The sequence below is a fragment of the Rana temporaria genome, chromosome 8 (genome assembly GCF_905171775.1).
Source record: "Rana temporaria chromosome 8, aRanTem1.1, whole genome shotgun sequence".
NCBI classification, from domain to species: domain Eukaryota; kingdom Metazoa; phylum Chordata; class Amphibia; order Anura; family Ranidae; genus Rana; species Rana temporaria.
Window position 1 is genome coordinate 87,653,575 of NC_053496.1, and position 72,089 is coordinate 87,725,663.

The 72,089-nt window shown below is 43.4% G+C and overlaps 1 protein-coding gene and 1 long non-coding RNA gene across 2 annotated transcripts; both read right to left on the reverse strand.

Moving 5' to 3' along the window:
• Nucleotides 1-28,444: 28,444 nt before the first annotated feature.
• Nucleotides 28,445-34,008, reverse strand: LOC120910420. The gene is made up of 2 exons (XM_040322179.1): nucleotides 33,097-34,008; nucleotides 28,445-28,666 (listed from the first exon to the last, which is right to left on the reverse strand). The coding sequence occupies exons 1-2, from the start codon at nucleotides 34,006-34,008 to the stop codon at nucleotides 28,637-28,639; spliced, it is 942 nt and encodes a 313-aa protein (XP_040178113.1). The 3' UTR covers nucleotides 28,445-28,636.
• Nucleotides 34,009-34,456: 448 nt separating this feature from the next.
• On the reverse strand, nucleotides 34,457-35,869 carry LOC120910693. The gene is made up of 4 exons (XR_005741537.1): nucleotides 35,662-35,869; nucleotides 35,251-35,331; nucleotides 34,950-35,159; nucleotides 34,457-34,828 (listed from the first exon to the last, which is right to left on the reverse strand). It is a non-coding gene; the product is annotated as an uncharacterized LOC120910693 (long non-coding RNA).
• Nucleotides 35,870-72,089: the final 36,220 nt, after the last annotated feature.

The window sequence follows — 72,089 nt, forward strand, 5'->3', positions numbered from 1 at the left end:
TTTAAAAAGGTGAACTTAGCCTTTAATGAACATATTTATATTATCAAGAAAGGTTTCAAAAACCATAGTGTCTTGTGGCACTATGGATTAATACATAATAGGGACCCTTCGGGAACAATTTTGTTGGTATAGACAAATGTGTGCCTCATTGGAGGGGAAGTGTGAAAAAAGAGAAATATCCAAGTTAGAAACTAAATGTATTTATCTCTTAAAATGTTTTACTCCTTATGGGCTTAACATTAACATTATGCTCTCCACTTTTTTAAGTGTTATTTTAAAATTGGATTTAATGATTATTTTTTCAGAGTGAGGATCCTTTGATGGACCCCAGTATTTAAGAGGAGTATGTCCATCGTATACATTTTTCTTGTCTGGTAACAGAACAATATAAGATCTTGCAGCCTACCCAGTCACCAGTCGGGACACAGTGTAGGGTAGTGAAAAAGATAAAACTGTTTAGTGAAACACAAGCACAAATAGATATACACTGTGGGGCAATCTCCCCTTCTTTGCATAATGACACAGGGTGGGGTAAGCTGTACATCCAGTAACATGAGAAACAGGTTCATTCAAACTTTTCAACAACTAATTCAACCAGTAACTAAGGAACAATCAACATATACTATATGCTAATTCACACCTAGCAACTAAAAGCTGACAGTGATATAATTAACTTGCGCTAATTTACTTGGCACTTAAAGTGGTTGTAACCCACAAAATAAAACCTGCAAGAAAAAGACAAAATGAGCCTAGCTCATTATGAAATACTCACCTTAGATGGAAGCCCCCACAGTGGTCCCCGTACACTGCTCTGGCTGGCGACATCACTCCCAGAGTTACTTCCGAGTTCTCGCGGGCTTCAGCACTGTGATTGGCCAGAGCCGCGATGACGTTACTCCCTCGCACGTGAGCGGGAGCCGCTGGTAACGGCACACTATTGCTTCAGTGCGCATGTGCCGATGATGTCGGCACATGCAGATACAGGGGATATCTCCTAAACCATGCAGGTTTAGGAGATATCCAGGGTAGCTACAGGTAAGCCTTATTATCTTATTATCCACTTTATTAAAAGTGGATTGTAAGTGTTTACAACCACTTTAAACCATCCTAGGTGATCAGACCATTCGAACATCTACAACCCTAAATTTACTGTACAATACACATGGGCCCAGATTCAAGAAGCACTTGCGCCCGTGCAACCATAGGTTGCGCGGCGCAAGGGCTTACTTGCTCCGGTGTAACGAGTGCTCCTGATTCAGGAACCTCGTTACACCGACTGCAGCCTAGGATATGACAGACATAAGCCTCCTTATGCCTTCATATCCCAGGCTGCATGCTTGCGTTGGCCGCTAGGGGGCGCGGCCATTGTGATCGGCGTATAGTATGCAAATTGCATACTACCACCGATTCACAAAAGTTGCGCGGGCCCTGCGCACGCAAGGTACGGAGTTTCCGTACGGCGACTTTAGCGCAAGGTTGCTCCTGCTATAGCAGGGGCAACCTATGCTAAAGTATAGCTGCGCTTCCCGCTCGTGAAATTTAAATTTCACGTCGTTTACGTAAGTGATTCGTGAATGGCGCTGGACGCCATTCACGTTCACTTAGAAGCAAATGACGTCCTTGCGACGTCATTTGCCGCAATGCACGTCGGGAAAGTTTCCCGACGGAGCATGCGCTGTTCGCTCGGTGCGGGAGCGCGCCTAATTTAAATGATTCCCGCCCCCGGCGGGATCATTTACATTAGGCAGCCTTACGCCCGGCTGTTTAGCATATCGCCCGCGCAATTTACGGAGCTACTGCTCCGTGAATCGCGGGCATTTCAAAATATTTGCGTGGGCACAGAGCAAAACTCGTTGCCCTGTGCCCACGCAAATATTGCATGGATCTACCTGAATCTGGGCCATTATTACAAGTATAAACACATAGATGAGAAGACATACAGAAACAATAGGGGATCCAATTACCAATGGGAGGAAGACACTTAAGAGGCATACTATGAAAGATAGCTACTTACAATTAACACATTATGGCAGGTGACCAAAGTGGTTTGGGCTGATTACATTAACATCTACAGTCATTGCTGGTTTGAGCCATAGAGGCCAAATATGTATATGAAACCTCCAGTGCCCAGAGTCTGTGTGTTTTGGGGAGCTATGAACTTAAATCCAAAATAAGACCACTCCAATGGTCCCCCCCGCCACATAGTCAGTAGGCAAGAGACCACCCTGCAGTCTCCTCCAAAAGCCCCTGTCCTGTCTGGGTGTGTAACTTTTTTCTCCCATACAAAGGTAACTAATAAGGTCCCAGACCTCCACCTGGTCTGGACATGTTAGACGAGGGGAAAACTCATATAGTCGATCAACGTGATTTTCATTCTTGGCTGCAGGGAATAGTTGTCATCAGTAAGTGTGGGAGAGAGGTTGTGGAATCTCTGTCCAGCTGCCAGCACTTCAACTGGGTGGTCCCTACGATTCTGGGGCACCGTCTGTTGCTGGGGAGATGAGCCGGCTGCTCCTCCTCCCTTACCCTCTTCTGGTGGCTGGGATGACATTTCTCTGGTACTGTCTCCCAGGTGCATGGATCCTTGCTGGGGAGGGAAGACAGTTTTCTCCACCCTGGCTGACTGCTGGGGAGGGAGGACAGCTTCCTCCACTCCCAAACGGTTGATCTGCTGCTGGGAACTGACCGTCCCTTTCTCACACTGGCCCTCCAGAACTGCCACAGTGTGGGGCAGAGGTCTTGGACCCTCTGTCTGGCTGTCAGCGCTTCAGCTGGAGAAGTTTGTTGTAACTCCACAGATGCTGCTGGCAGGAAATTTCATGTCCCTGTCAGTGGTGTGGGAGAAAGGCCGCTTGCCTCATGCCTTAGGAAGGCTGAAGATGCTGTTTGTGTTGGGCAGAGCTCATTAATGTTTTGCCCTGATACCAGCTGTTCCGCTGGGAAGTAAACTGAAAAGTCAGTGGCCTTGCAAAAAAATCATTCACGCCCACCGATTGTTGTATGCAGAGGTCAATAGTGCCATGCCTTGATGCCAGCTCTTTTGCTGGAGGCTCGGAGGTTTGTTCCTCCTCAGGAGAAAAGTCGATTAAATCCCCTTTCTCTGGAACTGGTGTCTGGAGATAGAGGTTCACCATCTCCAGTCTCTGGAACCCAGAAGATGTTATCGGTGCTGCTGCTAAGTTGGAATCTCAGTAAATGTTACATCCTTCAATGAAAAGTCAATAAAATCCATTCTTTCTGTGATCTGTGGCTGGGGAGCGATAATAGCTTCCTCTTCTCCTGAGTCCTTGAACTGCAGCTGATCCATCTCCTGTACCTTTATCTGGCTGCTGGACAGACACATTCCTCCATCCAAGCCTGTCCTGTGCAGAAACAGGTTCGTCAAGATGAGTCAGCACTTGCTGCATCTGTCATAGGAGCACCGTTTTCATAGCTGTGGGTGGAGATGGGCAAAGCACACCGTTACTCTGCCCCAATGCTGACACTTTAGCCAGGATTTCAGGACTGTTGGCTGGTACTTCTAGATTTTTCAAGGCAAGGGGAGCAGAGTCTAGAAGCTGTCTGTAGCCGATCTGTAGCTCCTATTCCTGAATGGGCAGAAACTCCATATCTTCCAGTGCCAGCGCACTTCTAAGATTATCGGCATCTGTTCTCTGTAATCCATGATTTCCTCCAACCGCCACTCCAGATTAAGAAGATTTTCACCGCTCCAGGTGAGCCCTATAGACAATCAGGGACGGTCGGATTACCAAGGTGCTGGCAATGCACGTAGCAGTAGCAATAGGAGGAAGGAGATGGGCAGCCGCACTCCAAAATAACTTTTCAAAAAAGTTGTCTTTTATTTTCAAGCAGGAACATGCATAATCACGACAACCATAAACCAGGACAGCCGACTAGTTTCGCACTCTTGCTAGTGCTTAATCATGTTCCTGCTTGAAAATAAAAGACAACTTTTTTGAAAAGTTATTTTGGAGTGCGGCTGTCCATCTCCTTCCTCCTATTGCTACCGCCACTCCAGATTGCTCCCAAAGTCAGGGTCCCCTGACAGCTTTCCGTACAACCCCAGGCCGCTATAATTAAAGCCTTCCGTTGGGCTGTCATCCACTGTCCAAGGGCAATCTTGGGCTACATGCCACCGGAGGGCTCTGTAGCTCTTGTCCAGTCATATCTCTGCCAGGCCAGCCTGCTTAACTCAGCTGTCCACTCCTTGTGTAGTTGTTCTCCTTAAAACAGCACCTGCAATCCATACTGCGACCCGTACCTTTCCTGGGTGTAGAATAATTTTTTTCCCTGGTGCCGCTGCTCACGGGCTAGCGCTACCTTCCAGAGTAAGGAAAGATAGAAAGATACAATCTCTCGCAGCCCAGCCCACCCAGTCACTAGTCGGGACACAGTGTAGGGTGGTGAAAAACATAAAACTGTTTATTGAAACACAGGGTAAAGTGTACATCCAGTAATATGAGACACAGGTACATTCAACTTTTCAACAAATAATTAAATTAGTTACTAAAGAACAACCAACATATACTATATGCTAATCCACACCTAGCAACCAATAGTTGACAGTGATATAATTAACATGAGCTAATTAACTACGCCCTCCAGCGGCCAACAAACCACGTAGATGTGAGCAAGGCCTAGTTGCTTGTATTGGGTATAAATGCAATGATGTGACATGGCGCCCATGCCCCGGAAGAAGTCCCTTGGCGGTGAAGCGCATAGGGTGGAGTGGCATGTCTACATCATCGTGTTTACTGAAAGCGAGGGCAGGTGCCTTCATTACCTGTTAGATGTATTTAGAGATATGAACATTCTTAACATACCTATGTGAGTGTGATTTTAATTCAATAAACCAGCGTTTTTAAAGGTTTTACACTATTTAGTGCTTTCTTATTTGCAACTGTGTCTGCGAGAGTATTGGATGTCTATCAGATGTCTACTCCAAGGCCAGGGCTGGACTGGGACAAAAATTTGGCCTGGGCTTCATCCAGACTGGCCCACTTTGACAGGTCTCTCCCATGGCGGCTAGACAACTCCCGCAGCCCCCCCCCCCCCGGCCACCCAAGACCCCTCTCCCCCTTCATTAGCCACTAGCCGTTCTACTTTATTAGAGTAGAATGGCTGGTACTGGTACTCTTATAGGCAGTACCAGTGGGGAAGCTAGACATTATTTCACCCGGGGCAAAGAATCAGTTTGGTGCCCCCCCTTTTGGGACAAGATTAGGCAGAAGTGAGAAACTCCCAAGCCATAGCTGTTGAGTCACCTGTCTGTCCCCTCCCCCATGCTCCTCTGTCGCCCCCCCTGCTCCTCTGGTCCTCCCCCTGCTTCTTTGTCCCCCCAGGTGAGCGCTGCGGGGAGGGAGAGGAGGTGAGCGCTGCGGGAAAGGAGAGACAGAGGAGCAGAGGGGGGCGGTGGTCTGCTGTCACTGAAGCCAGCCCACTGAGCCATCGGCCCACCAGGAAACTCCCTGTTGTCCCAATGGCAAGTCCATTCCTGTCCAAGGCTGTTCACCTGAATGCTTTAAAGGATAATTTCTATAAAGCCTGCCAGATCTCCCTTTAACTAGGGGGTCCTGGCCACATGGTAAACACACACCTGATTCCTTTTGGTGGTGGATGGCCTTTGTGGTGAAGTGAGTGTGATGCGGCTCATGCTTTGATCTGTGACAAGAGAAAGCCTCATCATTATCTTTCATTAGGGACTCCTTATTCATTTTCACTTGGGACTATTCACTTATATTTTGATGTTATATTCTGATTTTTAGTGCAACATGTCTGTGTAACATACCTCCATTATTTATTTATCTAGAACTTCCATTTTCTGTAATTGTCTCCTTCCATTGGCAACACTTGGTATTTTATTTGTAACATCACTGCTTTTAAAGTTTTACCAGCTACTTTATATTCTGTTATATTTGATTAATATCAAACTTTTCTTTTCTATGTAAATAAATTAGATCTTTGTTTTTAGGACAGACATTGTCATTTGTTATTAACTTTATGGTAAGAATGTCATCAAAGTTGCCTAGATTCTTATATAGACAAAAGGTTGTATTCACTTATTAGATTTATCATCACGAGAATAAGTGAGGTGGCAAAGTCGTCAAAATAGGGCTCGATCCCAAGCCAGACTGTGTGGATCTCTTGACACAGCACGGATCAGCCCCACTCTCCACTCTCTACTCACAGGATTCAATTGACATGAACAGGAGCCAATGGTTCCCGCTGCTGCTTCTGGGAGCATCGATAAAGGAGATAGCTGATGCAAATGGGCACAGCACTGGGTCAAGTGAGGATGCAGGTAAGCATCTAAGGGGGTGATGCAAATACTGGGAATTTTTTACCTTAAAGAAGGGAATTCATTAAGGTAAAACATGTCTAGCCTTTAGAACCATTTTAATATACCGAGCATGCTCTACTGCGGACTGTAGCCTGCTCAGCACAGACAGTTGCATTTGGAACAGAGGCTCAGGGACATGTACAAAGACATGATGAGCACAAGGGTCCCAGCCACGAATATGAGAGTCTTAAGAAACACTCTTCCAAGGATGAGGGTAGCACATGGAGTACTCTTCCAGGGACATATGCAAGAGCACCCAGACAAAGAGATAGTAAGCAAAAGAGTCATTTTGTCAGGTCCTTACTAATCGCATGCTACACCTACCAGGGCCATGCTATACACATGAGGAAATCTGCCAGAAAATGCAGAGCATATGGATGTCTTATCTCTGCACACCCTACCAGGGACTGTCTAAAGGCACAGGATTCTCTATGAGTACCATATTGAACACTACAGTCTCTGCTAGGGAGGGACAAGCTAAATTCACTTTATCAGAAAAAGGAACCTGCAGCAATTCTGTTTGGATGTGATAGGCACATTGGTTATCCTGCCAGGAGTGAAATAATTACAAAAGATCACTCTGCCAGAGGACATGCTATGCACAAGGAACACTTTGTCAAGAAAACAAGTATTTAATCATTTATTTATTTTTTTGATGGACAAGCAATGTATGGCATTTATTACTAAATGTTTATTGGACAATGGACAAATAAAACAAGAAAAAAAATCAGAATTTATTTTTATAATGATGAATTTCATTGTAGACATATTATTGTATTTTTAGCAAGTCATGATAAAACAGCATAGGAAACAATATGCACTGAAAATCTCACGCTTTCACAGTGTCATTTGTACAAAATGGTTCTTTTTCTGCTGCCAATTAATGAGTTGGCAGCAGGTGAGAAAATACGTATTATTAGAAATAATTATGTACGTCTAAAGCCAATGTAACTTGCGTGAATCAGAGGTACTACACATTGGCAATGTTACTTTTGTTTACTGGATTTGGCTTGTTTTACAGTAAATATTTACGTACTCAAAAGTTTCAGCCTATTTATCCACTGTAAAAACTTCCTGCAAATTTGCATTTATTATGAAAGTTTTTTTTCTATCCTATTTTGAGTGCTACCACAATACTGAGCTTTGCTACATTTATATGTACTGTGTATATACTATATGCAGATAGGTATTCATATAGTAAGTATGGAATTAGTCCTAAACTTTTTAGTGTTCAAATATGTTTTAAAAGTGCTGCCTCACTCTCCTAACACTTATTCTGACTAAAGAAAGATCTGCATACTTATCTATTTTCAAGCCGCTGCTGGGGAGAGGAGAGAGCACGTAACAATGGCTGGCAATGCCTAGAAGCAGTGACATCACCCATAGACTTCCATCCTTTGTTGACGTTCCCTCCTCTTTCCTAGAGTCCAGCCAGATCACATGGCTGGACTGGAGTGGCCTGAAAACTATATACATCATTCTTACACAGATTGTTCAGCATAGGTGTTAGGAGGAGGGGTGGGAGCATTTTTAAGATTTGTTGGATTTAGCATGGAATTCTAAGGTCGAGTGAAATTGGGAAATTATTAAGTAGATGGACTTCCAACATTTGTCAAATAAATTCTTGGTGAAAGACTACACATCATAAATGATGTCAAAATGTTTCATTGTTTATTATTACAAGGGATCACATGATTGGAGTAAAGGTTGACACTCCTATTTCACAATCCTTTAGAAAGATTTCAGCAAATACACCAGAAAGCTTGCTTCTACTTACTGAAAATAAACGTATTTATTTCCAGCATCGTTTGCTAAAAATGCTCTCAATGTGTTGTCCTGGATAGTATTTTTCTTTTTTATTCATCATACCTTACAGTGAACATAAACTCAAAAAGTGAAACATTTCTATCTTATAGGGAATTCCTTGAAATGTTTAATCTACGTAAACCATACCCTGAAAAATTTAACTTACATTGGGGAAAAAAATTATTTGATCCCCTGCAGATTTTGTAAGTTTGCCCACTTACAAAGAAATTAAGGATCTATAATTTTTATCATAGGTGTATTTTAAATAATAGAGACAGAATATCAACCAAAAATCCAGAAAAAAACCCCACATAAAACAAATGTTATAAATTGAGTTGCAGTTCACTGAGTAAAATAAGTATTTGATCCCCAAGCTAATCATGAATTAGTACTTGGTGGAGAAAACCTTGTTGACAAGCACAGAGGTAAGACGTTTCTTGTAGTTAGTTACCAGGTTTGAACACATCTCAGGAGGGTCTTTGGTCCACTCTTCTTTACATATCTTCTCTAAATCCTAAAGATTTCTTGGTTTTCGCTTGGCAACTTGAAGTTTCAGCTCCCTCCATACATTTTCTATAGGATTAAGGTCTGGAGACTGGCTAGGCCACTCCATGATTTTAATATGCTTCTTCTTGAGCCACTCCTTTGTTGCCTTGGTGGTATGTTTTGGGTCATGTCATGCTGGAAGACCCATCCATGACCCATCTTCGGTGTTCTGGCTGAGGGAAGAAGGTTCTCATCCAAGATTTTACAATACATGGCCCTGTCCATTGGCCTTTTAATGCGGCAAACTCACCTGTACCTTTAGCAGAGAAACAGCCTCAAAGCATAATGGTTCCACCTCAGTGCTAGGATTGGTGTTCTTAGGGTCATAGCCAGCATTTTTCTTCCTCTGAACACGATGAGACAAGTTAATGAAAAAGAGCAAAATTTTGGTCTCATCTAACCACAGCACTTTCTACCAATCCATCCCTGAATCATTTAGATTGTGGGTTAAAGGGCTGACTCTCCTATGCACTGCTGCTGATTGGAGCTTTGTTCAGGATTCAGAGCGCAGTTGAGTAAACCAGTGTTCAGAGGGGGTGTTAGAATGCTGGAGAGTGGGATCATTGCTATGTGTGAGAAAGCCTCAGTGAGGGGCTCTCACACATGAGAACCTTACAGTATAGTCAAGAATTAATCTGTATTAGTTTTTTGTTTATGGTACTATGTTTATTTGTATTGTATGTGTGATTACACCATGTACAGTATATATCTATCTATATATATATATATATATATATATATATATATATATGTATGTAGCACTACCCCCTCAGGAGCCGCTGGTTAGATTGGGACGGCATGTTATGTTACCTCTGTGATGTGTCTAGGGATAATGATGATGATGATGCAATAACGGAATGTCCAAACAGCAGGGTGTCGTTTTCTGTGCTTTTATTTCTTGCCCAACATGGCAAACAGTTAAATTGAGGTAGACAGAAATAGGTTGGTGAAAGGAGAATTTGCAGATTCAGGCCTATGGATAACGGAAGCAGTCCTGCCTCCAATGGGACTTTAACTCATGTCGCCACTCCAGCCGGAGTGGGTATAGTTAGTGTACCTGGACAGGCCTCTCACACCGACTTGGCAGCCAGGGTATCATTCGGAACCTTTTTGAGAAGGAACAAGTCTCTGCCACGACTTGGCTCTAATAGGATTAGAATTAGGCGTGGAACCTCTGCCACAGGCCCTCTACTCAGGAACGTAGACAATAGGCCGAATCCTCTCAATGACTATACTTTTGCCTGAATCTTTGTCAGGTAGACTTCTTGGTTTTGGGGTCACCGACTGACATATAACTTCTCAGTGTCCGGCCACCCAGATCCCTGATGGATTGTCTAAGCCCTATTGGATCACCTGCCTCCGGGCTCACCTCAGACCGACTCCCCACCGAACAGCTTGGGATCTTCCTCATGGGGCCCTGTTGCAGCTTTAGTTGCTCCGGGCCATGTGGGCCCAGAGTCAGGAACTCCGCGTAGCACGTGCGCCCCAGCCTGGTAGGCCATCTCGCCGGGGCCCATGATTGTGCGCACACCCTAAACCAGGAATGTACGAAGACCCATGACAAAATAGTCTGCCCAAGAAATACCCTCCCCCAGCATGCCCCGCGAGGGAAACACTCCTCTGATTGGCTGCTGGAGAAAGGCGCCTCCGCCTGGACCCCTCTGGCGCCAACTGCTATCCAAAGATGGAAATGTATCTTTGGAACACAGAATGAAACCACAGGACAGCCCAGCCTGGCAGAAGCCCAATTTAACCAAATCAACATGGATGAGAGCAAAGTAACTCTCATCCCCCTCTAAATTTAACATAGCACCTGTACTGAAAGTACACAGGTGCTACATATATATGTATATATATATATATATATATATATATATATATAGATGAGGAAAGGTGTCTCTAAATGGAAACACTAACAGCGCTCTGGTAAAAGATTGTAATAAATCTAAAATTACCCCTCTGCTTATGGTGATAAATAATCACCCTTGGTGAGAGCAAGTGTTAATCTGAATCAATCATAAGCCATGAGTGAAAAAGAAGAAAACAAAACCTCACTGCAATGATAATGGTTAAAAATAAAAAAGAGTCAATGATGCAAAGTCCATTCACAAAAAAAAAACAACTCATTAGCATAAAAAAGTCTCTAAAATCATTGTAATTCCTGTGCGTAGATATTCCTGAAGTGTCCAAACAAAGATCTTCACCTACAGGTCTCCCTTAGGAGTTCTACTCACCAGATGCCTATGGTGTAATCAGCCTTGAGAACTCCTGTAATCCTGCTGGGATCCTTCAAATGGAATGCCTAGGATGTATCCTGGATAACTCTAAGAATCTTTCCTCAATGTAATAGATAAAAACAGGCACATCAGATGTAAGGACTTTTAGCTCACGTAGCTATGTTTCTTGTCAGCTCAGCTCCAGCTGACAAGTTGCTCTTTCTATACAACTGCTGTCTGTGTGAGTGTAAACTCGTCGTGTAGCCACGCCCTGACGCGTTTCTGGATGGGCTCCTGTCTTCAGATTTTTCAATTTTAACCATTATCATTGCAGTGAGGTTTTGTTTTCTTCTTTTTCACTCATGGCTTATGATTGATTCAGATTAACACTTGCTCTCACCAAGGGTGATTATTTATCACCATAAGCAGAGGGGTAATTTTAGATTTATTACAATCTTTTACCAGAGCGCTGTTAGTGTTTCCATTAAGAGACACCTTTCCTCATTTCTAGTATTACTTTTATAATAGCTGCTGTTCTGCCAAAACCACCATCATACATATTACACTATATCCATAGAGCGCTTGGATCAGTATTATCTTCGGATAAATTCTGGTATATTTTTTACAGATATATATATATATATATATATATGTATATATATATATATATATATATATATATATATATATATATATATATATATATATATATATATATATATATATATATATATATATAAAAAGTCTTTAGGCTTAAGATCCATGAAGATCCATTTCCTGAAGAAACAGATAAAAAATCAGTGAAACACATAGGCACTGAGGATATCCCCCAAATATGTATAATGTTTAGATATACAGTATATGAATCCACATTACTCCTAAGCTTTTTTAGGGTGATTTTATGCAAAGGGATTATTAGTGGCTCCTATGACTTTTTTTTTTTTTACTTTACCTAATTGGAATTTGTATGAATAATACATTTTATGTGCTGACCTTTAAAAAAAAAGAAAATCGCAGCTTCAATTTGGGTAGAATAATGTGATGGGCACAGTCAACACAATGTTAGTATTGGGCCATATAGGATCTCCACCAGTTAATGTTTACTGTTAATCTGTTGAATAAAACAGTGTTTGGAGAGGTTTGCTGGGTCACTGAAGACTAAGGCCATTGCTTTGTTTGAGATAGACATGCTTCATAGCAAAATAGTGCTATATTTATTTCTGTTTATGCCCTGACTGTATTACAGTAATAAATAACAAGGGTTCACTTGGGCTTTAAATGTATATTGCTTTTATGATAAAATACACCTTAACCAGTCTCAAGTCCAGCCTGTACCTAAAAGACTTGAGAACGCTGTATTGTTTAAATACTGAATGACTGTGATGGAAAAGTTAATGAAAATGGCCTTGAGAGTTTGAACGAATGCTCACCTACTCTGTCTAGATTAAGAGATATATGTCATGTCTGCCAGCAACTCAAATCATTTTTAACACATGAAACAGAAACAGCAGAAAGATGCACAGGACCAAATTACTATCACGGAGTCAATACAGCCGATGGCTTCTCAGTGAGAAGGTTAAAAGCCCCTTTTTGGTCCTCGTATATTGAAAAGATTAAACTTTTATAAATCCATGAAACAAAGGACACTATGACAATATTTTATGAATACCTGACCAGAGGCAAATTTAGCTTTAAATGCTCATATGTATAGATTTCAGTCTGGACACTTCAGAAAGATTGTGAGATTCTTACATAGAAAATATAAATTTTTAAAATGTTCCGGTTTGGTCTTACACTAAAAGAACCATTTAATATAACATAAAATCGTAGTTTGCATTCTCCTTACAATCATAATAGAAAATATAATGGAACATATAGAGCAAGCGTTTGGCGGAGGAGTCCTTAAACTTTAGAGTGTATTAGGTAGATTCAGGTACAAGGGATTAACTTTAGGGCGGCGTAGCCTAGCCTGTTTAGGCTACACCGCCGTAAATTAGCTAGGCTAGTAATGATTCTCAATCTTCTTACCTGCTAATCTACGGCGGCGTAGCCTCAAACGAGCGGGCGTAAGGGCGCCTAATTCAAATGACTTGGAGGGGGGCGTGTATCATGGTAATGAGGCTTGACCTCACGTTTTCGACGTTTTTTATCACTGCGCATGCGCCGGGCGACTACATTTCCCAGTGCGCATTGCGGCTAAGTACGCCGTACGGGCCTATTGATTTCAACGTGGACGTAAACGACGTAACTCCCGATTCGCGGACGACTTGCGCAAACGACGTAAAAAATTCGAACCTCGTGGCGGGAACGGCGGCCATACTTTAACATTGTTATTCCACTTCATAGGTGGAATAACTTTAGGCCGCCTAAGGCCTTACGGAAACTACGTAATTCGACTGCGGCGGCCGCGCGTACGTTCGTGAATCGGCGTACAAGCTCATTTACATAATCTACGCTGGCCGTAATGGAAGCGCCATCTAGCGGCCATCCAAAAAATTGCAATCTAAGATAGGACGGCGCAAGCCATCCTATCTTAGATATGTTTAAGCATATCTCTGTTTGAGCATACGCTTAAACATACAGCGGCGTAGATTCGGAGTTCGGTCGGCTTATCTACTGATAACCCGGCCTAACTCTTTCTGAATCTACCTATATGTCTGCCAGGTGCCACACCATCCACAAATACAGTGCCTCGAAAAAGTATTCATACACCTTGAATTTATCCACATTTTGTCATGTTACAACAAAAAACGTAAATGTATTTTATTGGGATTTATGTGATAGACCAACACAAAGTGGCACATAATTGTGAAGTGGAAGGAAAATTATGAATGGTTTTCAATTTTTTTTTACAAATAAATAAGTGAAAGGTGTGGCATGCATTTGTATTCTATGTTTAGGGTTGTTGCCCAGCTGGAAGGTGAACCTCCGCCCCAGTCTCAAGTTTTTTGCAGACTCTAATGCCGCGTACACACGATCGGATTTTCCGTCGGAAAAACCTTGGATGGTTTTTCCGACGGAATTCCACTCAAGCTTGGCTTGCATACACACGGTCACACAGAAGTTCTCTGAACTTTGGATCTACTAGAATTTTGTTATTTTTTTGAGACAATATTGGCTGTTGACCAGCCTAGATGCATCAGCAGTAAAGTGCCCCTGGAAGTTATTTAAAATGCTTGACATTATGCCCTATTACATGAGTGTACCTATAATGTAACACTTCATTACATAGGGCTTCCTTTGTGATTTTTGGCCAAAGCCACATTCTTGATAAAACTGGTCCTGGCTGCAGATAAGTCTGTGAGTTCAGTTTATGTCAGCCTTGTGGTTATATAAGTTCTATACCTTATCGAGGACTGTCCAAAAAAAAAAAGAGTGAACTGGTGAATGTCATATCCTTTTCATACACTCCGTCACTCTGAGACATATTTACTAAAAGAGTAAAGCATGTTCACTTTGCAATTTGCATGTAATTGGGTGTTCTTTGCAAAGTGAATTTTACCACATTTACTAAGATAAGTGAAAATTTTATTGAAAAGTGAACATGCTCTACTCCTTTAGTAAATCATCACTTGTGTAATGTTTGGAACTGCTGTAGGAGGGGAAGGACTTTCACTGATAATGATGGTGAAAGGGAAAGATGTGTATTATTATTTTCTGACTTCTATGACAAGAAGCACCAGCACATGCAAAAGATTTTTCCAACTTAAAGTAGAACTAAAAGAAAAACGTTTTATTTTCACTTTGGATAGAGTAAGGGTGGGTTATAACACCTGTAAGGTATATTGTTGCTATCTGTGTTCAAATTCAAAGATTTACCATCACTTCCTGCCCATTACCAAACAGAAAGTGAGAGGAAATTCTTGATAGATTATTGGAATCTTTTGGGGACCCCCAGGTCACCAGAACTAGTGCCCCCATAAGAAGATTACCCTCTAATAAATTTATGGGGACAATCCAAAATTAGGGATTTTCTTTTACTTTCACTTTAAATGATAATGATAAACAGGACAAATAGAGAGGATGAATCTCCCTAACGGGGGCCAAAGGTGCATAGGATCGGGTAAATAAAACTGTTTCTCCTCTCCCTTAGAGGGATCATAGTTGAGCTTTAAGTAAAAAAGTCCAGGGGGGCTTTGGTTGGTCTAGTTCACCTTCACTTTCCGTATAGGAGATTTAACAGAGGATGTAACTGTAACTCTCTGTTTAGAGGAAATCCCCTGTTGGACATTGGGAACACTGACCATGATTAAAACCTGAAAGATAGCGTCTAACTCTTTCCCACTCTGTTCAACAAAGAATGTGGTTTATTTGAATTGATTTAATGACTTATTATATTATTATAATAATATTATATTATTATTATTATTATTATTATTATTATTATTATTATTATTATTATATTATTATCATTATTGTTCAAATGTTTATTCTCTGGCTGCATAACATACACAATCCAATAGTAGTCTTTTTTATTCTTCGTTTGAATTCACATTTCTATAGTTTCAAATAAGCTTTAGCAAAGCCATAGCAAATATCAGATATCTTTTCTTCTACACCAAGTTGTTGTGCAAAATCATAAAATTATGATATTTCAGATTTCGTAATATATATTAATAACTTATACTTTGTTTTTAATAATCAATTTCTGCTTGAATCCAACAAATAGTGGATTTTTGACGATTTGTGATTAGTGTCAGGTTTAGGTTTTGACAGTTTAAATGAAATAGTATCACCTTGGGAAAACTCTAATGCCCTGTACACACGATCGGTTCATCTGATGAAAACGGTCTGATGGATTTTTTCATCAGATATCTGATGAAGCTGACTTTCATCAGTCTTGCCTACACGCCATCAGTTAAAAAAAACGATCGTGTCAGAACGCGGTGACGTAAAACACAATGACGTGCTGAGAAAAATTAAGTTCAATGCTTCAGAGCATGCGTCGACTTGATTCTGAGCATGCGTTGATTTTTAACCGATGGATTTCCCCACGGACGATCGTTTTTTTCTATCGTTTTTTTAACGATCAGATAATTTTAAAACAGGTTCTAATTTTTTTCACCGATGGGAAAAAAACTGATGGGGCCCACACACGATCGGTTCGTCTGATGAAAACGGTCCGTTTTCATCAGACAAACCGATCGCGTGTACGCAGCATAAGAAAAACGTCTTTACTGTTAGCAACATGCCATTAGTGAAATCTCAAATAGATAAAATATTTATTTAACTTGGCTCACCTGCTTTTCCCCAGCAGTTCACAGAAAATGTGTGCTCTGTTCAAGGGCTTTAGGTAGTCAAAGACATCAGACGATAGTTACATATCTGAAATAATAAGACTTCAACTTATTCTGCTTTACCTGTGATTGTTCATGTGAAGGTAAAGAACTGACACCATCTTTCTCATCTCTGCGGAAAGGAGAAAAATGTATTATATGTAGAAAATGCTGTACAGCCAATAGTTAAATCTCCAAAAATTTGTTTTTGAAAATTTCTGCTGGTTTGGAAGACACCTGTTCGGCACAAAGAGCTGGCTGGTGCCTGATCCTGTTGATATTGCATGTATTGGATAACATGGAAACTTGGGCATGCAAAGCTGAACTCAATGCAGTTATAAAAAGCATAAAAAGGAACTGAACTCTGAGCGTTAAGCCAAGAAATGCGTCGAGTCTATACTCAGGGATGCCAAGATAAGCTTGCCCAATGATGTACTCCCATTTAATTGGTCTTTTACAAATTCCTTCTGGACAATAATATTCATTGTATTTGTTACTGTCATGTCAATGTATTATGATTGCCTGTATTAGTCATGTCCTGGATTCTGAATATCAATTATGCCAATGTGATTATCACTACATGTATTATGCCCTTGACAGCATGATCTCTGTATTATATATTATGATACATATTACATTATGAAATGTTATATTTGACTCCTTGACTTTCTTTTCTCGGACTGATTATTTAGCAATTTTAATTGACCACAGAGACTCCCTTCATGGGACTGTGTCAGTCAATCCACTGTGGATATTCCAAACCATTTCATACGCCCGTTCATGCCTCATCTAAAGTCCCATGGTCCCCCCTTTTCCAATTTTTCTATTCAACAGGGATGGAGGCATGATCAAGGTTAATTTGGTTTCCAACAGGTCACTTGCTTTCTTTTAAAGCTGAGGTGGAGGCCTGAAGGCTGGGGCCTAGCCACGTGTAAAGGGGCTCAACCTGAGGGGGGATTGATCATTGCCAGAGGTGAAGGAGAAGCAGTTGCTAGAAGGACAACCACTCCTGTTACCAGAGGCAAGTGCGGAAGGGATGGAGTTTTGAAGGAGTACCAGAGCAGACACTTCGCTAGCCAGGGACAGTGAAGTAAGTGGGAAAGCTTCAGTAGAGACTCATACAGGAATACAACAGGTAGCTGTGAGTAGAGCTTAAAGATAGGTACAGCGGGGAGCTGTGTGTCAAGCCAGAGGGATCCAGCAGGTAGCAGCAGGTAGCTGAAAGTCCAAGGAACCCAGCGGGTAGCGTGGGTAAAGCTTGAAGAGTACAGCGGGTAGCTGTGAGTTGAGCTCAAGGGATCCAGCAGGTAGCTGAGAATCCAAGAGGCCCAGTGGGAGACTGTTAGCCGAGCTGGAAGAATACAATGGGTAACTGTGAGTGAAGCTTGAGAAGGGAGATGGAAGCTAAGCCTTAAGATCTACAGTGGGATACTGTGAGTGAAGTTTTTCTTTATTGATGTCTGCCTAGTTCTATTTTTGTCTGCTACAGTGGATGGTGCCGACATCTCGCACTCGCTGGAATAGACAAAGCACATTCCAGCGAGCGCGTCATAGAAGCGACGGGAGATCCGACTTGGATTCCCGCCATTTCTAGCGTCGGCATTTGGTATGCATTCCCGAGAGGGAGAACTCCACACCAATTTTTAAATGAAAAACCGACATGGGTTCCCCCCCCCCCCCAGGAGCATACCAGGCCCTTAGGTCTGGTATGGGTTGTAAGGAGACCCCCACGTGGGTAGGTACCGGAGCATGATGGCACTGTGAGGCCTATATAAGTCGGATGCAAGCCGCGCACCCGTCATTGCCAGCTAGAAGAGGCGTCGTGTCAACATCGGGAGAAGGCAGAAGAAGAGAAGAGAAGAAGAAGAAGATGTCACAGAACAGCAGGCTGGCCGCCGCTAGTATAGCAGCGGCCAGCCCTGAAGGAGAAGGCACCGGACAGCGGGAGGAAGAACCGGGGTGCGCCGAGTCAACAGCGGAGAGCAGCGAACATAGAAGAAGACCCCCCCGAGAGCAGAGAAGACCCCCAGGGAGTGGAGAAGACCCCCGAGAGCGGAGAAGACCCCCCGGAGAGTGGAGAAGACCCCCAAGAGCGGAGAAGACCCCCCGGAGAGTGGAGAAGACCCCCCGGATAGCGGAAGAAGCCCCCCCTGCTAAAAGAGCTAAAGAAGACAGGGGGGCCTCCAGAGCAGACTAATAAATTATTTTAAAAAACCTTGTGTCGTGTGTTTATTAACTTTAACACTTTGCCTCCAGGTGAATGGGTAGGGGTACGATGTACCCCAAATCCATTCACTTAGGGTGGGGGGCCGTTATCTGGGGGCCCCCTTATTTGAGGAGGCTCCCAGATTCCGATAAGCCCCCCGCCCGCAGACCCCGACAACCAACGGCCAGGGTTGTCGGGAAGAGGCCCTGTCCTTATCAACATGGGGACAGGGTGCTCTGGGGTGGGGGGGGGGCCGCAGTGCGCCCCCCTGCCCCAGAGCACCCAACCCCCCCATGTTGAGGGCATGCAGCCTGGTACGGCTCAGGAGGGGGGGGCGCTCGCTCGTCCCCACTCCTTTCCTGGCCGGCCGGGTAGCGTGCTTTGGATACAGGTCTTGTATGGATTGTAGGGGGACCCCCTACGTCGTTTTTTTGCACTACACCCACCATGCCTAGTAACTTGCACCCTGAGGAGGAATATTAGCTCTCCCTGACTCTGGGGATTACCATCAGGTCCTTAGAGGTCAGGGTGACCGCTATAGCTAACACAAAGTAAAAAATGTTTGAGTACTGCTTAAGCATAATTAACATTATGTGCACTAAAATGGAACATATATTAACTTTTTTGAGTTCAGGTCCACTCTAAGGGCTGGTTTCATTTTGAATGGGCTCAAATCACACTGCACTGCAATAAAGTTAATTCATGCACAATCTGCTTCTATATCTTGTTCCTATTGAGTTAACATTGACACCTGCTGTACATAGCAACTGCATTGCATTTTGAACGCGGTGCAGGAAATGTATACGGAACATGGGCAGATAATAGCCTATTGCTGTATTATATATTATAAATGTTTTGCTTTTTTTTATAGGCATACATTTGGACATGTGAATATAGGCCATGTGTTTAGTTAAATAATTTTACATGCTCCATTCATACTTTTTTTATGCCTGTATGTATTATTATACATTATTGTGTAGATTATAATGACCTAGACAAGACCATCTAACTAGTTGGCTCTGAAAGTCTTTCTTCATTCAGGTCCCTCTGTCTTTCCAGAGGAAGGGTTTAGGAGTGGGCGCAATATATAGGAAATATTCAATCTCATATGTACTGTATGCTTTAAAATCCTGGTGATTGCAAAATTATATTTCTATAGTTGTTGTTTAAATATTGCTTTTTCAGACAAATATTCAATCGCTTCTGTATATGCAGGGTTTTATCCCAGCAAAACACACAAAGTTTTTACCCTCACCTCATTAGATAAATCAGTAACCAGATAATGTGAAACAATTGTTTTGCTAAATTACAGTACATTAACAATGGACTTACTGGTGGGGTACATTAGGGTATATTATATTTGATGAAGCCTCCAGTTGACTGTTAAATTTATAATAAAGCACCAAAATACATTTAATATGTGTTTTTTTTATGAATTTTGTATTATCATAAAATAAATCATTTTGAATATTTTAAACATATGGTCTGTGATCAACCTAACAGTTGAAAAGTCCCAGTGCCAGTTTATCATTATTAAACCAGGACAAACACAAACAGTAAAACAAAAGATGTTAAATACTAAAGTTTCTTCACCTGTTAGCTGTAAATGGTAGGCTTGTCTATTTCTCTACTGCAAAATTAAACATTTCAACCACAACAGACACAAATAATGGGAGAATTGGCTTTCTACCAAGTGTAAATGCAGACCGTAAGGAATAAAATGAATAGAGGGGCTACATGACTGGTGCAAATAGTCACAAGGAGGAGTTAGTGTATGTGAACAGTGTAGGTGTAGTCCTGATCTGATTAGAGGTTTACTATCAAATGTTTGGGGGGAGCTGCAGTGTTAGGTGCTGTTGCAATTGCTGGGAGATCATTCCAGGAGCATAGGTTAGAGGAGAAAGTTGGCCTGCCTACCCTTCCTTATTTCTTCTACATTATCTTGGTCAGATTATAGGAAGATTAGCAGCTTGGGGCTCTGTGGAATAGTAACAAAATAAATGTATTTTTTGGACGAAAACAAAATTCCGAAACAAAATATTTTAGTGTGCACATGTCTAGTTGCCTCTGCCTGCTGTCTGCTGCCTGTATCCATCCTAGCCTGTTTATTGATCACATTTCTGCCTGCTGCCTGGACGGCTTATTTGCCTGTTTGCTGACCATGTCTCTATCTAAACCAGGGGTGCCCAACCAGTGGCTCTCTGATGTGACCCGCGAGCTCCTGCTCTGGGATGGAATATATTAGAGTAGAATACTGCTATTAAAGGTACGTTTATTACTAAAATCACAGTGTATAAATGGGCATATGTGTTCTGCAGTGGTTACTGGGCTGCTTTCAAACTGATGCAGAGAAGTGCACCTGTGGGTTACTTGCACTGAGCCATAGACTTCTATTACCTGCAAGTTTGGTGTGCGTTCTGAAAGTGCACCACACTTATATGATATTGTTATGTACCACGTACCTGGTCGCCAGAGCCCGGTTGTAGGAAGAGGCCTCTCTTACAGCTCCAGCTCGTGAGCTGCCGGATTGGGAACAGCAGACTCAGGAGCCTGGCGGGGTAGGAGTGCCGGCGTGCTGAGTAGATGTAGCGGGTGCTGATTCCTGCTGGAAGGGTAGACTGGAACCACTGAAGCCGGGAGCGTGGGTCAGCGACCCTAGCGGAAGGTGAAGGTTCACGGCAGCAAGCTGGAGAGGTAAGCTGATTAATGGACAGCAAACGGAAGCGGAGTCAGACAGGCCGGGTCACAACAGGTAGTTCAGGTAATCAGGTACGGTAAACAGAAGAGTGGTTGTGGTACAGGCAGGAGGATCTGGCAGCGGTGGGTCAATCAGGAGGATAAGTCAATAGTAGCCGAGGTCAGGATCGGAGAGGTAAGGAAAGTCAAACAAGCCGGGTCAGAAGGTTCAAACAGGTAATCAGGTTTTCAGGTTCAACGATGCTCAGAGACTGCAGATCAGACAGCAATGTGCAGGAGGAATGACTGACCTTTTAAAGGCGTTTTGGCGCCAAAGTGGATTAACGTGCACGCGCGCGTCCCGTCGGCGCATGCGCGTGCCCAATGGTGGACTGGCGAGATCGTGAGGTAAGTCCCTGACAGATATAATAGAAGTCTATGGCAAAGTGCAGCTAACCTGCAGGAAAGACACGGGTGACCCGCGGTGCGGGTAAACAGTGCATCATTGTGAAAGCAGCCTTAAGCCCCTTTCACATGGTCAGTCTGACCCAATCGGACCCTCCATTCACCTCTAAGGAGTGACAGATATAAATGGACTTGTGTCTGTTTACAAACACCCACCTTCAATTGAATCTGAAAAAAGACTAGAGTGGGCTCTATAGAGTAGAGCGGGCTGCCGTCCACCGCTCGGCTCATTATTGCCCACGACCGGTTACCAAGTTGCTTATGTGGCCCCCGCTCTTCAAAAGGTTGGGCACCCCTGATCTAAACTGACCTATCTGCACATCCTGCTGACTACATTCCTGTGAGACATCAGTCTCAGTCATCCCCAGTGGACAATTTAAGTCCTGGAACCATAGGAACTATTTTTTTCTTTCTTTTCTACAACCTCCTGTACTTCCTAGCTAATATTTTCATTCCACAGACTATAACTCATTTCAGAAACACTGGCTTTAACCACTTCAGATCCGCGCTATAGTAAAAATACGTCTGCAGCGCGGACCTGAAGTGCCAAGTGGCCGTGTTTAAGCGGCCTGCCGTTTCTCTGCTGGAAGCGCGTCCCCGCGAGCGCGCTTCTGCAGAAAACTGTGTTGGCCGTGTCCCTCGGACACAGCCAATCACAGATCGTGCTGAATGGCCAATCACAGCGGCCATTCAGCATTCGATCTAGCCGTCCAATGAGAGATGATCTCGAATGTAAACAAATGAGATCATCTCTCATCGCCGGCTTTCTCTCCTTACACACAGACCGCGTGTGAGGAGAGAAAGATTACAGTTTTACAGTGCATTACAGCGATCGATCGTTACAGTGAAAAAAAAAAAAAAGTGAGTGACACAAACACTACCCACAGTCCCTGCCAGTGCCACCTTCCAGTGCCACCTTCCAGTGCCATCAGCCAGTGCCACCAGCCAGTGCATTCTCATCAGAGCCACCTGCCCCTGCCATCAGTGCCACCTGCCCCTGCCATCAGTGCCACCTGCCCCTGCCATCAGTGCCACCTGCCAGTGCCGCCTGCTCGTGCCATCTGCCATCAGTGCAATCTGCCATAAGTGCAATCTGCCATCAGTGCCACCTGCCAGTGCCACCTGCCAGTGCCACCTGCCCGTGCCACCTGCCCGTGCCATCTGCCCGTGCCATCTGCCCGTGCCATCAGTGCCGTCAGCCATCAGTGCCATCAGTGCCATCAGTGCCACCTGCCATCAGTGCCACCTGCCATCAGTGCCACCTGCCAGTGCCACCTGCCTGTGCCATCTGCCCGTGCCATCTGCCCGTGCCATCAGTGCCGTCAACCATCAGTGCCATCAGTGCCATCAGTGCCACCTGCCATCAGTGCCACCTGCCATCAGTGCTACCTGCCATCAGTGCCATCTGCCCGTGCCATCTGCCAGTCCCATTTGCCGTCAGTGCCACCTGTCAGTGTCATCAGTGCCACGTGCCATCTTTTGTCATTGCCAACGATGGCTAAAAGATCTTTTTCACTTACGGAGGCATACGAAATTATTGCGGCCGACGAGAGCAACGGGGAGCTCTGCGATTCGGATTCCTACGCAAGGTCAGACGCCGGATCTGATGTTGACTATGAGCCGGTAGTTAGCAGTGAAGAGGAAGAGGAGAAAGAGGAAGAGGAGGAAGAGGAGGAAGAGGAGGAAAAGGAGGAAGAGGAGGAAGAAGAGGAAGAAGAGGAGGAAGAGGAAGAAGAGGGTCCGCCCGCCAGACGAAGGCGTATTGCTAAGGAGGCAGTGCCATCCACCAGCACTGCTGTGCCATCCACCAGCACTGCTGTGCCATCCACCAGCACCGCTGTGCCATCCACCAGAACCGCAACACCTCGTCAAGCAAGGTCACGTACCAGTAGGACCCATGCCAGCCTTCCCTATTCCCTTCAGTACCCCTTGTGACTTCCTCCTAATTCAGGAGAAGCCAACATTCCCCCTTTCACTGCCCAGACAGGAGTCCAAGTGGACACAGAAAATTTTGCCCCAATAGATTTTTTCAATTTAATTTTTACTGAGGACATGCTTGCCTCAATTGTTTCCCAGTCCAATCTCTATGCCCAACAATTTATTTCCAGTCACCCCACATCCTATTATGCCCGTCCCTTCCAATGGAGACCCCTTACAGTGGAAGAGTTTAAAAAAATTTTGGGCCTCGTATTCTGTATGGGACTAAACCACAAAAACGAAATACGTTCATATTGGTCAAAATGCCCCATCTACCACATGCCCGTCTTTTCCTCAAAAATGCCCAGGTCCAGATATCAAATGATCATGCGATTCCTACACTATAGTGACAATACCCAGTGCCCTCCCCGAGATGACCCAAATTTTGACAAACTTTATAAAATTCGGCCACTACTAGATTATTTTTCCCAAATTTTCCCCCAGTTGTTTACCCCGGACCAAAACATCTGTGTTGACGAGTCCCTTGTAAAATTTTCTGGCAGGCTCGGCATAAAGCAATTTATTCCCTCCAAAAGGGCCCGCTATGGAGTGAAGCTCTACAAATTATGTGACCGTGCCACCGGATATACCTATGCCTTCAACATATATGAAGGAAAGGACAGCCAGCTACACCCCCCTAATTGCCCAGACTATGTAGGAACCAGCGGGAAAATTGTTTGGCAACTCCTAAACCCGCTCATGGAGAAAGGCTACCACTTGTATGTGGACAATTTCTACACAAGTTTGCCCCTTTTCCGAAACCTGTATAGAAAGAAGACACCCGCATGCGGCACCGTACGGTCGAACCGGAAGGGCTTTCCTCAAAGCCTCGTCACCAAGAAGCTAAGAAAAGGGGAGACGGCGAGTGCACGCAATGAGGAAGTTCTGGCCGTGAAATGGAGGGACAAAAGGGATGTGTACGTGCTTTCTACCATCCACAACAATACATGCGTTACCATCAGAAGGAGGAATGGGCAAATCCAGAAACCTAAATGTATCCACGAATACAATAAGTTCATGGGGGGTGTCGATTTAAATGATCAAATGATCGAGCCCTACCTTTCACCAAGACGATCATACCAGTGGTATAAAAAAGTTTCCATTTACTTATTCAATTTGGCCATATACAACACCTACGTATTATATCGAAAATCCACTCCAAGACCCAAATCCTACCTTTATTACCAGGAGGAAATCACCACTGCCCTTTTATACCCCAGCAACCCACCAGCAACCATTCGATCCGATGTGGTAAGCCGACTCTACGAGCGCCACTTCCCAGATAAAATCCGTCATGGACCAACAGGCTGAAATTCCCCAAAAAAATGCCGGGTGTGCTCCAAAGATGGAGTGAGAAGAGACACCCGTTTTTATTGTGCCCAATGCCCTTCCCAACCAGGCCTCTGCGTAGTTGGCTGTTTCCGCCGTTATCATTCCTTACTAAATTATTAGTCACTTCCTGCCATTTACCTTTACACCCCTTATGCCTCTGCTTGCTCTGTATTTGACCCTGGCTTGTTATTTGACCACGATTCTGCCTACCGATTTTGTTTATACCTCTGCCTGATATGGAACTGACCCTGGACTGTTATTTGACCACGCTTATGCCTACCGATTCTGTTTATACCTCTGCCTGATATGGAACTGACCCTGGACTGTTATTTGACCACGCTTATGCCTACCGATTCTGTTTATACCTCTGCCTGATCTGGAACTGACCCTGGACCGTTTGACCATTCTTTTTGCCTGCCTCTTGGACTGATCTTTTACCCTGCCAGTGGACTAGTGGGATTCAAAGCACAGGGGTCTCACATGTGAGGGGCTCCAGAATTGTTTTTCTGGATGAAGAAAACTATTGTTTTTGTTTTCTCATTCTAGATTAGGGTCTGGTTGCCCGGAGGCTTCAAAGAGATTTGGGTGGGAGAAGCCTCTACCCCTGTCCCCATTCTGTCCTGAACGAGGCCCTACTTCTGCCTGCTGCCTGTAGGACCTATGCCATCATGCCTGTTGCCTGGACAATTGCATTTTCTTTTGCTGACCAAGTCCCTGCCTGCTGCCTGGACCAGTGCTATCGTCCCGTGGACAACTGCGCTACTAAAACCACAGGTACATTTTTTGTTTACCCTTTGCTTAGCATAATGTATTTTGGGGTGTAATTCTTGTCATGTGTATGCTATGTGTCCCTAGAACACCTGTTGGTCTTCCTTGCATGTTGGGCCTCTGTATGTGGTCAGGCTGTGAAAAAGTCCCACACATGTGGTATCGCCATACTCAGGAGGAGTAGCAGAATGTATTTTTGGGTGTAATTTTTGCTATGTACAGGCTATGTGTTGGCAATATCTTATAAATGGACAACTTTGCATAAAAAAATTGCGTTTTCATTTTTTTTCCACATTTTCCAAAAACGTTTGGAAAAAAATGAATCGTTCAAAAGACTCATTATGCCTCATAGATTATACGTTGGGGTGTTAGCTTTCCAAAATGGGGTCACTTTGTGGGCATTTCCATTGTCCAGGTGCTCCAGGGCCTTCAAAAGTGTAATAGGTAGTCAACATGTTAGATGTGTAATTTATGCTCCTAGAACACCTGATGGTGCTCCCTGCATATTGGGGCTCTGTATGTGGTCAGGCTGTGAAAAAGTCCCACACATATGGTATCGCCATACTCAGGAGGAGTAGCAGAATGTATTTTGGGGTGTAATTTTTGCTATGTATAGGCTATGTGTTGGCAATATCTTATAAATGGACAACTTTGCATAAAAAAATTGCGTTTTCATTTTTTTTCCACATTTTCCAGAAACGTTTGGAAAAAAATGAATCGTTCAAAAGACTCATTATGCCTCATAGATTATACGTTGGGGTGTTAGCTTTCCAAAATGGGGTCACTTTGTGGGCATTTCCATTGTCCAGGTGCTCTAGGGCCTTCAAAAGTGTAATAGGTAGTCAACAAGTTAGATGTGTAATTTATGCTCCTAGAACACCTGATGGTGCTCCCTGCATATTGGGGCTCTGTATGTGGCCAGGCTGTGAAAAAGTCCCACACATGTGGTATCGCCATACTCAGGAGGAGTAGCAGAATGTATTTTTGGGTGTCATTTGTGGTATACACATGCCATGTGAGAGAAATAACCTATTACAATGACAATTTTGTGAGGGGGAAAAAAAAAATAAAAAAAATATTCATTTTGCAAAGAATTGTGGGAAAAAATTACAACATCAAAAACCTCATCATGCATCTTACTAAATACCTTGGAATGTCTACTTTCTAAAAAGGGGTCATTTGGGGGGTATTTGTACTTTCCTGGCGTGTTCAGGGCCCCAAGAAATGAGATAGGCACCGGTACAACAGGTGTGATAATTTTTTTATGATTTGCACCATAGCTTGTAGACTCTCTAACTTTCACAAAGAGCAAATAATATCCACTAATTTGGGTTATTTTTACCAAAGACATGTAGCAGTATAAATTGTGGCCAAAATTTATGAAGAAAAATTAATATTTTGCAAAATTTTATAGCATAAACTAAGAAAAATTCATTTTTTTTCCAAAATTTTCCGCCTTTTTTCATTTATAGCGCAAAAAATAAAAAGTCCAGAGGTGATCAAATACCACCAAAAGAAAGCTCTGTTTGTATGAAAAAAAGGACAAAAAATGTATTTGGATACAATGTTGTATGACTGAGTAATTAACATTCAAAGTGTGAGAGTGCTGAAAGCTGAAAATTGCTCCGGGAACGAAGGTGGTTTAAGTGCCCAGTAAGCAAGTGGTTAAAGACACATTTATCATTCTTTTTTTATTTTTCCTTTTTTTATTTCTTTCAACCTGTATCCCTCTCACACCATCTTTGTCTGATACCAGGGTGGGCCAACCCCATAAAACTCTAAGATTTCCTACATGGAAATCCAAGTATCACAAGCGGCAACAGAGAATTAGCCTATAGTTCAATTTTTTTTTTGCGAGGTCAATACCCAAATGACTTGCATCTTGCATGATCATAACCAAAAAGCAATTCTGCTTTAGGGACATTTTGTATACAGTGTATCCATTTGTCCTTCTATGTTTTCTTTTTCTTTTAAATAAAAATTAAGTCATATATTCTGAAAGATATCACCCTTGCATACCTAGCAGATTTAAGCTAAAGTGCTAGTTGACATCAGACGCAGTTTCGTGTGCTTTTTTTCTGTACAAAATGCATGCACAGTGTTTTCCATGTATTCCAGGGGCTCTAGTTCACACCATGCAGTCAGTTTCTTAGTGCAGAAAAAATGCTCTGAACTGCATGGAACTGCGTCTGGTGTAAACTGGCCCAAAAGCTTTGTACACACGCTCGGTTTACTCGGCAAGAACCAGCAAGAAAACTGCTTGCAAAGCTTTCTTGCCGAGTATACCGAGCATGTGTAGGAGGCTTTTTAGGTTTCTCGTCAAGAAAACTGCCTAAAATCTCAACGAGAAAAATAGTTCTCTATTTTCTCGTTGTGATTCTCGGCAGTGTTTTCCTGCCGAGAAACGCGAGAGTGTGTATACTTACCTGTCACTGTGGAAACCCGCGCATGCTCGAAATGACTTTGACGCATGCGCGGTAGCTTCCTAGGCATAGGTAGGGTGCAGCAAGATGGTGGCAACGGCATCGAATGTGACAAGCGCATGCTCCTCGTACGCGATGACGTCACTGCGTTCTTGCCTTCCAAAAGAACCACAGTTCTTTTGAAAGGAGAGTCTGTACACTCAGGCGGCAAGATATTCTTGCCAAGAATCTCGTCAGGCAAAACAACAGTTTTTTCCTGACGAGATTCTGGCCCGTGTGTACAGGGCTTAAGAGTTCCTCATACAATTGCTGGTTGTTACTTGTTACATAGTTATGGGAAAGTCGAACAATGGCGGGACTATAACGGTGCAAGCAGAAACCCATAAAGAAAAATAGAACAAGTACTATAAATTTTAATAGTTTATTTAAAAAAATAGCGTCAGGTTGTAGGACATATCATGGACTCTAACGGAGTCCAATTCATAAACCAAAACAACCTAAACAAGTATAACAAGGTTAAAAGGTTTCCATAACAGACATAAATACTGTAGCAGAGATCACAACCCGGTTGGTAAACCCTATATATTTCGCCTGGTTAGGCTTCTTCAGGGGTGGTTGAGATCAGAGTTTGGATTCTGATAATAACATACAGAAAAAAAGAAAGAAAATTAATGATTTATACACAGATATATTAAATATACATAAACAATAAATATATAAAGTCGCTCTGTCAGTGTATACCAACATAATGCCCACCTGCTGGTCCGTAGTGGATGTAAACAAACAACAGGGTGTATAATACCCTGATACCATCACCTTCCTGAAAAATCAGGCCAGATGGACACAAGTTGACAGCCAAAAGGATAACCTAGGCAGGAAAAAAATGAGAAACCGCTGCAGATGGGATTCACACAGTCCCCAACCATCGGAGAGGCAGGGGGCGGCACCCAGAAGCAAAGTGGCCAACTGTGGAGAAGAGTAGTAATGTCAATATCTATTGTAGAGTACATAAGGAAATATTTATTTAATAAAGAGTAAAGATAGAGTGTACACTCACAGTGCTCAGGTATACAGGTATAGCATCTGTGGAGGCTTATGCCTAGCTTGAGACCGGAGGCTAGTCAGATTTAGTGACAAGCTGATCCAAGAGTTGTGTCAAACAAAAAAATATAGAAAAGAGAGAACAGTTAGAGATCAAGCAGGAAAAATAACTAAATAAAAGGAAAGAAAAAATATATGGAATAAATAGAAGAAAAACAAATAAAGTGAAACAGACAGTTTGCTTCTATATTAAAATAAAATAAATATAGTGATTATCAGCAAGAAGACTGTTCCATAGTAAAGAAAATCCAGAAAAGAAAGAAAAAAGAAAAAATAGTCGAGAAAAATAACAAGCCAAAAGACTTGGACACGCAAAAGGAAACAAATTTGTATAGTAAGCAGCTGGTAAGCATAATAGGGAGAGTACCTGGTTCGTCTGTCTTAGCAGCACAAGTTAACTCCACAGGAGTGCACAACACACTAACGCTCCACAGCCAGACACAGTCCAGATATACCCCTTGGCCCCTCCCACACGTCCGTGCGTCATAGGAGGCGCGGTCGGGCGTGAGCGGACACAGAGTGCCAGTGCACAGACACCCAAGCTGGTGCTGGACCGAAGGCCTACAATCCCCAGCAACCCCTGGGTTAGAAGGCGTGGACGGTCGAATAATCGGCCAATCACAACGCGCCGGGGGAGGGGCACCGCCGTACAACGGAGCGGCTCGTAGACAAGGAGAGAAACCCAAGTCCAGGAGCCGGGAGTGGCCGAATCACCGATGGAAGGGGAGGGGAATCAGCAAGCAGGAGGGGGAAAGAAAGCACTGGCAAAAACGGGCTCACAAAGTGAAGCCCTTGGGTGTCCAGACGGAAGGGGACAAAAGGCGAAAAGACAAACGCAGCAGCATCATAAATCCTGCAGATGATATAGGATTGTCCAATAGGCAAAGAAATTGCAACTCGGTAAATAAAAAGGATATGTCAAGGCCCGTACCTTAAAGGTGCAGGGTCATTGAAAAAAACCAACATGGATATAGGCAGGGTGGCAAAAGCACATATACAATAGCAGAGCGATTCACAACAAAGTTCATATAAATGGACAATACTCATAAAACAAAGAAATATAATTAAGGTCAAACATTTCTGGGGCAATCATATATATATAAATAGAATCCCATGCATATATATACATTAGCAAAATGCCAAAATAGCGGGGATAGTGGAAAGGGAGAAAAGGAAGAGAGGGGGGGGAAAAATAGGAGAGAGGGGGGGGGGGGGGGGGAAACAGACAGAAGGCCAAGGAGAGGGGAAAGGAGGGAATTGGAACCAAATGTCAAAGGGAAGGGAATGTGAAACAAAACAGACAAAGGATGCAGAATGACAAGCATCATATATTCCATGCTGGAGCAACCCAGGCAGTCGCCTGATGAAGGCATGGCAAGCCCAAAGATGGAGCACAAAAAAAATGGGATTGGGACATACAGACTAGGTAGCCCTTACAGGAAAGATTTAAAGCTGATATATTCATTCAGTCCTGGGTAATGGGTGGCGTTTAAAGTTTGTATCCATTTAGTTTCAAGTTGCAGAAGACTGCGATCAATGCCCCCACCCCTAACGTGTGTGGGCACATGTTCCAGGGCAGTGAATTTAACCATATTAGGCTCAAAATTGTGCTCATGTCCCACATGCCTACTGATGGCAGTGGTGGACAGTTTTTTCCGTATGGGTGCAATATGATCCGATATCCGCTTGTGGAAAGGTCTCTTCGTCTTGCCAACGTAGAAGCACCCACACATGCATTTGGCCAGGTACACCACGCCGACGGTCTGGCATGTGACCCGATGCCGAATGGTGTGGGTACGTCCACCAGGCAACACGACTGTAGATCCACTCAGAATAAAAGGACACATGTGGCATCCTTTACATGAGAAGGTGCCATTAATTGTGTGTGAAGAGTTTTCTAAGGGATTATAATGACTCTGAACAAGTTTGTCCCGCAGAGATGGTGCTCTGCGGTAGGTAACTTCAGGTCGATCCTTGATAAATTTGTTGACAGTGTTATCCGCCAATAATAATGGCCAATACCTATCCAAAATTTCCCTAAACTGTGTATGGCAAGCAGAATATTGAGTAAGCAAACGTATTGGTTGCAGGGAGTTAACCCTTCGGGGGGGAAAAATCAAGTCCCTGCGGTCGATACTCGCAGCTCGATTGTAAGCTTTCTTCAGGATATTGTGACTGTAACCCCTATCCTTCAAACGACAGTATAGGCTTCTAGCAGCTATTTCATAATCATTCTTGAGGACACAATTCCTCTTTAGTCTAATGTATTGGCTGTAGGGTATACTTTTTACAAGCGACTGCGGGTGGCCACTAGAGGCATGCAGAATAGTATTACCTGCAGAAGGCTTACGAAAGAGAGAGGAGTAGACAGTTCCATCAGATCCAATGAAGATGGTAAGATCGAGAAAATTGATCGATTTAAGACTGCATTCCATGGTGAACTTAAGATTAAAGGTATTTTTGGCCAGTCTCTTCATAAATAAGTCAAGTTCCGCTCTGCCACCAGACCACAATAGCAGAACGTCATCGATGTATCTGTACCACGAAATGACGTGGCACAGATACATCGAGGATTCTTCATCAGAAAAAAGTTCCTTCTCCCACCCCCCCAGGTACAGGTTGGCATACGATGGGGCACATTTAGTCCCCATCGCAACCCCCTGCACCTGGAGGAAGTGGGAGAGTCCAAACATGAACACATTTCTGGTGAGAATGAACTTTAATATATCCAAAATAAATACGTTGTAAGGCTCTGCCTGATCGCCTCTATCCTTGAGGATTTTACCCACAACTTCAATGCCCCTATCGTGTGGGATTGCGTTATAAAGGCTTTCAATATCGATAGCAACCAGCCAGGTATTGGGTGGGACTGATATGCCATCGATAGTTTGCAAAAGGTCAATCGTGTCCTTGATGTACGAGGACAGGGCGGTAACATGCGGGCGAAGGTAATTGTCAACCAGGGAGCTGGCATTCTCTGTTAGTCCTGCACAACCCGATACTATGGGTCTCCCTGGTGGGCATTTTAAGGATTTGTGAATCTTTGGTAGGGCGTACATAGTAGGAACCTTAGGTTCCTGAATGTTCAAAAAGTTCCACGTATCCTTATCAATCAGGCCCTGATGATAGGCCTGAGTGATAAGGGCGTAGTATTCATTATTAAAGCTTAGAATTACCGACTGAGGTATTGGGCGGTACCAATCCTCGTTTTCAAGGATCTTTAAACACATGCGTTCGTAGTCCTTTATGTTCATGACTACTACGTTGCCCCCTTTGTCAGAGGGTTTAATTATTATGGAGCGATTGTCCTGAAGATTTCTGAGAGCTTGTCGTTGATTGAAAGTGAGGTTTGAAGAGTTATTAGAGAGGTCAATTTTCTCGACCTCTCTTGTGGTCTGCTGGACAAATGACCATATACTGGCATTTTTGTTCAAGAGAGGAAAGTTTAACGATTTGGGTTTGAAGGACATAGGTGGAGGAAAAGTGACCTCTGGGGCACAAATTCCCAAAGTGGGTGGTACCAAGGGGGAATCGTCATCCACATGTCCCTCCTCCCATAGTTCCATCAGAGTCTCGATGGCCTGTATCTCATCGGCATCATTTTTAAGTTGTTCAAAGTTTCTATTATCTGATTCAGTAGATGGTTTGTCATAGATAACCTTGAACATTAATTTCCGGGCAAAGAGATGAATGTCTTTAATCATTTGAAATTTATCCCCCCCGATGGATGGACAGAAGGTCAGTCCAAGCTTGAGGACATCAATCTCATGTCCACTCAATGAAGTGGATGATAGATTGATGACCTCAAGATCCAAAGAGGGCGTACTCACTTCGTCGAGGGTATCGGGGTGGATGATAGTTCCATCTGTTTGCCTAAAAAAATTGGTGCAATTTTGGGATCTATACTTGCCGAGCTTTGGGGAAAGAGTGAAGATACATGTGAGGATACATTGGGTTCGCTTACCCGTCTCGTCGGGGTGGTGTGAGGTGTCATTAACAGAGGCGACGTAAGTGCCGGAGCTCGCGGAGGGTGCGCTAGTGAAGCATTCGTCACCTGTGGGGTATCAGGATGCAAGATTCGTGATAAGGAAGATGGACGAAAGTTATCTAAAATAGAAGAGTTAGTTGGTAAACGCTTAGTGGTGTTGAGACCGGTTTGTGATAAAGATTCTGAGGATGTAGATTTTCGGTCATTTTTACGTTTCCGTGGGAAACGATCATGAGACATCTCTCGGTAAACAGTTGACTGACTTGATGCTGTAGAGGAAGCAGAGGTGACATTTGGTATGTTAGTCAGATTAGCAGGTACATTGCGTGTAGACGGATGGGCTGTAGGTTTGTTGAAAGTTGGTTGATTCCATTTGTAAGCATACTTATTGTCATATGCAGCCTTATCTCTAAGGTATTTGCCCTCCTTAAAATTAATTAGGTCAGTGGTATATTCTTCCAAATGTTCTTTAAGGGATTTCTCCCTCGCAATGAACAGCGGATTCGATATCGACAATACCAATTCAATGTACCAGGCATTAACCTGAACATCAAGATCCTCAATTTCAGCTTCGTATTGGTTGCATAAGATGTTCATCATTTCGAACGAACAAGACTGTAAGTTCTGTTCCCATCTAAGTTTAAGGGCGTCATCTACCTTTTTAAGATTGGGGAATATTTGTATCCTCAGGCCCCATGGGGTGATCTGATTTTCAACATATTTGATAAAGTATTGTTTATGCCAAAATATTCTGACCTTTTTTTCCAAAAGTCGTTGTAATCTAGAAAATGCTCGATCAAGCTCAGGGATAGTTATATCGGCATTATTTGTATTGGACTGGATTTTGAACATAAAGCCTTCCCATGCAGCGCCACGAAAGTCTGCCATGCTAGCAGCAAAAGACGGCCTGAGAAGAAAAAGCCAGCAGAGAAAAATAAACAGATAATACAAACAAAAAACAGTGTAACATACACCGGGTGTCCTGTAGCAGGTGAGGTAGAAGTCTACACCGTACACGGCAACCAGGTGGGGGTGACAGTGATGCACACTCAAGGTGCTGGAGACACTGTCTGTGGGGAATAACTAGAGAAGGGGCTAGGAAGGGGATACCAGGAGGGATATTGAAAAAGAGGGAGGGGGGACTAGATGGCAAAGTGATGGAAACTAAGTCCTAAACAGATATTAACATATAAATAAACATATATATACATCACAATCAAAATGTCATGGGTTCATAAATAGAGCCAGAAGCATCATATTTTAGTTAGAGATTGCTAGGCCACTCAGATCCAGATATGATGTATTAAAACATCCAAGAAAATATTTGGAGAAAGAGGGATAGGATCTGGCTGGTCTAGACTGAAAAATAGTATCATTGACAAGAGCACCTCATCCCAAATTTATATATGGGAAAGTCGAACAATGGCGGGACTATAACGGTGCAAGCAGAAACCCATAAAGAAAAATAGAACAAGTACTATAAATTTTAATAGTTTATTTAAAAAAATAGCGTCAGGTTGTAGGACATATCATGGACTCTAACGGAGTCCAATTCATAAACCAAAACAACCTAAACAAGTATAACAAGGTTAAAAGGTTTCCATAACAGACATAAATACTGTAGCAGAGATCACAACCCGGTTGGTAAACCCTATATATTTCGCCTGGTTAGGCTTCTTCAGGGGTGGTTGAGATCAGAGTTTGGATTCTGATAATAACATACAGAAAAAAAGAAAGAAAATTAATGATTTATACACAGATATATTAAATATACATAAACAATAAATATATAAAGTCGCTCTGTCAGTGTATACCAACATAATGCCCACCTGCTGGTCCGTAGTGGATGTAAACAAACAACAGGGTGTATAATACCCTGATACCATCACCTTCCTGAAAAATCAGGCCAGATGGACACAAGTTGACAGCCAAAAGGATAACCTAGGCAGGAAAAAAATGAGAAACCGCTGCAGATGGGATTCACACAGTCCCCAACCATCGGAGAGGCAGGGGGCGGCACCCAGAAGCAAAGTGGCCAACTGTGGAGAAGAGTAGTAATGTCAATATCTATTGTAGAGTACATAAGGAAATATTTATTTAATAAAGAGTAAAGATAGAGTGTACACTCACAGTGCTCAGGTATACAGGTATAGCATCTGTGGAGGCTTATGCCTAGCTTGAGACCGGAGGCTAGTCAGATTTAGTGACAAGCTGATCCAAGAGTTGTGTCAAACAAAAAAATATAGAAAAGAGAGAACAGTTAGAGATCAAGCAGGAAAAATAACTAAATAAAAGGAAAGAAAAAATATATGGAATAAATAGAAGAAAAACAAATAAAGTGAAACAGACAGTTTGCTTCTATATTAAAATAAAATAAATATAGTGATTATCAGCAAGAAGACTGTTCCATAGTAAAGAAAATCCAGAAAAGAAAGAAAAAAGAAAAAATAGTCGAGAAAAATAACAAGCCAAAAGACTTGGACACGCAAAAGGAAACAAATTTGTATAGTAAGCAGCTGGTAAGCATAATAGGGAGAGTACCTGGTTCGTCTGTCTTAGCAGCACAAGTTAACTCCACAGGAGTGCACAACACACTAACGCTCCACAGCCAGACACAGTCCAGATATACCCCTTGGCCCCTCCCACACGTCCGTGCGTCATAGGAGGCGCGGTCGGGCGTGAGCGGACACAGAGTGCCAGTGCACAGACACCCAAGCTGGTGCTGGACCGAAGGCCTACAATCCCCAGCAACCCCTGGGTTAGAAGGCCTAGGTTATCCTTTTGGCTGTCAACTTGTGTCCATCTGGCCTGATTTTTCAGGAAGGTGATGGTATCAGGGTATTATACACCCTGTTGTTTGTTTACATCCACTACGGACCAGCAGGTGGGCATTATGTTGGTATACACTGACAGAGCGACTTTATATATTTATTGTTTATGTATATTTAATATATCTGTGTATAAATCATTAATTTTCTTTCTTTTTTTCTGTATGTTATTATCAGAATCCAAACTCTGATCTCAACCACCCCTGAAGAAGCCTAACCAGGCGAAATATATAGGGTTTACCAACCGGGTTGTGATCTCTGCTACAGTATTTATGTCTGTTATGGAAACCTTTTAACCTTGTTATACTTGTTTAGGTTGTTTTGGTTTATGAATTGGACTCCGTTAGAGTCCATGATATGTCCTACAACCTGACGCTATTTTTTTAAATAAACTATTAAAATTTATAGTACTTGTTCTATTTTTCTTTATGGGTTTCTGCTTGCACCGTTATAGTCCCGCCATTGTTCGACTTTCCCATATATAAATTTGGGATGAGGTGCTCTTGTCAATGATACTATTTTTCAGTCTAGACCAGCCAGATCCTATCCCTCTTTCTCCAAATTGTTACATAGTTAGTCAGGTTCGACCACAAAAAAAGCAAAACACAGTACAATCCCATACACCCAATTCCATACCCACAGTTGATCCAGAGGAAGGCAAAAAACCCCAGCAGAGCATGATCCAATTTACTACAGCAGGGGAAAAAATTCCATCCTAAACCCCCGACAGGCAATCGAATTTTCCCTGGATCAGCTTTACCTACAAATCTTAGTACCCAGTTATAGTATGTACATTTAGGAAAGTATCCAGGCCTTTTTTAAAGCAATCTACTGAGCTGGCCAGAACCACCTGTTAGAATTGTTAATTGTACAGTTATTTCTATATTTTATCCTAAACATATGCCAGTATTCTGTCTTCACTTTTGGAGGTCATTCATTAAAGAAATGTTTATGAATAAACAAAATATCTAAACCCCCATGTCACCAGCCAGTCCATCCTTGCAATTCTGAATCACTGACCATGGTCACAATGGGCAGATGATAAGCCAAGTAAGCAGCGGGGGTCCTTCAATTAGGGTTGCAGGGGTTTTGCCCCCCCCTAATCCATGCGCTCGACCCCTAATCTACAGTACATGCAGGGTGCCGGACGCATGGATTTTAATGTTTGTTTTTAGAAGCACGTGATTAGAGCCAGAGGTTCTAATTGGCTTCAAAAAAGGGTGGGCTCTGGGCGCAGAGCACTGCACTCTGAGCCCACCCAGTTGTGTGATAATAGCAAATTATTATTCGCTATTGTCTTGCTGATTCTCCTCCCTGCCAATCAGGAAGCGGGTCCTGAGATAGTGCAGCACATTAATTTAATAGAATTGGGTCCTGAGACCCGATTGGCCGAGATGAAACGCGATTATATTGGCTGCCACGCGGAGGCAAGGAGGAGGAGGGAAGCTGCCGTGAAGCACAAGAGGCAGGTGAGTCGGAGACGCAGGAAGGAGCCAAAGCTGCCTGCGACCTAGATGGGGTAAGTGCAGGGCCGACAGACTGGGGGGTGGCAGTGTAAGTGGTGGTGTAAGTGCGGTGAGAAGTCTTGTATGCCCCCCCACTCAAATATACAGCACCAGCCACCACTGTTGCTTACCCAAAATTTTATTAAAGCCTAGCTACTGGCATAAACCTCCTAGTCAAAAGGCATGAGTGCCTGACAGAGGTGTATTTAGGTTTTTGTGCTGCCCTAGGCCTGACTAAACTTGCGCACCCCCTAATATAAATATGACCACCCCTTCCTGTCAAAACCACATCCCTTCTTCTTTAAGACCCACCCTGTCATCTTCATGGGAAGAGGACAGAGGGATGCGGTGGGTGAAGGACAGAGGGACACCCTGGGAGAAGGACAGAGGGTTGCCGTGGGTGACGGACAGAGGGACGCCGTGGGAAGAGGACAGAGGGACGCCGTGGGAAAAGGATGCCGTGGGAAGAGGACAGAGAGGGATGTTGTGGCGGTCAATAAGGCCTAGAGAATAGCAGGCTAGGTACTTCCTAATGGCTCAGTCTTACCAGACCCAGCGAAATTGCAACAGTGATCCCTCTGGCCGGCCGCCCCCCGCAAAGTGTCGCCCTAGGCCTGGGCCCTGTCGGCCTAGGCCAGAATACAGCCTTGGTGCCTGATACTATATATGGCTGGCACTGCCCATCTATAGTTGCTAAATGTGACCTAAACACTGCTTGGCTGGATGCGTAAAAAGCAAATGAGTTTCAGCTTAGCTTCTCTGGTTTGTGTGTACATGCACATTCCTTTGGATGCATCAGTGTACTTTGGCCTATGTCAAGGGGCGAGTGAACAGTTCTATCTTGTGTTTTTAAAAATGTATAGCTTAGATCACACAGAGTGCAATAGGTAGTGTGGTACCAGACATACATATACAGCATTGTGCAGCAATGCGCTCATCTTTTCTGACTAGCATTGTATCAAAAATGTTTATGTAAACACATTATCAGCAAATCTTAATGAATGGTGTGCTTTTCTGGTAGTTTTTCTTTATTGTAGAAACCAGGGTTGTACTGTTCATGAGCAATAAGCAATGTGAGGCATGTCAACGCCAAAAATATAGCATACTGTGTGTGTTTTATTTATCTTATTTTCAGCACTGGACACATGTTGGTAAGTCCATCAGTAAGAAAGGGAAAGAAAGAGAAGTCACAAGGATTTTTATAGCTGAGGTAATATGGTGGTATCTCCTTCTTCCCTGCATAACACTACAGAAAAATTCACACATTATCAGCATGAAGTCTTCCCACATCCAATGTACTGTATGTTTCAGACTTCTTTCTCAAGGGAAAATGCCAGAATCTTTACTCATGAAACCTTAATCAATGTGTTAATTGGATTTTATTAAAAAGACTTGCTAAAAAGGATAAGTGTGTAGAACATTATTTTTGCTTCTTCATGACATGACACAATAGGTCTGATTAGAAAATATGATCAAAAGGCAAACACATTCCTCACTGGGGTATGATCAACGAGTTCTAATCTTCGTATCTTTGCAAGAACTGTATTATACATACAGAATTACAATATACATTAACAAATACAGAAGACATAAAACAGTTAATTAGAAATACCATAATAATAAGAAAAAGATCCATTTTAACCTATTGTCTCCTAAAATAAGACTCAGGCAATGTCTAATGTCTAGTCACAGCTGTAGTCAACAAGATGACCTTTCTGTCATCTGAAGGGTAAAATATTGAGATACATTGTATTATAGATTTGGTTAGGGTTGAACAGTTGTTTAACATATTCTTAGCATTCTATGAACTGAGGCGAAATCATGTTCTAATCTAATTACCGTAAATGAAGACTAATGTTTGACATAATCGATGTCTGATTCTACTTTAAGACATTTATACGGACATAGAAGATACAGGATTTTTTGGCTTCCACATGTTTTTAAAGGATTAGGAGAACATACATCACAAGTACAATTTACACCAAAAGTCAGTAAATGATAAAAGTTTGTTAAAATTCTTTTGTCAAGTGTTAACCACTTCAGCCCCAAGCCTATTTTTCAAGCCTGTTGTTTACAAGTTAAAATATATATTTTTTTGCTAGACAATTACCTGTATGAGAAATGAAAATCAGTTGACTACCCACATACCACAGCAGTATATCCCTATTCACACCTGAATGTTTTGTAGCTTGAAGCTCAAAGCTACAAAACTCTCAACAAACAAAATCTCAGCAACTAATTGGTGGCCGTTCACATATGATCTCTCAGGCACCAGTAGCTTGATAGAGGAAGGAGAGAGAAGTGCCAAGCAAATCCTTAACCACTTGCCGCCCGCCAATGACATATTGACGTCGGCAAAGTGGTTGTAGAATCCTGACTGGACATCATATGACGTCCTCAGGATTCTGAGCCGCTGTGCACCCCCGGGGGGCGCATCGCGGCGATCGTTGTTGCAGGGTGTCAGTCTGACACCCCGCAACACCAATCAAGGTAAAGAGTCTCTCACGGAGGCTCTTTACCATGTGATCAGCCGTGTCCAACCACGGCTGATCACGATGTAAACAGGAAGAGCCGTTGATGGCTCTTCCTCACTCGCGTCTGACAGACGCGAGTAGAGGAGAGCCGATGGGCGGCTCTCCTGACGGGGGGTTCGCGCTGATTGTTTATCAGCGCAGCCCCCCCTCGGATCGCCACACTGGACCACCAGGGAAGCCCACCCTGGACCACCAGGGAAGGGCAAACAAAAAAAAAGGGGGCAAAAAAAAAAAGTCTGGAAAAAAAAAGCATTAAAAAATAAAAAAGATGCCAATCAATGCCCACAAATGGGCACTGACTAGCAACATGGGTAAATCAGTGCCGCCCCACAGTGTCCATCAGTGCCACCCCACAGTGTCCATTAGTGCCACCCCACAGTGTCCATCAGTGCCACCCCACAGTGCCCATCCATGCCCCGTGCCCACCTATCAGTGCCCATCTGTGCCACCCATAAGTATCCATCAGTGCCACTCATAAGTGCCGCTCATGAGTGGCCATCTGTGCCACCTATGAGTGCCCAGTGCCGTCCATGAGTGCCCATCAGTGCTGCCCATGAGTGCATCAGTGCCGCCTATGTGTGCCCATCAGTGCCGCCTATGTGTGCCCATCAGTGCCGCCTATGTGTGCCCATCAGTGCCGCCTATGAGTGCCCATCAGTGCCACATACCAGCGCCGCCAATCAGTGCCACCTCATCTGTGCCCGTCGGTACTACCTTATCGATGTCCATCAGTGCCATCTCATCGGTGCTCATCAGTGCCGCCATATCAGTGCCCGTATCTGAAAGAGAAAACGTACTTATTTACAAAAAAATTTACAGAAAAAAATAAAAACGCAATTTTTTTTCAAAATTGTCAGTCTTTTTTTAGTTGTTGCGCAAACAAACAAAAAAATCGCAGAGGTAATCAAATACCACCAAAAGAAAGCTCTATTTGTAGGGAAAAAAGGACGCCAATTTTGTTTGGGTACAGTGTAGCATGACCGCGCAATTGCCATTCAAAGTGCGACAGTGCTGAAAGCTGAAAATTGGCTTGGGCGGGAAGGTGCGTAAGTGCCTGGTATGGAAGTGGTTAAAGGTGTTGTAAACCCTTGTGTTTTTTCACCTTAATGCATCCTATGCAATAAAGTGAAAACATTTATGACAGTGACCGGCCCCCCAGCCCCCCCGCTTTACTCATCTGACTGCCCTCGAATTCAGGGCAGAGACACGCTATACCTCTCTGCCCAGGGTTCTGGGCTCTTGATTGGATAGATTGATAGCAGCGCAGCCATTGGCTTCCATCTATGGCCTCAGAATGCTGGAATCAGGAGCGCGCCCGCAAGGTAACCCCCCTCGGGAGAGCGCTTCTTCTGGGGGCTATACAATGTGGGGAGGAGAAGAGGAGGATCGGGCCACTCTGTGCAAAACGAACTGCACAGTGATAAGTATGACATGTTTGTTATTTAAAAAAAATATGCCACAGCTATACTAGATATGCCTTGTTATCCATCCACCATCTATCATGTTTAATGATGTGTACATATATAATTCAATACATGTACACATCATGTGATTACAGATATCGGGCATGCAGCCCTCAACACTTGTAGGCCATATAACTGTTTTATATACAATTATACTAACTATCATGTATTCATTATGCTTATGTGTTCATTTATACATACTTTTTTTATCCATCATGCCTATATCTTGTGCAATCTATATGTATATATATATATATGAAATTACTTTTGTACTCTTGCCTCCGCATTTCAACTGCTTCATTTAACCACTTCAGCCTCTGACCATTTTGCAGGTCAAAGACCAGGCCACTTTTTGCGATTTGGCACTGCGTTGCTTTGATGTCCTATTTTTCCCACAAATAGAGCTTTCTTTTAGTGGTATTTGATCACCTCTGCGTTTTAATTTTTTTTGCGCTTTAATCAAAAATAGAGCGACAATTTTGAAAAAAAAAAGTTATATTTTTAACTTTTTGCTATAATAAATATCCCCCAAAAATATATATAAAAAAAAACATTTTTCTTCCCTCAGTTTAGGCCGATACGTATTCTTCTACATATTTTTGGTAAAGAAAATCGCAATAAGCATTTATTGATTGGTTTGCGCAAAAGTTATAGCAGTTACAAAATGGGGGGTCGTTTTATGGCTTTTTTTTTTTATTAAATTCCTTTTTAGTTAAAGCGGTCCTCCACCCTAAAGTGGAGTCCCGCTGATCGGAACCCTCCCCCCCTCCGGTGTCACATTTGACACCTTTCAGGGGGGAGGGGGGTGCAGACACCTGTCTAAAGACAGGTATTTGCACCCACTTCCGGCCACACGCTACGGGCGAAAGACGGGCATTCCGTCACATCCCGTCTGTCGCCCGTTGTGTGCTGGGAACACTCGGCTCCCAGCACACAGCGTGTGAGCCAATCGGCGGGCGCAGCGCGACTCGCGCATGCGCCGTAGGGAACCGGGCAGTGAAGCCGCAGCGCTTCACTTCCTGGTTCCCTCACCGTGGATGGAGGGGGGAGCAGCAGGGTGACGAGCGATCGGCTCATCCTCTGCTGCGATCACCGCTGGACTCCAGGACAGGTAAGTGTCCTTATATTAAAAGTCAGCAGCTGCAGTATTTGTAGCTGCTAGCTTTTAATATATTGTTTTAGTGGCACATCCGCTTTAAGAATTTTGCTCTTATGATACACACTGTGCTTACAATCTTATACAAAAATATACATTAAAATACATTTAGTTACGTTTCCATAAAACCTTATTTTTATTATCAACTGTGTGGCCTTTTGTGTATAATATCTATTTTTCTTTTTCCTTCTTTCCCTAAAAGTCCCAAACTTCCCTTTCTATGTATAACAATTTATTTGATTGTTTTTTTTTACCAGCTGCTGTTTTTCATCTATCAGCATGATTTCTGTTTGTTTGTAACAGACCCAGCCATTACCTTGTAAAATAAGTGGTGATACCATTACTGTTATGCATAGCCTATGCAGAAACAGAGCTGTGAGAGGGAATCAATCCACCCACTACAAGCAGCTTGCAAAAACGATATGAGGGGGCAGAAAAAAGACCAGTCACTCTGCACAAGAAGATAAAAGAACAGTGTCTGGTCTTTATTACAGGAAGCTCCTGCACAGAGGCAATGTACTGTAAGGATATGGAAGAATTACACAAGGCATTCCAAGATTCAAGTAAGAACACACATGTCTCTTTTATTCAGATCAGCAATTTTCCACCTGGGTGTTGCCACCTGGGGGGTGCCTTCAGGCATCTTCAGGGGTGTATTGGAAACATGTCTAAGATTTTCCTGAAAGTTGTATACCGTACAGACCAAAAGTTTGGACACACCGGGCCAGATTCACAGAAGAAGTACGCCGGAGTATCTGCTGATACTCCGGCGTACTTTCAAATTTGCCGCGTCGTATCTTTAGTTTGAATTCTCAAACCAAGATACGACGGCTTCTGCCTTCGATCCGACAGCCGTACGGCTTCGTACGCCTTTGGATCGTAGGTGTAATACTTTGGAGCCCGCTGGGTGGAGTTCGCTCCGTTTTCAAGGTCGGGTATGCTAATTAGCTGTTTACCGCGATCCACGAAGGTACGCGCGGTCGTCGCATTCTCTTACGTCATCGCTAGTCGGCTTTTTCCGGCGTATAGTTACAGCTGCTATTTCTTGGCTTATATTTAGACTTGCCATGTTAAAGTACGGCCGTCGTTCCCGCGTCGAATTAAAAAAAAAATTTTTTTGCGTAAGTCGTCCGTGAATAGGAAAGGACGTAACGCACGTCGCCGTTCAAAAAATGACGTCGGTGCGACGTCATTTCGCGCAAAGCACGGCGGGAAATTTCAAAATGGAGCATGCACAGTACGTTCGGCGTGAGAGCGCGCCTAATTTAAATGATACAAGCCCCATTTGAATTAGGCGTGCTTGCGCCGGACGGATTTACGCTACGCCGCCGCAAGTTTACAGGCAAGTGCTTTGTGAATCAAGCACTTGCCCGTAAAACTTGCGGCGGTGTAACGTAAATGCAATACGTTACGCCGCCGGAATTCTACCTGAATCTGGCCCACCTTCTCATTCAAAGAGTTTTCTTTATTTTCATGACTATGAACATTGTAGATTCACACTGAAGGCATCAAAACTATGAATTAACACATGTGGAATTATACATAACAAAAAAGTGTGAAACAACTGAAAATATATTTCATATTCTAGGTTCTTCAAAGTAGCCACATTTTGCTTTGATTACTGCTTGGCACACTCTTGGCATTCTCTTGATGAGCTTCAAGAGGTAGTCACCTGGCGCAGCACCCCATCACTCTCCTTCTTGGTCAAATAGCCCTTACACAGCCTGGAGGTGTGTTTGGGGTCATTGTACTGTATTGAAAAATAAATGATGGTCCAACTAAACGCAAACCGGATGGAATAGCATGCCGCTGCAAGATTCTGTGGTAGCCATGCTGGTTCAGTATGCCTTAAATTTTGAATAAATCCCCAACAGTGTCACCAGCAAAGCACCCCCACACCATCACACCTACTCCTCCATGCTTCACGGTGGGAACCAGGCATGTAGAGTCCATCCGTTCACCTTTTCTGCGTCGCACAAAGACACGGGGGTTGGAACCAAAGATCTCAAGTTTGGACTCATCAGACCAAAGCACAGATTTCCACTGGTCTAATGTCCATTCCTTGTGTTCTTTAGCCCAAACAAGTCTCTTCTGCTTGTTGCCTTTCTTTAGCAGTGGTTTCCTAGCAGATATTCTACCATGAAGGCCTGATTCACACAGTCTCCTCTTACCAGTTCTAGAGATGTGTCTGCTGCAAAAGGTGGCTACTTTGAAGAACCTAGAATATGAAATATATTTTCAGTTGTTTCACACTTTTTTGTTATGTATAATTCCACATGTGTTAATTCATAGTTTTGATGCCTTCAGTGTGAATCTACAATTTTCATAGTCAAAAATAAAGAAAACTCTTTGAATGAGAAGGTGTGTCCAAACTTTTGGTCTGTACTGTATAAGCCAGCAGATGGATCAAGCCTGTCTTTTAGTTACATAAAGCTACAGGTTTCCATTGTGTACCATTAAAACCTTCTAGCTGTCAGAGTCACAAAATTCAAGAACGCGGTGTCGTACAACACTACAACCAGCTGAGAAAAATTGCGCGTCGGAATTGTGTACAGATGAACGGAATTTCCGACAAGAACTTTTCTTGTCGGAAAAATTGAGAATCAGCTCTCAAATTTTTGCTGTCGGAAATTCCAACAGAAAAAGTCAGACGAAGCCTACACACGGTCCGAATTTCCGATCAAAAGCTCACATCGAGCAGCCTCATCAGTGACCAAAAGTGCTACCTCATCAGTGCCCATCAGTGCTGCCTCATCAGTGCCACCACATCAGTGCCTATTAGTGCCCAAAAGTGCAGCCTCATCAGCGCACTTCAGTGAAGGAGAAAAATTTTCGGTTTGCAAAATGTTATAACAAACTATGAAAAATGACAAAGAAGATAGCGCTGCGCTGTAGGTGGGGGATGGGAGAGGTGTGTAAAGGAAGTAGGATGGTCTGTATATGATTATAACAATACAAACAGCATAACATCAAAGGGTGATCAGTGAACTGGTTGACAGAAGTATATCACTTCTATGCATGAGTGCTAATAGATATCTTCATAAACTCTGTATGGTGAAGTGAAATGAACAATAAAATAAGTGATGAAAGAATGCAATTATAAATATTCAGTGTGCGTCACACAGCACCCAAGTGGCTAAGATAAACTAAGCTGAAAAAAAACATGCAGCAGAGCTTATTAATAGGAACGAAAATATAAATGATAATCAAAAGTCCAAAGTAAAATCCAAAATAGGTAGTGCTGGTGTGGATCCCAACATGTAAGGTGAGAAACAGGATGGATATCCAGTGATCCCTTCAGGGTAAGTGAGGATGTCCACTTACCTTACTGCTGTAAGGTAACAGCATATAGGTCCAAGCAAGCTTTCCAAACGTATCTGTGTGGATGGTTATCCAGATAGGCTCTAACTCAAGGAAACACAGGTCCCTCTTGGTGGTCACGTCTCAGGATGGCCAATGACTCGCACCCAGAGGGATAAAGCACCAATAGTGTGATACCGTTTTTAAAAATTTATTAAGCAGAAAGAATACAAACGGGTACTCACATGGTTTAAGATAAAAACAGGCATATAAACGAGGGAAATAGTTCGCCAACGTCACCTCCAGTACCTCTCGGTGGACTCTTACGCGTATTCGTCACTATGCGTGACTTCCTCAGGAGTCAAACTATGAAAAATGCATTTCTTTTTTTTCAAAATTTTTGGTCTTTTTTGTTTCTTAAAAAAAAAAAAACAGTGGTGATTACAGTAGGTGTTTGTGATATTGTGTTTTTAGCACGACAGCATCGCGCTGATTCTCGGCGACATGGTGCAGAGATCTCGCCGACATCTCGCACTCACTGAAATAGTGACAGCACATTCCAACGTGCGCGTCATAGAAGCGACGGGAGATCCGACTTGGATTCCCGCCAATTCTACACGTGTGCAGCGTTTGTTATGAATCCTGAGGGGGAAGTCCCCGCCGGATTTTAAATAAAAATTCGGCATGGGTTCCCCCCTCAGGAGCATACCGGGCCCTTAGGTCTGTTATGGGTTGTAAGGAGAGCCCCCCTACGCCGGAAAAAAACGGCGTAGGGGGTCCCCCTACAATCCATACCAGACCCGTATCCAAAGCACGCTACCCGGCCGGTCAGGAAAGGAGTGGGGACGAGCGAGCGCCCCCCCCCCTCCTGAGCCGTACCAGGCTGCATGCCCTCAACATGGGGGGGTTGGGTGCTCTGGGGCAGGGGGGCGCACTGCGGGGCCCCCCCACCCCAGAGCACCCTGTCCCCATATTGATGAGGACAGGGCCCCTTCCCGACAACCCTGGCCGTTGGTTGTCGGGGTATGCGGGCGGGAGGCTTATCGGAATCTGGGAGCCCCCTTTAATAAGGGGGCCCCCAGATACCGGCCCCCCACCCTAAGTGAATGGATATGGGGTACATCGTACCCCTACCCATTCACCTGGAGGAAAAGTGGTAAAAACACAAATAAAAAACACAGGGTATTAAAATATTTTATTAGTCTGCTCCGGAGGCTCCCCCTGTCTTCTTTAGCTCTTTTACCAGGGGGAGCTTCTTCTTCCGATTTCCGGGGGTCTTCTCCTGCTCTCCGGGGTCTTCACCGCTCTTCTGTGACGTCTTCTCCGCTCCGGGGGGTCTTCTTCTATGTTCGCCACTCTCCGCTCTTGACTCGGCGCACCCCGGTTCTTCCTCCCGCTGTCCGGTGCCTTCTCCTTCTTCCGCTGTTCTGTGACGTCTTCTCCTCTTCTTCCGCTGTTCTGTGACGACTTCTACTTCTCCCTTCAGGCCGCTGTGCTGTGACGTCTTCTTCTTCTTCTCTTCTCCCGATGCTGACACGTCGCCTCTTCTCGCTGCAATGACTTGTGCACGGCTTGCGTCGGATTTATATAGGCCTCACAGTCCCATCATGCTCTGGTACCTACCCATGTGATACCTACCCACGTGGTACCTACCGGAGCATGATGGGACTGTGAGGCCCATATAAGTCCGACGCAAGCCACGCACAAGTCATTGCAGCGAGAAGAGGCGACGTGTCAGCATCGGGAGAAGAGAAGAAGAGAAGACATCACAGCACAGCGGCCTGAAGGGAGAGGGTTGTCGGGAAGGGGCCCTGTCCTCATCAACATGGGGACAGGATGCTCTGGGGTGGGGGGGCCCCGCAGTGCGCCCCCCTGCCCCAGAGCACCCAACCCCCCCATGTTGAGGGCATGCAGCCTGGTACGGCTCAGGAGGGGGGGGGGGGCGCTCGCTCATCCCCACTCCTTTCCTGACCGGCCGGGTAGCGTGCTTTGAATGCGTGCTTTGATTAAGGGAATCCACCAAAAACAGACTCTAGAACCACAGCAATACTTTCCTTTAAGACCCACATGGATGGATGGATAGAAATAGACTTACATTGTGTAATACAGTCTCTTATTATACACCGTTAAATATACTCATGTATACAGAAGAAGAAACAAACTGCCAGCCGTCGGCTGCTCTTTTCCTATGCTCTGCTCACCAGTGAATCATTTTTTCACCAGTAGTATAATATATTGGTGTATAATAAAGAGTTTGGTGATTGTAATGCACAATGTGAGTCTCGTTCTATCTATTCTATCTATGCAGGAGCTGTGAAGGAAACAGATTGTAGAAGATTACTGCGGTTTAAGAGGTTCTTTTGGTGGATTGCCCTAATCAAAAGAAGGAGATACAAGCTCTGTCAGCCATATCTTTATTTATATTGTATTTCTGGTGAGTGAGATTGCAATTAATGGGTGAAGGGAGTGAAGTCACCAGTATCTGAACATTTCTTGGATGTTTCTTGGAATTAGATAAACTTATACTTGCTTTTGGATTTTATTGACATTAAACTATTTTACTCACACAAATAGTATGACTGGGACTTTTAAAGTTATTTAATCTATTGAGATTTGTGTGTTTATTTTGTAGCATTTAGCCCCCGTTCACACCTAGGCGTATATACGCCTGTAGTGCGACGCCGCTGCCGCCCCTGAGACGCTGGAGGGATGATTTCACATTGCCCTCTATGAAGATGGTTCACATCTCCACGCCGAACGCCGAACGCCGTACGCCTGCCGCCTGAAAACAAGTCCCGGACCTTTTTTTCAGGCGGCTTTCGGCGTTCGGCATAGGATATGTGAACCATCTCCATAGAGGGGGTAAGGCTGCATTCACAATCGCAACGTTTTGTCGCTGCAAATTGCGGTACAAAACGCAGCAATTTGTCGCCGCAATTCGCGGGACCAAACGCCGCGATTTTGTACGCCAAGGTGTGAATGCAGCCTTAGGCTGATTTCACACTGAGGTGCTTTGCAGGCGTTATAGTCCTAAAAATAGCTCTAAAAATAGCGCCTGAAAAGTGCCTTGAATAAGCCGCTCCTTTTACTCCAATATCAAAGCCTGAGGGCTTTCACACTGGAGCGTTGCGCTGGCAGGACGGTAAAAAAAGTCCTGCTAGCCGCATCTTTGCAGCACTGTAGGAGCGGTGTATACACTGCTCCTAAAGTGCCCCTGCCCATTGAAATCAATGGGCAGTGCTGCCAAACCGCCGGTAAAGTGCCGGCAAACCCTTTTTCGGCCGCCCCGCTAAAGCGCCGCAAAACGACGGTTAATTTATTGATTTTGGTCACATTGGCACAGTTTAAAGTGATTGTTTGTACTAGATGTGGTGAGTGCAGCAGAAACTGCTTACCAATTCCAGTTGTGTTAACATTTTGCAATATTTCTCTGCAATGGAGTGAAGTTTGCCAGCACAGTTGCAGAAAAGTTGAATATTTGCTTTATTTATTACAGTGGGAGATTTAGCTTTAAATCAGAGGCTTTCAAAGACTCGGTCCACTCAACTGAATGCATTTTAGGGCCTTTTTTGTTCTTCCAAATATCAAGAAAACAGTAGAGAACAACAACATATAGTGCCACTATAAACAGTATACAACGCACAAATTGTAACATTCAATGTGCAAAAATAGTTACTGTATGCAAATAAATCAATGCGAAAAAATAAATACATCAATAGGCCAAAAAAAAGAAGAAAAAAGTCCCATTGAAAAAAGTAAAAATCCTGAAAATCCTTCACATATGAATAGCTCTCTCCTCAAAGTGTGTTTAGAGGCCAGTCACCATTTTTGAGAAGTCAACACTCACCAGAACAGCATGTGCACCTGTGACTCATATCATATTATCCTCAGTGTGCGTTTTAAATTTTCCCAGTATCTGCATCCAATTGCACCTCCCGATGGAATATAGCTGGGATAAATAAAGCACACCAGGAGCCAAGGATAATCTCCAATAGTGTATAATTAATTGTATTGTGGTATAAAATCAATATACATAGAGATTAGCAAAATCACTCACATGGAAAGCTCCTGCCGACCCAGGATTGTACAGTGGCGTGACATCAGCACTGAAAACTCCACATTGATGTGTTTCGTCCAAAAGGACATTATCATGAGGTCACAGGCGCATATGCTATTGTAAGGGCAGCCATCATTTTTTTAAATTTAAAATGGCTTCTCTCATGTTCAAAGCATATATATGAAAACAATATAATATACAGGACTATTATATTCTTTTTACCCTAATAGTCCTGACAAATCCCCCCACGAGGGATGAGCTTCGTGTTCGAGTCGAACCCATGTTCAACTCGAACATCTTATGTTCGACCGTTCGTCGAAATACGATCGTTATGGCTCGTTCGCGCCAAATTCGAGTGGCGCGTCACAGCCCATAATTCACTGCGGCATTGCTGGCTGATGATTGGCCAGGCATGCACTATGACCCGCATGCTTGGCCAGCGCGCAAAAAACGGAGAGACATAATTGGCCAAAGCCAGGATGGCTCAGGGGGTTTGGTACACGCCCCACACTATAAAAGGCCGCCTGCAGGTCGACCTTGTGTAGTGTATTGCGGCGGTGGTTAGAGATCTGTCTAAGAGAGAGAGAGAGTCTTTTTTTCTAGGTAGATAGAGCAGGCAGGCTAGTCAGTTAAACTTACAGTGTGTAGAGGATATATATACATCCCAGGTGTTGTACGTATATTTATACACTGTAGGGCCAGATTCAGGTATATCTGCGTCGGCGTAACGTATTACATTTACGTTACACCGCCGCAAGTTTTCCGCGCAAGTGCTTGATTCGCTTAAGCGTAAAGCCGTCCGGCGCAAGCCTGCCTAACTTAAATGGGGCATGTATCATTTAAGTTAGGCGGGTTCCCGCACCAAACGTACTGCGCATGCTCCGTTTTTAAATTTCCCGCCGTGCTTTGCGCGAAATAACGTCGCACCGACGTAATTTTTTGAACGGCGACGTGCGTTACGTCCTTTCCTATTCACGGACGACTTACGCAAAAAAAAAAATTCAAATTCGACGCGGGAACGACGGCCGTACTTTAACATGGCTAGTCTAAATATAAGCCATTGAAATAGCACTCGCAACTTTACGACAGGAAAAGCCGACTAGCGACGACGTAAGAGAATGCGCCGACGTCAGTAGATACGCCGGCGTACTCTCACTGTGAATCTGGCCCTGTATAGTTTAGCTAGATCAGTTCTTCCTAATTTACTGGCAGGCAGTTGATTGTGCTAGCTGCAGTATTCTCACGTGGTGTATTGCCTGTTTCCTCTGTAGTTTGCACCTAAAGCTACTTGGTGTGTACTGCACGTGTCTTCTGTAGTTTGCACCTAAAGCTACTTGGTGTGTACTGCACGTGTCCTCTGTAGTTTGCACCTAAAGCTACTTGGTGTGTACTGCACGTGTCCTCTGTAGTTTGCACCTAGGGCTACTTGGTGTGTACTGGCCGTGTCCTCTGTAGTTTGCACCTAAAGCTACTTGGCGTGTACTGCACGTGTCCTCTGTAGTTTGCACCTAAAGCTACTTGGTGTGTACTGGCCGTGTCTTCTGTAGTTTGCACCTAAAGCTACCTGGTGTGTCCTCTGTAGTTTGCACCTAAAGCTACTTGGTGTGTACTGCACGTGTCCTCTGTAGTTTGCACCTAAAGCTACTTGGTGTGTACTGTACGTGTCCTCTGTAGTTTGCACCTAAAGCTACTTGGTGGGTACTGGCCGTGTCTTCTGTAGTTTGCACCTAAAGCTACTTTGTGTGTACTGCACGTGTCCTCTGTAGTTTGCACCTAAAGATTCGCCACCATATTGGATTAATGTTATCTGTTTCAATAAAGCTATCACTTTCTGTCCCAATGACAAATGATTTTTTTTTAAATTTGGGTTTGTTGGTGCCCCTCGGCCTCCTGACTGTGTTTTAAAGGTTCAACTTCACATCTATGCGATGCATCAGAGTATGTGCCTTGCTGCAGAACAGCCTATTAATTTGAGAATGAACTGCCTGCTACCCCTCAATAGCACCAAAGTGCATGGGCCTTTTTTTTATTTTATTTTTTAATGCCGCTGCATCAAAATGCATGGTGCTTTTGTTAGCATGCATTTTATTTTTGTGATTTTTTTTTTATTTACGCACATTATATAAATATATATTTGTAGTCAGAGTCTTCACCCGTAACACGTAGTGCCCCAAACTATCAAGGCCTGTGGTGTGCCTTGGCCTAGCTGGACGCTACGCCTAAAAGAGGGCATACCCTGAATATGAGAAATGAATGAAGCATATACCTGAAAAAAGGGGCCGGGAGGGTGGGAACCAGGAAGACGAGCCGACGAGGCACACGCAAGAGGAGGGAGGATATGTACTCCCCCAGACTCCTCCTACAAATCCGGCCAGCCTTCTGTTACCTTCTGTTACCTTATAACAGAAAGTACCTGAACAAGTGTCTCATGGACCTCAGGTGCTTGGCTGGACTTCTAGATCACCTGGAACTACAGGAAAAATACAAGGCTTTGTGATGTGAGTGCTCCTGACCAGATAATTGGTCAGTGCTGTAGTGGATCAGACAGATGGTATAGTAGGTGGACCCTGATGTTATTGGTGACTCTGATGTAAGAGGGACTCTGATGGGGACAGTGATGTAATTAGACTTTAGTGTGAACTCTCATTGTGCCTCTGATGTAAGGGGCACTCTGATGGGGACCCTGCTTTAATAAGAAAAGTGCAGACGGAATACATTTTTTGTTCAATTTTATTACCATATCAAGTTTGGAACTTCTTTGCTTTGTTTCAATGAAAGCTCATCTTGTGTTGTTCTGAATCATACTATGCTGATTACATATAAGCTCCAAGTAAAACATTAATTCATTTAAATTGTATTCATTAATTTCGAAAAAAAAATATTTCAACCAGCAAAAATTTGCAAAGTATATGACGTGACGCATGTACTGAAACATTTGGAGACCTCTGATTTTGAGTATATATGCTTTGCATGTATTTATATACCTCTTGCATGTTTGGAGTGGCTGGGATTTCATTAAGAAATTTGTCTTTATTATTGGACTTGACCTTACTTTTGAATAGTGCAGAATTCTTGCAGCAAGGGAAGAATATACAATATATTCAATCTCTTGTCTAGTATGTATAACTGTTTCTGACTTTTTAATGACAGGGTCAATTCAGTGGCAGCTGGTGGTAAAAGAATTATGGGGGGGGGGGGCGTAAATTGGGTAACCGGCACCCCCCAGTCCAGTCGGTCGATTAAGACCGGGCATCGCTTTCCGACGGGCAACCGCCTCCCCTTCCCCTGTTCTCCTACTTAGCATCACTGTAGCTTCTCCTTCCCCTCTATGGCGGGCAGTGCTTCCTGACTTGTGGCATCTTCCCCTTCCCCTGCTCTCCTTCTCGGTAACACAGTGACTTTCGCGGTGTGTCTCCTCTATCCTCCTCTTAGGCCAATTGGAACGCTTCTCCTTTCGGCCAATCGGGAAACGGGTCTCAGACCCTCACTTCCTAATTTTCAGGCGATTCAGTGTGAAAATAGTGAATATTTATTCGCTATTCTAACACAACTGGTTTGGCTCTGAGCGTAATGCTCTGCAGCCCGGAGTCCACCCTTTTTTGAAGCCTTTTAGAGCCTCTGGCCTCTGGCTCTAATCAGTGCTTCAAAAAAATATCTCTGCCACTGTAATTCATGTGCCCGGCATCCTAAAAGGGGCAGGACGCCAGGATAGGGGATGCGCCCTTAATGGACAGGACGTCCCTGGATCATTTCAAAATTAATATATGTTTTCCCCATGCAAGACATAGCAACATACCGACTTTAATGATGACCTCCCCAGATCCTTATATCTTCCTTTCACTACCAGGCCACGCCATTCAGAAAGGAAAGCCCTGTGTATACTTAAAAAATGTTGTAACTTGTATAGGGCTGTTAACTCCCCATATGACAGTGCTGGTTGGCCCAGTGATGTGGGAGAGAAAAGGAAAGCTAAGTATGTGCTGCTGAATGTGTAAAGCACAGGTTTGCTTTAAACTTTTTGATTTGAAAATGTAAGTGAGCCATGCCATTCGAATTGTTGCTCATATTTCTTGCAACTTTCTAAATGATAGTCTGATGTAAGAGCAATTCCATTTTTTGCAGTTTGTATACGTTCCAAGCTGTAGCTTATACATTTCATTAAGCCACAAATTAGATTACATTTGAACACCAATTTCCTCCTGCACCTCCTTTCTCTGTTACTGTACAATGGTTTCAGAAGCAGTTAGTATAACATGTATTTCAATACCGAGGTCACAACATTTTAGTGATTTTAGAAGTTTTGCTTTTAAGGATAATGTCTCCTTTAGGTAGCATAAACTGGGAAATCCATAACAGCCCACTGGATACACAATAAAAGATGTTAAGAAACATTCATATAGTAGCTGATGTTAAAAGCAAAGTACTTTTAAGCTGAGCCATCTGTTTTTAAATACATTATGAGACACCAAGGGACACCAGGTAACAATACTTTTAGAATATGGTTGGGAAAATAGAGGTAATTCAAGATAGTTTATGAGAAACAAAGCCTCATAATTATGGTCAAAGAAAACAAAATATATCATATATGTATACAGGTGCCAGCAGGTCAGCGCAACTTCATATCAGGTGAGTACTAAATAATATGCCCCATGAGAAAAACAGATATTTTATTTTCAGTTATTTTTAGCACTGCCGCTGACATTTTATGCCTTTTTAGGCTGCAGCTTTTGATCAAAATATTTGCCAGCTAAAGTCATTCCAGAAGCGAGATCATCATAATTTTGCTTTATACTTACAAAGAAATTAAACTGACAATGACTATAAAAAAATAATAATAATAATATATATTTTTTGATTTTATTATTATTTTTTCTAATCATAGTCAGTTTAGTTTCTTTGCAAGTATAATGCAAAATTATGATGACAGTAAGTTAGAGAAAATCTTCCAAAAAAAGAGGAAACGCATATACATTTGGAAGGGGTCCTTAGTGGAAGAGCTCACATTTTTGAAATTGGTGGCATTTCCCCATTTTTTTGCTCTGGTGACAGCTGTCAAGAGGGTAAGAAGGGAAGGGAAATCACCCCCAAAAGAGGCAGCACTAAAAAAAAACTGATAGAAGTTATAACCCTTGCACACTAAACTAAAATATGGTTTGCATGGAGCTTAGTTTTAAAACCCATTCCCCAGAGCTCACAAAAAGTTTCTACATTTTTGATTAAGGGTGAATCCTGATATTTTGTCCTGTATGTATTACATGATGTGCAGTCGAACCTCGGTCTAAGAGTAACTAGGTTTGAGAGCATTTTGATTTGCGAGCAACTTTTTTTTTTCAATCCTGGCTCGGTTTAAGAGTGTTGACTCGCAAGACGAGCAGAATTCACGCTAAATAGGCCTGCAGTACCTCATTTGGCCTGAGGTATGGGGTGCAGAAGCGGAGCAGAGCCAAAAATAGGCCTGCAGTACCTCATTTGGCCTGAGGACGGGGGCGAAGGAGCCAAGAAAAGCCAAACATTGGCCTGTAGTACATCATTTGACCTGAGGTACAGGGAAACGAGCCAAAGTGTCCTCTGGCCTTTTCGGACATTTTCGGCTCTCTCTGGCGCCCCCTCACCTCTGGCCGCATTCGGTATTGCATCCCATTGAAGTCAATGCGGAACAAATTATTTTCGTTTTCATTGACTTCATTGGGAAAACTCGCTCGGATATGCGAGTACTTTGGATTAGGATTACGGATTATGCTTGTAATCCGAGGTTCAACTGTACCTCCACTAGGGCTTTGAAAACATTGAGCGAAGAGAAACAGTGTAACACTACAGTATTTATATTAGTTATCTCTTGTAGCTTTAAGAATCCCTAACCTCCTTGTTTTTTTTAACAAATTTGGATAGATACCTTTTTTTTGGGGGGGGGGGGGGGGTTGTACCTTTTTTTCCCCAGGTCTTTAGTGCGGTCATGTAACATCACAGGTCCTTTTCATCCTCTAACTCCAACTACTTTCTGCAACATTATTCTGACTGTGTAAATTAATAACATGCCCCCTGGGTAGGGTCTTTTATGTCCTGGGCTCTCAGGAAATGAAACCCGAAACAAAGCATAAAGCCTTGTACACACGCACGGTTTACTCTGCAAGAACCAGCAAGAAAACGGCTGGCAGAGCTTTCTTACCGAGTAAACCGTGCGTGTGTTTGAGGCTTTCAGGTTTCTCGTCAAGAAAGCTGCCCAAAATCTCCACGAGAAAAATAGAGAACCTGCTCTCTATTTTCTGGTTGTGATTCTCGGCAGTGTTTTTCTGCCAAGAAACCTGAGAGTGTGTATACTTACCTCTCTCCATGGAAACCCGTGCATGCTCAAAATGACTTTGATGCATGCGCAGTAGCTTCCTAGGCATAGGTAGGGTGCAGCAAGATGGCGGCGACGGCATAGAATGTGACGAGCGCATGCTCGTCGTACGCAATGACGTCACCACGTTCTTGCCATTCAAAAGAACCGCCGTTCTTTTGAATGGCAAGAACGTGGTGACGTCATTGCATGAGTGTCATTGCGTGAGTGTTTGTACCCACGGGCGGCAAGAGATTCTTGCAAAGAATCTTGTCAGGAAAAACGTTTTTTTCCTGATGAGATTCTGTGCTGTGAGACTTTCAGAGGGTGAGCATTGCTTGGAATTTTTTTTGTAGACAGGAAGGATTGCAGAAGCCAGTTTTGTTTAACCACTTCAGCTTTGAAAGGTTTACCCTCCTTTCTGAACAGACCATTTTTTTGCGATATGGCACCGCGTTTCTTTTTTACTGACAATTGCGTGACACTTTACCCAAATAAAATGTATGTCCTTTTTTCCCCTCACAAACTGAGATTTCTTTTAGTGGTATTTGATCACCTCTGCAGTCTTTATTTTTTGCGCTAGATATCCAGAGGTTGTCTTTGGAAAATAGACTTATGAGTGCTGCCAGCATTACTGCAGAGGTTGAAGGGGTGGGGGGTCAGCCTGTCAGTGCTCAGGCCATACGCCGCACACTGCATCAAATTGGTCTGCATGGCTTTCTCCCCAGAAATATTATAAATATAATGCACAAGAAAGTCCACAAATATTTTGCTGAAGACAAGCAGACTTAGGACATGGATTACTGAAACCATGTCCTGTGGTCTGATGAGACCAAGATAACCTTATTTGGTTCAGACGGTGTCAAGCCTGTGTGGCAGCAATCAGGTGAGGAGTACAAAGACAAGTGTGTCTTAACTACAGTCAAGCATGGTGGTGGGAGTGTCATGGTCTGGGGCTGCATGAATGCAGCCGACACTGGGGAGCTACAGTTCATTGAGGGAACCATGAATACCAACATGTACTGTGACATACTGAAGCAGAGCACGATTCCCTTCTTTCTGAGACTGAAGCTGAGGGTAAAGGTATTGGACTGGCCAAGCATGTCTCCAGACCTAAACCCTATTGAGCAGCTGTGGGGCACCCTCAAACGGAAGGTGGAGGAGCGCAAGGTCTCCAACATCCACCAGCTCTGTAATGTCATCATAGAGGAGTGGAAGAGGACTCCAGTGGCAATCTGTGAAGCTCTGGTGAACTCCATGCCCAAGAGGGTTAAGGCAGTGCTGGAAAATAATGGTGGCCACACAAAATATTTACACTTTGATCCCAATTTGGACATTTTTACTTAGGGGTGTACTCATTTTTGTTGCCAGCGGTTTAGACATTAATGGCTGTGTGTTGAGTTATTTTAAAGGGACAGAAAATTTACGCTGTTATACAAGCTGTACACTCACTACTTTACATTGTAGCAAAGTGTCATTTTTTCAGTGTTTTCACATGAAAAGATATAATAAAATATTTCATTAGGATGTGTTTCATAATTGAATATTCTTCCAAAACATCCTGTAACTAAAAGAACTAATAAACTTTCCATTACATCATTGATATTCAAGTGGTGAGGTTGCAATAAAGATATTCAGATTATTTCAGTGTTTACACACAATATTAATACATGACATGCATTCAGAACAAGATTTTAATTGCAGTTGATTATTACAAACACTCTGTTCATACTTTATACCTGCCTTTTATCCTCTCTGTTTTAATAACTCGACCACAGAAGACATTTAACCTTGAACAATAGCTTTACAGCTTCAAAATAATTAATTTTGCTTTTCCTATCCTGTGGTTATGTTTGTGCATGCAGTATATAAAACATTTTAGGACCAGATCACACCACATGCATTCCAGTGTGTGTGTTTTTTTTTTTCTGCCTCAAAAATGCATGGAAAGTAGGTTATAGGGCTTCCAGTGGCATAGTTCACACACCAGTGTGGTCAGTTCCAGAAAAAAAGCAGAATGTGCTGAATCTTTCCTGCACTGGACTGTGCTGGAATGCAGTAAAATGCACCAAACAGGCACTGGAATGCATCAAAATCGCCCCGAACCCAAGTACAGTGAGGGCTGGTTCCCACCACAAAGACACACCCTGGATCCATTAATGCACATTTTTAACATGTTTTTGCCATGTTCCAGTGTTTTTTATGCAATTCCAGATGTTTTTTTTCTTCTTTTTGTAAATTTTGTTTGGGTACCACATTGCACAACCACGCAATTGTCAGTTAAAGCAACGCAGTGCCGAATCGCAAAAAGTGCTCTGGCCAGGAATGGGGTAAATTCTTCCAGGGCTGAAGTGGTTAAGGAACTATATATTATTTTTGAGATATCAGTTAAAATACTAGTTACCCTTAGATCTCTTACATGTTTTATTTTCAGCAACATCCTTTCAATCTGTGGGATAAATGTCCTCAGTTCTGGAGTAGGATGGAGGTAAAGCTCCTGCTCCCAAACTGGAATTAATCAATCTTATGTTATTTTGCAAAAGGGTGAAGGGATGTCAAATACTTTCTCGAAGAAATATGAAGAATCACCTATTCTGCATAATTCAATATCTACTGAAACAGCCCAAATGTACATAAGTATTAACCCCTTCGCGCCAGCCGCCTCCTGGCCATTTAAGAAAAAAATTGAAAAGAATACAGAAAAAAAACAATCTTTTTTTACTTACCAGAAATGGCGGTTGCTATGCAGATCTTCCTAATCTGCCTCTTCCCATACCGCAGCAGGTCTTCTTCCTCATCCTCCCCACGTTGCCTTCTGGGAGCTGTGTGTATCCCAGAAAGCAGCCGCTTATTTGCAATGCGCTGTGAGACTTGCAGATGCGCAGTAGGAAACAGGCAGTGAAGCCTCAAGGCTCCACTGCCTGTTTCCCTCAGTGAGGATGGCGGCGCCGGGAGCTGCCAGGATCGAGGGATCGACCTTGGGGGGCCGACATCGCGGGCGCCTAGGACAGGTAAATCTCCTTATTAAAAGTCAGCAGCTACAGTGTTTACTGACTTTAAAAAAAAAAAATTGCGGGTGGAACCCCGTTTTAAGACGTGGCATTGCCATATCAATACAGTTTTATGTAGAGAAAAGTTGATTTTCCAATATATAGAATGTCCAAACAAATGAACATGAAGCCCACGGTTGTCTACACTTAGCTTGGCTCCTAAGGCGCTTATTACAGAGTACTTATTTCAATGTAATTGAAAGAAAAGTATGGGTTTTGAAAAAATAACAAACAATCATACTAATCAAGATGGTCGCAGCACAGATCTGATACTGCATCTGTACCCCGTCACCTCTAAAACAGAGAACGGATCGATCAAAGATCGCTGATCACTCAGTTCTCGGTCTTCAGTGAACAGAAAGCGATGACTGTCAGTCACTGCTCTGTGCTCTGCCCCTCCAGCATGATAAAAATGGATGAAACTTGGATAAAATGGATGTAAATTACAATGTAGTACACTGCACTGCTACATTCCCTCCACTTTTCATATCTGACTTATACTTGGTGATCGAGTGTAAAACACGTGGTGAAATGAATGCCAGGAGGCCACTGACAATGCATATCAAAATGAATTTACATAGCACTCCTCCCTAGCAAGACTGTTTGGATTTAACTGCATGCAAATTATATCACAGCCTCTGTCCTATTAATTTTTCCAAGCTAATTATGTAATAAGAACTAACTTTAGCACACATGAATAACAAAGTCAATACCAGTACCAATAAAGAACTCATTCCTAAGGTAGCGGCAAAAAAGCTATTGATATTTAATGGCTGTAAAAGCTAATGAAAGAGAAAAATGTGCATGTATTTTTGGTGACAGAACAAACAGGCTGTATCTCTAGGTCTATAATATGTATGTATCTTCAGGGTAAAAAAAATTCTGGAGATTTTCTTTGGTGAGAAAGGTACAAAGGGTCTAGAAATTTTTTAATAGTACTTTTAGCACGTTGCCTGCATGGCTGCATTCCTGGATTAAGTCATACCAAACCCTTATTCATTCAAGCAGCCTGGCTGACCAGATAGAAGCTGGAAGCATGCACACTAGGGTTGTCCCGATACCACTTTTTTGAGACCGAGTACAAGTACCGATACTTTTTTTCAGGTACTCGCCGATACCGATTACCGATACTTTTTTTTTATGTCATGTGACAGTGGCAGTATTTTTTTTTTTTTTTACTATATTTTTACATTTTTTTACAGTGATTTTTTTTATTTTTTCTTGAGGGCGGGAGTGGATTGTCAGCATGTTTTTTTTTACATTGTATTTTTATTTATTTATTTATTGCAATTTTTTTTTTTTTAATCAGCCCTGTTGGGGGGTCTTTGGAGAGATATCAGGGGTCTTAACAGACCCCTGACATCTCACATTTAAGACAGAGAAAGGGACTAAGGACACAGATTCCCCAATCCCTTTCTCAGCAGCCTCAGCTAAGAATGGAGAGAAGCTCCTCTCCATTCATAAACTGAAGCATCGTAAACACAGGTTATGATGCTCAGTTATATGAATGGACAGAGTCAATGATCACTGACTCTGTTCATTCGGAAAAGGTAGGAGCCGGATTTAGCAGCTCCTACCTCCGCTCTCCATCCTGACAAATTGAGGGGGGAGAGCGGCATGGACGGGGGGAGAAGACTGCACGGACGGGGGGAGAGAGGACTGCACGGATGGGGGGAGAGAGGACTGCACGGACGAGGGGAGAAGACTGAACGGACAGGGGGAGAAGACTGCACGGACAGGGGGAGAAGACGGCATGGACTGGGGGAGAAGACGGCACGGATGGGGGGAGAAGACGGCACAGACGAAAAGACAGCAGGGGTAAAAGACAATACAGGGGAAAAGACAACACGGGGGAAAAGACAACATGGGGAAAAGACAACACAGGGAAAAGACAACACAGGGAAAAGACAACACGGGGAAAAGACAACACAGGGAAAAGACAACACGAGAAAAGACATCACGGAGCACTGGGGAAGATAGCACAGGGGTGAGAAGACCTGCAACTCCCCTGCCTGCCCAGGTATCGGGTGAGGCATCGGAGAATTTCCCCCGAGTACAAGTACTTGGGGAAATGCTCATATCGGTACCGATATACTAGTATCGGTATCGGGACATCCCTAATGCACACAACTCCTGAACCATTCTAAGCCTCATGCCCTCAACATGGGGAGATGAGATACAAGGACCTTGTTCCCACATCCCTGGCCCAGTGCATGATGAAGTCTGACGACTTGGACTTATCAGAATCTTTAAATTAAGGAAATGCCTAGATATCTGATTTGCCAGGTTAATGTATACAGAGTACATACCCTTTAATACTCATTTACAAAAAAATATCCGAATAGTAAATAAAACACACACCGTTGAAAACGTTTTTTTGTGAAAAATAAAAAACAGTCCCACAGTATAAATCCAATGTCTATCCATTGTAAAGTGATGCAAATCTATCATCAATCACGATGACCAATGACCCGCCAACTTAAATGTATCGACCCCTGTTGCTGATCATCTCCCGCAAGACAGCTCCCCAGCCAGCAGCTGAATGTCAAAAATGCAGCTAGGGATGCTTGCTTATGTTATTGGCTAAATATATACAGTACAGTGGTTTTGTTTACAAACAGGAGAACGGAAAGAAACTACAATTGCACTGGAGCTGACCCCACCACACAAACACACAGAAGGTTATTTACTAAAGGCAAATCCACTTTGCACTACAAGTGCAGTGCAGTTGCTGTAGATCCGAGGGGGACATACAAGGAAAAAAAACAGCATTTTAGCTTGCACATGATTGGATGATAACATCATCAGAGCTTCCCCTCATTTTAGATCTACCCCTCAGATTTACAGCGACTGCACTTCCAAGAGCACTTTCAGTGCAATTTCAAGTGCACTTTGCACTTGTAGTTTGCACTTGTAGTGCAAAGTGGATTTGTCTTTCGTAAATAAACCCCAAAATGTATTTTCTTTTAGTAAGTAAAAAGTAGGTGCGGCAATGGGTGCAAATTTTGCACCCAGTTATGCTAAGCTTTTTATAAATCTTTGGAAATCTGAGTACATTTAGTCAAATAATCCATACTCAAGTCATCTAGTATCTGTAGTATACTAGATGACTTGTGTATGGATTATTTGCTACATGAATGACAATATTGTCATTTGGGTTGGGCCTTTGAATTTAGACTCCCTTTTGTTCTTGGACCTCGAGCTAACTACTGATGGCAAAGGTAACATCATGTCCAAGACACATTTCCAACAGGTTGCAGGAAATTCCTACTGTAACCCCTAGTGTTGCTGGAGTGCTAAAGGTGAGATTTTTGTTTAGAGTGGTTACATTTTTTTTGCAGTCTAGGCTGTGTTTTGTCCTGGGTTATCCATGGAGAGCTGGATGACTCACAGGCAGCATCACTGAGACCTCCCCCTATTTCTAGAATGTGCTGGAACCTTCTAGAAAGATGGGAGGGGAAGTAAGGTGGAGCTGCCTGGAGTATTCTGAGGGCCCTGACCAATCCCCAACTTGTATTGGCAGGGGGCAGACCCCCTCAAATACTCTGGGTCAACCCAGAGTTTGAGTGTAAGCTGGAGATGGAGTGTTAGGCTATTGTGGCCTTTGAGGGAGCTCCCCAGTCTAGGGGGGGTGACCTTGGGCCTGGGCTCAAGTGAATATGGGACCTTCTCAAAAAAACAGAGGTGTCCTGGCCAGGAGGCACTGGGAGCAAGGCGAGGACAGTGGGAGAAAACTGGCAGGCAAGTCTCCAGGAAGAACAGGAACAGCCAAGAGGGCTGGTGAGTGACACACAGTCGGGAGGACTGGGAGGCACGCCTGAGAGGATTGGGATGGGTGCAGAGCCAGTCAGAAGGACTGTGGTGGCAAGGGCAGTGAAAAGGGGCAGCTGCAGCCAGGAGGTCTGGCAGTGCCTGAAGAGGTGGTACTGGGAGCAATAGCCACATGTAGGACAGGTAGCACTAAGGACTACTATTTATTTTGCTACACCATAGCGGCCTGCGGCCCCTGCCTGCATAAGACATTTGCGGTGGGTCTGACAGAGCCAGTGTCAGGTTCCCACAACAGTGCTAGCTGGTCCTGGGAGTGATAGTCTGCAAGCAAGTGTATGTGCTGGAGGTTGAGGAGAAGAGTTTGTGTATACCAGAGTGTATATAGTTAACTTGACTGCTTCTTGACTCAGTGTGTCTGGAAATTTGTGGGAGACAAACCACATTCCCCAGCGGCCCCCATGGGGGTAGTGCTACACTACTTACATTTTAAGGACTTATTATCCCCAATGGAAGAGGATTATTCTATCCAGCCAGTTCCAGAGACTGAGCGGAATTGTACCACTGATCAGGATTATGAAAAACAAAGTATTATTTTCAAGACAAAAATGGGTATAATGCTAGCTTGGCCAATTCAACCTGTGAAAAATACAAAACCAGGGGCAGGACTACTTCCTCCAAAGACCAGGAGGTATCTTCAAATAATAGAGTAATTTTCAATACTAACTTCAATGATCAGTTTCAGGCTATAGGTAAAATTCTCAAAAAGCATTAATCAATTTCTCCCCAAATTAAAGAAAGTTTTGTCTGACAAACCTTATGTAGTGTTTAGGTAGGCAAAAAGCATTAAGAATATTGTAGAGCTGAGCAAATTAAAAAACAACAGAACTATGATTAGTGACATGCCTAAAATTCCTGGACATCAATGGCACCTACCAGTGAAGGAAACAGAAGTGTAAAGCATGTAAGTTTATTACACGTGGTTCAGATGGCAAAAAATATACGACAAATAGCGTATATATTACATGAATATATCACAACACTTTATTTCCTGCTCTACACAGTTTGTAATTTGCGAGGTTTGCCCTTGTGGTCTGATTTATGTTGGGAGAACAGTTTGGGCAATGCGTACTAGGTTTGGAGAACACTGGCACCTAATTGAGGACTTGGCTCAATTAGGGTCACATGAACAATCACAGACATTTAGTCTGGCAATACAGGAGCACGAAAGTAGGATCATCTCTGTATTTTTTCTGTACCATGTGATAACTATAGCCAATTACAGCAATCACAATAGTAAACAATGAGTCATGAATAAAAGCCATTCATGACAGTTAAAGCGATTGCTTTTACAGTGATTGTCACTTACAAGCAATTACATTGTTAAAAAAATCCAGATCACCTTCCCAGACTAGTACATTGTTACTATGGTGACACTGCACTACTCTGGTGACTGTATGAAAAAAATAGCGAAAAAAATAAAACTGAAAAAAGTTATATATATAGTATCTCACAAAAGTGAGTACACCCCTCACATTTTTGTAAATATTTTATTATATATTTTTATGTGACAACACTGAATAAATAACATTTTGCTACAATGTAAAGTAGTGAGTGTACAGCTTGTATAACAGGGTAAATTTGTTGTCCCCTCAAAATAACTCAACACACTAACGTCTAAAACTCTGGCAAAAAAAGCGAGTATATCCCTAAGTGAAAATGTCCAAATTGGGCTCAATTAGCCATTGTTATGTGTTACAAGGTCTCAGATGTGAATGGGGAGCAGGTGTGTTAAATTTGGTGTTATCGCTCTCACACCCTCATACTGGTCACTGGAAGTTCAACATGGCACCTCATGGCAAAGAACTCTCTGAGGATCTGAAAAAAAAAACTGTTGCTCTACATAAAGATTGCCAAGACTCTAAAACTGAGCTGCAGCACAGTGGCCAAGACCATATAGCAGTTTAGCAAGACAGGTTCCACTCAGATCAGGCCTCGCCATGGTCGACCAAAGAAGTTGTGTACATGTGTTTAGCGTCATATCCAGAGGCTGACTTTGGGAAATAGACGTATTAGTGCTGCCAGCATTGCTACAGAGGTTAAAGAAGTTGGGGTCAACCTGTCAGTGCTCAGACAATACGCCGCACAATGCATCAAATTGATCAGCATGGCTGTCATCCCAGAAGGAAGCCTCTTCTAAAGATGATGCACAAGAAAGCCTGCAAACATTATAGCAAAGTGTCACATAAAAAGATATGCGCAGTACGTTTGGTGCGGGAACGCGCCTAATTTAAATGATCCACGCCCCCTACCCGGATCATTTGAATTAGGCAGGCTTGCTCCGGGGGATTTACGCTACGCCGCCGCAACTTTACAGGCAAGTGCTTTGTGAATCAAGCACTTGCCCGTAAAACTTGCGGCGGCGTAACGTAAATGTCAAACGTTACGCCGCCGCAGTTTTGCACGAGTGTACGTGAATCTGGCCCACATACTGTACATTTTGAATATATAGGGAATAGAATAGGATATGACACATCTTAGTAACAAGAGATTGTATTTCTCTGGTAGTCATCTCTTTAGACAACATTGCTAGTTTTTCTAGAAGGCGGTAAACTGGACAAACAAGTCTTAAAACTTTCTAAATAAATTCGGTCTAAAGACAGGTCTTCCTCCTTGAGAACAATCAGTCAAGTGTTTGTATTGTCTACTTATCTTAGTGGTATCATGTTTCCTCGATCCTTTTATTTAACCAGTCAGAGAATGTAAATATCTTTGGATCTTTTGGTCTCAGCTCTGCAAACAGTTCGATTATAGTGTTTAAGGATAGGTGATTGAAGTAAAAGATGCCATAATCGACTAATAAACTATACAACTGTTCAAGATAAGTTTCTAATGCATGAACCACAATGATGATAAAAAAACTAAAACTGGGCCCAATAGCTGCCAACATAAAAAAGTGTTCTTCCAAAAGGTTTTTACAGATTCCCTCTATCTATTGCATAAATGTATTAACTTGTCTATCCCTTTGATTAGCTAGTCTATTAAGACTCTGATAAGCACAATGATATAAGGTTAGCTATGAAAACAAACACCTCTGCTTAGTAAAACAATGTTACATTTATTTCCCAAGAAAATAGGAATATGTCAACATCAAACATTAACATAAAACATACAGAGCATATAACGACCGAACATCACATATACTTATCACATCCTCTAGACCAGGGCTGTTTGAAGGAATTTGGGGGCCCCAAGCAAAATGGACATGGAAGCCCCCCCCCCATGCACGTACGCAAAGCCTACAAAAACCACAGCATAGCGATACAGTATAAGTTCACCCACACTGTGCCATGCCATCAAATGCAGCCACTGTGCCATCAATTCCCGCCACTCACTGTGCCCATTAATTGTCACCACTGTGCCATGCTATCAAACGCAGTCACTGTGCCACCAATTGTCACCACTGTGCCATCAATTGTCGCCACTGTGCCCATCAATTGTCACCACTTTGCCATGCCAAACACAGCCACTGTGCCATCAAACGCAGCCACTATGCCATGCCATCAATTGTCACCACTGTGCCCATCAATTGTCGCCACTGTGCCCATCAATTGTCACCACTGTGCCCATCAATTGTCACCACTGTGCCATGCCAAACGCAGCCACTGTCTAATCAAACGCAGCCAAAGCGCCATGCCATCAATTGTCACCACTGTGCCCATCAATTGTAGCCATTGTGCCCATCAATTGTAGCCATTGTGCCCATCAATTGTAGCCACTGTGCCCATCAATTGTCGCCACTGTGCCCATGAGCTGCTGGCTCTGATAGGCACTTCCAACCACAAAGCCAACCAGCTGCCATTATTCAGATGGCCGGCGCTCACCAGGGGGTGTAGTGTAGTGTTGATCAGTGGCGGTGCAGGAGAGAGAGGGGGCGGCGCTCCTGTGCCCTCTATGGATGCACCACCACTAGTAGATATACTGTGTCCACTGTACAAGATGTTTATCCCTTATCCATTATATTCCCAGCCATATGGATGCTTTAAGATCTCATTGTTTACTGCCACATGATACTTTCATGTTGGTGTGTACCACAGTGTACGTAACCCTCCTATTTTGGTTGTTCCACTCTGGAACAACCAAAATAGGAGGGTTACGTACACACCAACATGAAAGCATTGTGGCAGTAAACAATGAGGTCTTAAAGCACCCATATGGCTGGGCATATAAATTATGGATACTAGGATAAACATCTTGTACAGTGGACGCAGTATATCTAATGACATCTAATGAGGAGAGCAACAAATAAAGATTTACCATAGAAACAATAACAATAGCTTTCTTTCCATTTTCTTTCTTTACCATCCCATTTCCATCTAAGAGTCCTTTCACACTGACCCGCTCATAGCGTCAGCGGTAAAACGCCGCTATTTTTATGGCGTTTGCTATGGGCGGATTTGCTAGCGCCTGAGGAAGGGTTAAAACCGCCCGCAATGCGCTGCTACAGCAGCGCATTGCCAGCGGTGTAGCTGCGCTGTCCCATTGATTTCAATGGGCAGCAGCGGTAAAGGAGCGGTAAACACACCGCTCCTTCTCCGCTCCAAAGATGCGGCTAGCAGGACTTTTTTTTACACTTTTTTTATCGTCCTGCTGGTGCAATGCTTCACTGTGAAAGCCCAAGGGCTTTCACACTGGAGACAATTGAGCAGCTTCTTAAGGGCGGTTTGCAGGCGCTATTTTAATATTATAGCGCCTGCAATACGCTCCAGTGTGAAAGGGGTCTTATTGCTTCTTTTTTGAATCAGGTAATATATACAAAACAATTACCATAGATTTCTTTCCATTTTCTTTACCATCCCATTTCCATCTTATAGCTTCTTTTTTGAATCAGGTCATATTTATTAAAGCTTTTTGCAAAAATGTACAAAGCAGAGAAAAGACTCTACAGTAAAGTCTATTATAGAGTCGTTTCTCTGCTTTGTACATTTTTGCAAAAAGCTTTAATAAATATGACCTGATTCAAAAAAGAAGCTATAAGATGGAAATGGGATGGTAAAGAAAATGGAAAGAAATCTATGGTAATTGTCTTGTTTATAATACGTAACTTAATATCCAGGTAGGGTTATTAATATTTATGGTCACTGTCAGGCTCAGCTAACATATTTTTGTAATGACTGTCTCCCCCCCCCCCCGTTCTTTTTAACCCCCCTCCCTACAGTACCTTGTACCGCGCGGCAGCCGGCAGGAGATTCAGTTTGTTGTTGTTCCTGGCCGGCCGGACTGAAAGGAAGTGAGCACAGAGCACTCAGTGTGTGCAATTCCTGTCAGTCCGGCCGGGTACAACAAACTGAATCTCCTGTACCGCGTGGTGTAGGACGCGGTGACGCGGCGGCTCGGCGGCTCTGCAAGGGTGAAGCTGCGATATCCACATCACACAGATGCTTATGCAAAAAATTCTTCCTGCTGCCTCTGCCTCTTCAAGCCGCTGGATGCTGGGGCCCCAGGCCAGTTTCCTTTGCCTGTCCTGTTGCGATGGGCCTGCTCTAGACATGGTCTCATCAGCTGTGCTCAAGATGATATCAGAAAGAGCCATCAGGCAAAAGCCAGCAGTGAAAGAGGCCGATCTCTCTTCTGTGTATTTTTTACACATCCATTCACACCCACTCGTACCCACCCCCACCTGCCTCATGTCCAATAAGATATTGCCAAGCGGTACTCCTTGTAATATATTATATTGGCCTCTAGGGGCAGCATTGTCCATGTATTGTCTCTATGAGCCCTGGGCCATCTTAGCTAGCCCTTATTGTCTTTGAAGCTTGCTTGCAGAGTGGTAATCACTGATTTTCATCTTATCATCCTATCCAGACAGGATCCAGGCTACTTGCTATGCAGATTCTGATATGCTACAAAGTTTTGAATGTAACTTGTTACCTTACAAGTTAGGGTCATCTGCCTGTATGAACCAGGAAGCGAAATTCCAGAACTAAATAAACCATTTGGTTACAACAGTGATTCATGAAAATGTTTGGAATTAGCTGAAGTCATTATAACCTTTTTTTTCTCATGGGGCTTATTACATATAAAAATTAAAAAGATGTAATTTTTTCTTCTCCAAAAGTCTAACACTGCGGTGACCTACTTCATTTACGGCCCCTCCTCCTCCCCCTGCTGCCTTCTGGGAGACACACACAGGTCCCAGAAGACATCCGGACCATTCAGAAAGCGAAGCACGCCTCGCGCATGTGCAGTAGGAAACAGGCTGTGAAGCCACAAGGCTTAATTTCCTGTTTCCCTTAATAAGCATTTCGGTGCTTGCACTCGAAGCTAATGGACGGGTAGGCTTCAGGTGCCGACATCTTGAGCTCCCTGGACAGGTAGGTAAACTAGGTAGCCTTAAGCCATTTCACTCAAATCTTTTGTAACTTGTTTACATGTCCGCTGTTCTAAAAAGTCAGCTGTTCTAATGTCCATTCCTATATTCTTTGTTTGTGCAATCTGTTTTCTAACAAAAAGCAATGTACTACTAAGCCCGGGTTTATTTGGGTTTTCTGGAACCTCTAGATGCCCCAAAATACAAATATATGGATTACATGCATCATTTGCTTTAAAAACAGCATTATTAGGGTCACCATTGCCATGATCCACACTAAATTGGAGGCGTAGCTACTACATAGGGTTGAGTATTACACAAAATTTTGGCAAGCTTGGATACACCACTTTCTCCCCCCCCCCCCCATGTGATGGAAACTTTAGAAACTACCTACAGAAACGACCATGGACTTGCACTCACCCCCTTCCTGCCTCCTCTCTTCCTAATGCCTCGTACACACAATTGGAATCTCCGATGGAAAAAGTCAGATGGAATTTTTTAATCGGATATTCCAACCGTGTGTATGCCGCATCTGACTTTTTCCGTCGGAAATGCTGACAGAGTCAGAAAGAGAAAAACTCTATCTAATTCTATCGGAAAAATTCCGTTCGTCTGTATGGAACTCTGACAGAGAAAAAAACATGCATGCTCGGAAACAATTTGACGCATGCTCGGAAGCATTGAACTTCTCTTTTCTAGGCTCGTCGTAGTGTTGTACGTTTTTGATGGTTGGAATTTGGTCTGTCCGTGTGTATGCAAGACAGCTTTAACGGAATTCTGGTTGAAAAATCCATCTGAGTTTATTCCGACGGAAACTCTGATTGTGTGTACAGGGCATAACACCCCCACTCTAATCTATTCTGCCTTTTCTGCTCTTTTGTTCTGCCTTACTACTGTCATGGATAGGTCACTGAGAGACATGCGACTAGGGTGTAAGACTCGTGTATTTTACTTCTAAGGCCGCGTAAACACGATAGGTTAAACCGATGAGGACGGTCTGACAGACCGTTTTCATCGGTCAAAACCGATCGTGTGTGGGCGCCATAGGTTATTTAACCTTTGGTTAAAAAAAAGCAAACTTGCTTTAAAATTTAACCAATGGATTGCTAACCAATAGGTCAAAACCGATCGTTAGTATGAAAAACCATCGGTTAAAAACCCGCGCATGCTCAGAATCAAGTCGACACATGCTTGGAAGCATTGAACTTCGTTTTTTTCAGCATGTCATTGTGTTTTACGTCACCGCGTTCTGACACGATCGGTTATTTAACCTATGGTGTGTACACGTGACGGACCATCAGTCAGCTTCATCGGTTAACCTAAGACAACTGTCCTTCAGACCGTTTTCATCAGATGGACTGATCGTGTGTACGAGGCTTAAGAGGTACCTTGGTGTATTTTGTTGCTCGGTTTCTGTGAACCCTAGAAACCTAATAACTTAGTGATCTATAAACCCCCAGACACATATATTTAGGGCCTTGAGAAACACTTTACCTACATCCTGCCTGTTTACTTTTAACATTATGGGGTACACACCATTTGTGTGATCTGTTACACTCCCAGTCGCGGATTTGTTCTATTCACACACCAGATGTATCATGTATTGTTACATTTTCTTTTATGTCTCACATTGATTCCATTATCTGTATGTTTTCTCTCTGACTCTTCTATACCAATACCGTATTTATCGCGGTATAACGCGCTCCCGCGTATACCATGCACCCCTAAAGTGACCCTGAATCCTGTGGAAAAAAAGTTTTTTTTGTACTTACAGTTTTGGTGTCTTGCGCTGCATCCGTCGGCGGCCTCGTCGGGTCCAGCGTCCTTCTGCGGCTTCGGGTGTCCTTCTGCGGCTTCGGGTGTCCTTCTGCGGCGGGTCCGGTGTCCTCTTCGGCGGGTCCGGCGTCCTTCTGCGGCTTCGGGTGTCCTTCTGCGGCTTCGGGTGTCCTTCTGCGGCGGGTCCGGTGTCCTCTTCGGCGGGTCCGGTGTCCTCTTCGGCGGGTCCGGTGTCCTTCTGCGGCGTCCTCGCTCGTTTCCCGCACCGAGTTTTGAACACTGCGCCGACCTATACCGAGCGCAGTACACTCGGGTATAGTCGGGCAGTCTCGGCAACTTCCGCGCTCACATCCTGGACGTACAGGACGTCAGCGCGGGTAGCCGAGCATTGCCAACAATACACGAGTGTCAGAGTGCTCGGTATAGGTCGGCGCAGTGTTCAAAACTCGGCGCGGGAAAGCGGGTATCGGCATATACCGCGCACCCACGATTTTGCCCTGATTTTCAGGGCAAAAAAAGTGCGCGGTATACGCCGATAAATACGGTAAATAATTTAAACATGAAAAACAGCATTATTATGTTGATCCAATAACTTTCCAGCTTAGGAAATCTGTATATAAGATGCATTAAATCTTGCAAAGCCTTTCACACCTAGTACAACTTGGACTATCCAAAAGGTTTGCTCGCTTTATATAGTGAATGTGCAGTCCTAAATGCACTATGGGAAAAAAAGAACTGGGTTATTCTCTGATAGGGTGATATTGCCCTTGGTATCCCTGACCATTCATCCTCTTCGTCATTGCCCAAGTGTTGGGCCCTTACTCTCTGTATTTCAGGGGAGAT

What these genes read in the sequence shown, in the direction of transcription:
- LOC120910420 (XM_040322179.1), bottom strand. Translation starts at nt 34,008, where the DNA reads ATGGCAGACTTTCGTGGCGCTGCATGGGAAGGCTTTATGTTCAAAATC. An exon ending in ACACCACCCCGACGAGACGG is followed by an intron (nt 28,667 to 33,096) that starts GTAAGCGAACCC and finishes TGTTATTATCAG; the next exon opens with AATCCAAACTCTGATCTCAA.